The following is a 72,089-nucleotide window of genomic DNA, read 5'->3' as shown; positions in this document are numbered from 1 at the left end:
GTTTTATGTTTTAGAAAGACCATTCAAGATACAGGTGTAGAAAGAACTCAAAAAGCACAGGATTGAGGTCAGGGGATTCTTACAAATCTACTTTGATAGCCATATGAGAGGCTATGACAGATTAAAAGTCAGATATCAGTATATTAAGAAGATAGAACTGATAAGACAGTGATTTTTGGCTTGGGGAGAGAAGTCAGGAGAGATGGGAATTGTTATAACAGTTTTCACTATGTTACTGGGTTTGGGATACACTATTTTTTATTACAGGAAATTCTGGAAGAAAATAATTCTTCAAGGAGATTTAGCCATGACGATTAGAGCAAATGTAGGAAATATAAATAGACGTGTTAAGTAAGCACTGGGTAGTCTCAAAGTAATATTTTTCAACAGCGGTATACATTTGAGAACCACAAACAGCTATAGGGGAATACACTTAATGAAAAGAAAAAATAATAAAAAATAAAATTCAGAAAGAAGACAGGCATTTAATGTGTGATCCAAGGGAAAAGATCCCATAAAGGAAATATAAGAAATGCCCAGGAAAGTAATATGAGAATCAAGAGAAAGGTATATCAGAAACCTAGGAGGGAAAAACTGACCTAAAGAAAATGAAGAAGATGTTGAAAATACCACAGGAAATAAGAAAAAACATCGCTCATGCACTCACAGGCATTTATGACTGCTCTGGCTTTGTCCAGGTGAGGTTGTGTGTAGTGGGATACAAAAGGCAAGAGGCAAATGGAGTGCATACCCTCATGGAGCTTGCAGTCTACATGCACAGTTTCTTACTGTGGACAAGCCAGTTTCAGTGCTGCATCAGGATAAAAGCAAACTCACAGGTGTGGGAAAATAAGTGGAATGAAAAGAAGCAAAACCCATTATTATAGGCAGAAATGTTGAAAAGCAAGGCAGTGAACTCAGAAATTGTTGTGGAGAGGCCCATGGCAAGGTGGCTTTTATTTTCAAAATAAGATGTCAAGTATATTTTGACTGTAAAACAAAGCATTAGAGAGAAACATTTGAAAATACAGATAAGAAAGGGAACAGCAAATATTGCTCAAAAGGTCCTAGAACAGGTGGAGTGAGTTTAAATCAAGAGTACAAATGGAGGACCCTATTATACTGTTGGTGGGAATATAATTTAGTGCAACCACTGTGGAAAACAGTATGGAGATTCCTCAGAAAACTAAAATTAGAGCTACCATTTGATCCAGCAATCCCACTCCTGGGCATCTATCCAGAGGAAACCATTACTCAGAACAATACATGTACTCCAGTGTTCATTGCAGCAATATAACAATAGCCAAGACATGGAAACAACCTAAATGTCCTGGACAGAGGAGTGGATAAAGAAGATGTGGTACATATACACTGTGGAATATTATTCAGCCTTTAAAAGGAAAGAAGTAACAGAGTTTGCAGCAACATGGATGGACCTAGAAATTATCATGCTAAGTGAAGTCAGTCAGACAGTGAGACAGCATCATATGTTATCATTTACTTGTGAAATCTAAAAAAAGGACACAATGAACTTCTTTGCAGAATAGATACTGACTCATAGACTTGGAAAAACTTAAGGTTTTCAAATGAGACAGGTTGAGGGAGTTTGGGATTTGTACAACTATAAATGTTATAAAATTAAAAAAAAAAGAGTACAAATGGAGATGTGAGGTTTTACTAGGACAGAGAAAGTGAAAGCAGGAAGTTGGTTGACCATCCTTGTCCACCTCTGCCCTCCCCAGTGCAATGAGGGGCTCTGCTCCATGATCTTGCAGAGCCATGCATGTATCTCTGTCTTATTGGTATGATTATTTTAAGTGCTTTTCTGCCCCAATAAACTGAGTTCTATGCAACAAGCAATGGTGTATATCATCTGATTGTCTAATGAGGAGAGCAGTTCCTGGAAGCTTTCACATGCTTAACAAGTGTGTATTAATAACATAATGCTCTCAGAGTAGAACTGAGCATTCCTAACTTAAAGAACTTCCAACTTCAGTTAACTCTCACTTTATTTCCATGAACCCTCAGGAGTCAGTAACATAAATAAAACACTCAAAATTATGGTTTGGTTTTCTTTCTAGTTGTTACTAGCTTTTCTTACAATCATAACTATATACAAATAACATATACAAATATCTACTATGCCTGCAACCTATACCCATAACAATGGTCATCTACCTTCACTGAATAAAGGCCCTCCCTTCAAATAACAGCTTATTTGCTGTTAATTTTTTTCAAAGATGTGGGAAATATTCATGTTATGAGACCTGAGAATTAACACTACTACTTGTTATAAACTACTAGTTTCTTGAAAACATAAATAAATATAGGCATCTCAAAGAGTTCTTTTTATTGATAATAAAATCAGAACTGGTTTTTAGTTAAGCAAGTGTTCCCTAATAACTCACATAATCAATATTCTTTATGAAGGAATGAGATTTAAAATACAAATTTGGACTTTCCTTTTATACAACTAAGTACACAATTGCAATCTCTTTGCTTGCCCTGTTTCTTCCCAAAATGTCTCTAATCATATAAACAAAGGTCAATAGTTCATGATTCAGTAAAAAAGAATAGAATACTTTACTTTTGAATATCTATTTCAGAGAGACCTTCAATACCTTCAAAGTTCAAGTAAACATTCTTTATCCTTAGTTGATAACTTGTTTTTAGTTCTGAAGGAAGGGAATGTAAGAAATAAAATGTTAATGTGTAGCCACTCTAATTGATCTCTACAGAAGAGATTAAACCCTCTGTTGAGAATAAATTCTTGACATTTTGTGGCACATTTCAAATCTAGTTATACCCCAGAATTAACGTGATAATGAGTTCCAAGCTCTTACCAGTGACCCACTTAATTCATATGATTGTTAGGAACACAAAACTTGTTTTGTAAGTGTTGGCTTTAATTTATGTTACTGTGTTACATCCCTATTGATTCTTTAGTATATGTGTATCTATTAGGAATTTGTTTCACTGTAAGTGGCAGATAATCCAATTTATAATGACTTAGACTAATAGGGGTTTGTTTTTCTCCTATAACTTTGAGAAGTTTGAAGGTAGGAGGTGGCTATAGTCAGTTCAGCTGCTCAATAACATCATCAAGGAATAGTCTTTTCTATCTCTCTGCTGCACCATCTTTAGTGTGTTAATTTGTTTCTCATGGAAACTAGATTATAACCACAATATGTCTGCTCTAGGTCCAGATACCTATTTTCAGTGCAGAAGAAAATGGGAACAGGCATTCCCATTGTAGCTCAGCAGTTTAGGAACCCAACATACTCTGCATAAGGATGCAGGTTCAATCCCTGGCCTCACTCAGTAGGTTAATAATTCTGCATTGCTGCAAACTGCAGCATAGGTTGCAAATGAGGCTCAAATCTGGTGTTGCTGTGGCTGTGGTATAGGCCTGCAGCTGCAACTCCAATTCAACCCCTAGCCTGGGAACTTCCATATGCCACAAGTGTGGCCATAAAAAGTAAAAATAAAAAATGGAAACAAATGATGCTGGCTATCATTGCTCCCTGTTTTAAAAGCAGAAAAGGGGAGTTCCCGTCGTAGCGCAGTGGTTAACGAATCTGACTAGGAACCATGAGGTTGCGGGTTCAGTCCCTGCCCTTGCTCAGTGGGTTAACGGTACGGCGTTGCCGTGAGCTGTGTGGGGTAGGTTGCAGATGCAGCTTAGGATCCCGCGTTGCTGTGGCTCTGGCTTAGGACAGTGGCCACAGCTCTAATTCGACCCCTAGCCTGGGAACCTCCATATGCCGCGGGAGCGGCCCAAAGAAATAGCAAAAAGACAAAAAAAAAAAAAGGCAGAAAAGCCTTTGCAGAAACCCTTCCATATACTATCATTTCAGTTTCATTTTAGCCACTCTTAGATGAGATCAGGAAAGCAGACAACAGAATTTCAGAGATTGGATTAAAACAAAGATTATGCATTGCCCAGGGCTGTGATCATTGTTGTTACTAACAAAATAAAATAAGAGAATAGTAGTAATGAAAAGGGAGGAGATGGATTTTGGTAGACAACTAAGATCTGCCAGTGTACATAATAAAGCCTCACTTGTCTAGAATGTTTACATAATATAATTTTACTTTTTCTAATTTAGAAGAAAAAGAGTGTAGGTCTTGATTGATTACTATAAGCTCCTCAAGAGCAAGGACTGTGATTTTTTCATTATTACAGCAGGTTGGATATAGCAGATATCCGAAAACATTTGTGGAGGGGTGTATAAATAAATGCATGAGTGAATACACATGTGAATTACTGATTTTCAAGAATTCAAATGTTTTAACACCATTCAGTACTAAAATTATATTGAATAATAGATGTTTTATGATATATCATGTAGTTGTGATCCTCTCATATTTTTAACTTCTTTTCTTTTTTAATTTTCCAGCTTTAGTTAGTTTTCATACTGAGTTGACATAAAACATTGTTTAAGTTGTGCAACATGTTGATTTGATACATTTATATATGGCAAAATGATTACCACCAAAGCATTAGCTAATACTCCCATCCCTCACACAACTACCTTTCTTTTTTGTGTTGAGAATTTCTAAAGATCTATTCTCTTGGCAACACTCAAGTGTATACTAAGTATTATTAACTATAGTAACTGGGCTGTACTTTAGATCCCTAGAACTTATTCATCTTATAAATGGCATTTGTGCTCTTTTACCAACATTTTCTCATTTCCCCCATCCCAGGCCCTAGTAACCACCATTCTACTCTCTGTTTCTATGAGATCAGCTTTTTTTTAATCCCATGTGCAAGTGATACTACATGGTGTTTATCTTTCTCTGTTTGACTTATTTCACTTACTATAATGTCTTCCACATCCATTTGGATTCATGTCACAAATAGCAGGGTTTCTCTTTTTTTTTATGGCTGGAAAAAAATCCATTTTGTATATATACCACATCTTCTTTAGCCTTTCATCTGTTGATGAACATTTATATTGTTTCTATATCTTGACTATTGCGAATAATGGTTCAGTGAACACAAGAGTGCAAATATCTCTTTGAGATTTTATTTTCATTTCCTTTAGATATATACCCAGATGTGGGAATGGATCATTTGGTAGTTCTATTTTAAATTTTTTAAGGAACCTTCGTAGTGTTTTCCATAGTGATTTCACCAATTTATATTCCCAAAAGCACACAAGGGTTTCTCTTTCTCCACATTCTCATCAAAATTCTCGTGTTATTTCTTATCTTTTTGATGATAACCACTCTAACAGATGTGAAGTGATATCTCATTGTGGTTTTGATTTGAATTTTCCTGATGATTAGTGATGGAGCACCTTTTCATGTACCTTTGGCCATTTGTATGTCTTCTTTGTGTCTTTTTTTTTTCTTTTAAGGCTGCACCTATAGCATATGGAGGTTCCCAGGCTAGGGGTCAAATTGGAGCTACAGTTGCCAGTCTACACCATAGCCACAGCAATGCAGAATCTGAGCCATGTCTGTGACCTACACCACAGCTTACAGCAATGCTGGATCCTTAACCCACTGAGCAAGGCCAGGGATAGAACCCATAACCTCATGGTTCCTAGTCAGATTCGTTTCTACTGTGCTGCAACAGGAACTCCTCTATGTCTTTGGGAAAATATCTACTCAATTCCCCTGCCCACTTTTTAATCAAATCAGGGATTTTTTGTTAATTGATTTTTATTCTTTGTATACTCTGGATATTGACCCCTTATGAGATATATAATTTGCCAATATTTTTTCCCATTCTGCAAGTTCCTTTTCATTTTCTTGATGGTTTTCTTTTTGTACAGAAGTTTTTAGTTTAATGTAGTCCCACTTGTTGATTTTTGCTTTTGTTGCCTTTGATTCTTGGCTCCTTTGTCATAAATTAATCTGATCTTTGTTTTTTCCTTCCTTTGGCTAACTTTGGGCTTAGTCTGTTCTTCTTACATTTTTTAACTTGTGTAAAGCCATGTGAAATTTAAAGGCAGTTTTATTTCTCCAAAGGGAACTTAATTTAGCTATTAAGTGTATTAAGGGTGAATAAGTAGAATAAATGTCCACAGTAATTGAGAGGAAGAGAGGAAGGGTGAGAGAAGGAAGAAGGCAGGGAAGAAGGCAAAGGGAAAAATAAGAGGAGAGGAAAGGGAAGAAACACTCAAGCTATCATATCAAATGATTATCAGGTTTTAGAAAGCAGGTAAAATGCAGCATCATCCAAAGTCCTGGAGAAAAACAAAAAAGTATAGGTTGATTTAACTGTGTCTTCTCAAGTCTAAAAATAAAACTAGGATTAGATTACATGTCTTTGATAGTGAAAAAACCTCTTAATTATACTGGGATATTAGAAGCTCTTTAAATAATACTCAGAATGATGCTCCTACCTTTTTAAACAGTATTAAATAGTATGAGGAAGGCAAGGGTTTTCTTTTCCCTGTAAGTCTTTTTCTCTATTGTTCAAGCTTCTCCTCAACCTTCTACTTTTGGCAAAAAGGAATCATTGGTTAGATTGAGAAGGGCCCCATTGACTGCCCAGTACCAAACAAAGAAAATCTCAATAGGAAATGTAGAGGAAGTTTCACTTTCCTGGACTCCATAGGAGTCTATGATAGATAATAATGAGCATGTTTTCTTTCTGGAAACAAACTATTTCCACAACCTTGTAGATCGTGCAAATGAAAAGCTACATTTTTTGAAGTTATATATCTGAGATTTTAACTTTTACATGAAGAAAATAAAGTTGGAAAGTATCCAATAGTCCATTACTCTTAATTACACATGAAAAGATTTGCTAAGCTGATGGGATTGTGCCCTCCCACTGAGAGATTATGCTAATGCAAAGCAAATATGTAGGAGGAAGCAAACAGCACCATAAATATCATAATTCTGTACAAACTAGTCAAATAATGAAAAATTCAATGAAATCATAAAAATTTAAACCAGAATAACAATGAATCCCACCTCTTCCTTTTAATGAAAAATAAACTAGTATTTAAAGCTATATAGCTAGATTGCAGAGGTTGAACTAAGCCCAGGAATCCAATAGCATGTGATTAACCCATACTCCTATAAACTCTTAGAAGGTATATGACTGTCTTTTGACTGGGTTTATCATTTTGATCATCAGATATGCAAGCAAATTTATATGTAAATAGTTTAAGTTAATCCAAAAACCAATCTGACAAATTTTCATTGACTACCTTGATTTGTCCAATGGCTAACATGATTATGAATTTTAAAATTGTCCATATTAAATGAGTGTTCTTGGCTTTTATTATGCATAAATTATTATGCATGTAAAGTTAATATAGGGAAGTTTATGTACATTCTTGCCTATTAAATTCTGATATGCATAAAGAAGATATTAAATGGGGGGGAAAGTCTGGCAGAGCTAGGCTGCAGCTGGTGAATATCAAAGATAAGGCTATTTGCCTTCAAGTTAATTTCACATAACTTTTATCTGAACTAGAAAAGCATTGCAATTTTACATTCACTTAAAATCAGTTGAAATTGCATACATGGTTGCCATAGAACAGGAAAAAAGTTAATATTTCCATTGAAATGTTATGTGCTAACCATCTCAAAGAGAATGTGCTAATCATAAATATTGTCCCATCATGCCAGCCTTACTAATTGTGTATCAAATGTTTTCTTAATTACATGGTATTATATGAAGGGTAACAATAAATACCATGGCCGTGTATTTATTTAATTAGTAATATTTGATTTATTGGAAATTTGGGTTGTTTTTGGTTCTTTTGAAGAGTATTTCTGTACGTTTTATTTAAAAAATTGGCTGAACATTATGTTATTGAACATATAAAAGCAAGTCAGATATATTTTATTCTAACAAAACTATAGCTGTTTTGTTTCTGAAGTTATAATCATATTTTCTAAAATTTAACATCAAAGACTTTCATATTATTATATATATATATACCATTCTAAAATTTCTTAAATGATTAGTATTTTAAACAACAGTATTATACTTATTTTAAATCCTTTTATGCTTTAAAAATTAGTTAAACATTAATTTTGAAAGAGTAGATAGAACAGTATGCTCTATACAAAGCTGGCTTCACTACACAAAAAGAAAAATACATGGTGGTTGCACCTGTTAGAGGAGGAAGGTGCAACCTGCAGATGTATCGAACACACCTAGATTATCGTTAGCAGTGGAAGAACAGAGAGCACATATTAGAAGAGGAAAATGAGAGAATTGATGGAAAAAAAGAAGCAAAGGATATGCAGACAGTAGCACACACGCAGAAAACAGGGTTAGTTTTTTAAGTTGAGGGTGGAGTTCTGTGAAAAAGAAACACAAATTTCAGCTCTCAACATGGTGTGTAGGGAAGGATGGGGAGACAACATATGACAAATGTCCTAAAGCTAGCCAGAGCAAGGTAGCACAGTAGGAAGGTCCTGAGCTCACCTCCTCCCAGAGACGCACCAAAATTACACACCTACATACAGAAGAACTCTCTCTGAGAGTGACCTAAAGACTAGCAGAACAGATATTCTACAACTAAAGATACAAAGAAAAGACCAGTTTGAGACATGTAGGAGATGCAGATACTTGGTATGGTCAGAACTGACACCTCCAGTGTGGTAACCCATAAACAGGAGATATATCACGACTGCGGAGGTCCTCCTGAGGAATAAGGAATGTGAGTCCCACATCAATTCCCCAGCATGGAAGACATGCACCAAGAAGATAAGCCCCCCCTCCCCCCCCCATAAGATTTGGCTTTGAAAATTAGCAGAGCTTACACTCAGAAGAGCTGGAGAGTTGTTGGAACCTGAGACCTATCTCTTAAAGGCCTCATGCACAAACTCACTCACTCCAAATCCCACATCCAAATCTGGGATGCAGAGTTCCAAACAAGATGAACCCAAAGAGACCCAAACCAAGATACATCATAATTAAAGTGTCAAAAGTTTAAAATAAGAGAGACTCTTAAAAGCAACAAGACAAAATAACTAGTTACAGGCAGGGGAGCACCCATAGACTATCAGCTAACTTTTCAGCAGAAACTTTACAAGCTAAAAGGGACTACATGATATATTTAAAGTGCTGAAAGAAAAAAAAGAAAGAAAAATAATACTCTACCTTGCAAAATTATCATTCAGAATTGAAGAGATATTTTCCCACACAAGCAACAGCTAAAAGGGTTCACCACCACTAAATCAGCTTTACAAAAAAATTAAAGGAATTTTTTAATGAAAAATAAAAGGCTAAATCTAGAAGCAAGGAATTATTCTTTTAACTCTAACTGGTTAAATTAAACATATAGTAAACATAGTGGACCAACCACCTATAATCTAGTAGGAATGGATAAATTCCTATAAACATACAATCTTCCAAGACTTAATTAGGAATAAATAGAAAATATGACTTGACCAATTACTAGTGATAAAATTGAATTGGTAATCAAAAAATCTCTCAAGCTACAGAAGTTGAGGACCAAACAGCTTCACAGGTTAATTCTACTCAGCATTCAAAAAATAGTTAATACCTATTCTTTTCAAATCATTCCAAAAAATTTAAGAGGAAGAAACACTTCCAAACTCATTGTATGAAGCCGACATCACCCTAATATCAAAATCAACAAAAACACTACCAAAAATTATAGACCAATATCTCTGAAGAACATAGATATAAAAATCCTCAACAAAGTATTAGCAAACTGAATTTAACAATGTGTTAAAAGGATCACACACCATGATCAAGTTGAATTTATCCCAAGGATGCCAGGAAGATTCAGTATTCATTGATCAATTAACATGATACACTGCATTAATGAACTGAAGCATAAAAATCATGTGATCACCTCAACAGATGCAGAGTAAACATTTGAAAATATTCTAAATACTTTTATGATTAAAAATTCTCAACAAAGTGAATATAAAGGAAATATACCTCAAAGTAATAAAAACCATATATTATAAACCCACAGGTAACATCACACTCAATGGAGAAAAGCTAAAGAAAAGTATGCCCACTCTTGACACTTTCACTCAACAATATTGAAAGTCCTAACTGCAGCAGTCAGCCAAAAGAAAAAGAGATAAAAGATATCCAAATTGGAAAAAAAGAAGTAAAACTGCCACTATTTGCAGATGACATTATACTGTTCATAGAAAACCCTAAATATTCCACACAAAAAAAAACCTATTTGAACTATTAATTGAATTCAGTAAAGTTGCAGGATACAAAATTAATAACAGAAATCTTTAGCATTTCTCTATGCTAATAACAAATTAGAAGAGAAAGAAATTAAGCAGTCTTATTTATTTATTTATTTATTGCATCAAAAAGAATAAAGTATCTAGAAATAAATTTAACCAAGGAGGTGAAAGACCTATAGTCTGAAAACTATGACATTGATGAAAAAAACTGAAAGAGACGCAAATAAATAATGGAAAATATTTCATCCTCATGGATTGTTAAAATGTCCACATTACCCAAAGCAATTACAGATACAATACAGTCTCTTTCAAAATACTCTTGGTGTTTTTCATATAACTAGAAAAAATAATCCTAAAATTTGTTTAGAACCACAAAAGACCTCAACTAGCTGAAGAAATCCTGAGAAAGTAGAACAAAGCCAGAGGCATCATGCCCCCTTATTTCAAATTATACCAGAGATCTAGTTATCAAAAGAGTGTGGTACTGGCACAAAAACAGACACACAGATCAATGGAACTGAATAGAAAGGCCAGAAACAAACATGTGCTAATATGGTCAATTAATCTATGACAAAGAAACCTAGAATATGCCATGGAGGAAAACACTCTATTCAATAAATGGTATTGAGAAAACTGGACAGCTACAAGCAAAACAATGAAACTGGACTTTTCCTTACACTATACAAAAAGTAAATTCAAAGTGGATTAAATAGTTAAATATAAGAACTGAAACTATAAAATGTCTAGAAACTGTATTTCTAGGCATTAGCAACACATAATTTAAAAGATGAAATTAAGACATTTTTACTTCCAATAGCATGAAAAAGAGTAAAAGTACTTAGGAATAAACTAAACAAAAGTGGTGCAAAACTTATAGTCTGGAAACTACAAAACAGGGTTGAAAGAAACGAAAGAAGATCTATATAAATAGAAAGACATTCATTTTTCAAAAATAAGAACACTAACTTGGTTAAGTTGGCAGTATTCCCCAAACTAATCTACAGATTTATCACAATTTATATTAAAACTCTTGTTGGCTTTGTTGACGAAGTTTACAAGCTTATCCTAAAATTTATATGAAAATTCAAGTGTCTGAGAATAAACAAAAGCATTTTGAAAAAGAACAAATTTGGAGAATTCACACTTCCCAATTTCAAAACTTGTACTAGAAATCAAGGAAATGTATTCCTGGCATAAGTGTAAATACTTAGATGAATGGAATAATCAAGAGTCCAGAAATAAACTCTTATGTTTGTTTCCTTTTTTTTTTGTCTTTTTACCTTTTCTACGGCTGCTCCCATGGCATATGGAGTCTCCCAGGCTAGGGGTCTAATCAGAGCTGTAGCTGCTGGCCTACACCAGAGCCACAGCAACGTGAGATCCAAGCTGCGTCTTCTACCTACACCACAGCTCACAGCAACGCCAGATCCTTAACCCACTGAACAAAGCCAGGGATCGAACCCACAACCTCATGGTTCCTAGTCAGATTCGTTGACCACTGAGCCACCATGGGAACCCTGTTTGTTTGTTTCTTAAAGGCTTCACACATGGCATATGGAAGTTCCTTGGCCAGGAACTGAATCCAAACCACAGCGCAACCTATGCAGCAATGACAGATCCTTTAATCCACTGGACCTGGGCTAGTAATCAAATCCGCACTGCTTAAGTGACCTAAGCCACTGCAATGGAAACTCTAAAACTCTAAGAAGAAAATATATGAATAAATTTTAATGACCACGAATTAAGTAAAGTCTATTTAGATATGACACCAACAGCCCAAGAGACAGAAGAAAAAATAGATAATTTAAATTTTATCAAAATTAAAAAGTCACAGAACACCAAGTAAGAAAGTCATTAAAAAAAATAACACTCATAGAATAGGAAAAAAAAAATGAAATTATATGTCAAACAAGGAACTTGTTATCTAAAATATATAAAAACTCTTACAATTCAATTATAAAAGAACAATAATACAAAGAAAAATAGGCAAAAATATGAATAGGTATTTATGAAAAAATATACAAACAGGCTAATAATCACATTAAAATATGCTCAGTACTATTAGTTATTAGGAAAATGCAAATCAAAACATCAATAAGGTGCCATGTCACACCCAATTGAAAAGGTATAATTAAAAACACGGATAATGACAAGGGTTGACAAGAATGTGGAGAAATTGGAGCCTTCATATTGAATGCAAAATGCTATAGATACTTAGAAAAACAATCTGCCAGTTCCTGAAAAGGTTAAATATAGAACTACCATATGATCAGAAATTCTACTCATAGGTATAAAGGGAACTGAAGTAAACACAGGACTATGAAAAATTTGTACATGTGTACATGGTCAAAAATTATTAGTTAAAAATTGGAAACAACCCAAATGTCCTATAAAATGTGGTATATCTATATAATGGAATACTTAATTCTGCAATCAGAAGGAATGAAGTACTGGAACATGCTGTAACATGGAGGAACCTTGAGAACACACTAAGGGAAAGGCATTATTCACAAAAGGCTACATACTATATGTTCCATTTACATTAAATGTCTAGAACAGACAAATCTATAGAGATAGAAAATAGATCAGTGGTTATCTAGGGTAGGGGGATGGGGTGGAGGGAATGGGGAGTCAGTACTCATGGGTGTGGGGTTTCTTTGCAGGATGGTAAAATATATTCTAAGACTGATTGTGATTGTTGCACAACTCTAATATATACTAAAAACCAAATACTGTAAACTTGTTGAAATGGGTGAATTTTATGGGATATTAGTTACATCTCAACAAAGCTGTTAAATAAAAAAGACTATAACTTGGATATGAGATTGCTAGTGAAAGAGCAAAGAAGCAAAGAAAGGGGAGAAAAGACAGAAGAGGCCTAGGGACAGAGCTGAACAATAAGGTGAGGGCTGGAATTGGAGTTGGTATGCTTGTCCTAGAGATTTCATAAAAACAAAAACTCAAACTTTGCAATACATACTGTATAGTACCACATAACTACTCTTAATCATGACTTTTATTTTAAAATTAAAATCAATATACACATCTTTTTTTGTTAATGGTATTTTGGGAAGAAAAGCATACTTTGGAATCCATCATAAAATGAATTCAATCCAGTATATGCCACTTACTAGCTGATTAACCCTATGAAAGTTAATTAGCTTCTCTAAGCCTCAGTTTCCGTATTTTAAAGCAGGGACAATACATGTGAAGTGCTTGTGCCAGACATGGTGCTGGACTCAAAAAACAGAAGCTGGTAGTAGAAGTACTAATAATAGTCATTATCATTCAGTGATGATTACTACCAATTTGCCATATTCTATTGAAAGTTTTGCCAACAGGATAATCCAAACTTCATTACTTAATATAGTTTTGTCTCTAGACTGTACAACAGGTAGCTTTAAAAAGCTTTTGCAGAGTTCCCATTGTGGCTCAGCAGAAATGAATCTGACTAGTAACCATGAGGTGTGCGGGTTTGATCCCTGGCCTCACTCAGTGGGTTAAGGATCCGGTGTTCCCATGAGCTGTGGTGTAAGTGGCAGGCATGGCTCGGATCTGACATTGCTGTGGCTGTGGTGTAGGTTACACTGATTTGACCCCTAGTCTGGGAACCTCCATATGCTACAAATGAGGCCCTAAAAAGCAAAAAAAAAAAAAAATTTGCTTTCATTTTACATCAGTTTTAGAATAATTAACATTTTTCATTGTATAGAAGACAATATAAGGAAATACAGTAAGTATAAATAACTGACCAGAAGCCCAACAGTATGTTATTATACAATAACATACCCTCTCACTGTGGTATCACCATTTAGGAAAGAAATTAAAGAAATAGGAAAATAGAGATAGATGTATAGAAATATGATACTAATAGAAATTGGAGTTTCAGAAAGAAGAGAAAGAACAAGAAAAGTATACATATACAACTGAGGGAAAATAATTACAATTATTTTATTATTATTATTATATAAACTTAAAATGGACAGTTTCATTTATGACAATAACATGGAAAAGGCAAAATGACATAAAATTTTTTATATTGTAACATATCATAGTATCTAATAGATAATAATTAGGGGCAAATGTTTCTCTGTTTTACAGAGATCCTCCTTTAACTTTGAAATGTTAATTACACAGCGTATATTTGTGCATTTATCCATTACAAGCCTGCTAAAATGGCAGTTAAGAAATAAAATGGCATTAAGCCACAAGGAGTGAAATAACAGGACAGCAGACATGAGATTTCTACATTTTACTAGGAGATGGGAAAACTGAGAGCAGATAGATGAGTGGTAGCCAGCCCCACCACACTCCTGTGCGCTAGCACAGGCATCTTAAAATGTGGGTGAAGCACAGCGCTGAAAACGTGTATTGGTTAGAAGTCTTGTGTGTATAATGGAAAACTATGGCCAGGTCCTATGGTTATGAGTTGTAGCCAGGTAATAATTTCTTTATCCTCACCCCATGAGAAAGTCTGGAGATTTATTCTCTAGAAAAACTGCACTGGAGATTTTCTGCACAGAAAACAATAGGCACAGAAGCACAGAATAGAAAAATTAAGTGAAATTGTGCCTAATAAAGAATAGAAATCCCTGTTTCTTTACCCCTTACTACTTCCAGAATCATTCCAGAAAAGAGACTGGAAGATTCTTCTCTGTAATTGAACAGTTCCAGATAATACTTGACATGGAATACACAGTTCAATGACCTATCAATTTTAAGGAAGCCAGTTCCTAGTATAACGTGGCACACAGAGCTTCTATATTCCACTTTCAAATGTTAATGGATAGCCCAAGAACACCAGACATTTGAGGATATCTCCAATATGAAAAGCAGAGTGTGACAGTGAGAGGAGACAGTGAAGAGAAAGGAGGGGTATTTTATAGTATCATCAGATGACACTGTTAGAGACACTGAATAATTTAATAAATACTATTTAAAAAAATAGAAGTTAATAGGTTTTATTAAATATAGAAGTTAAAGATATGTACTAATGTATCTATTCATGCATATGTTTCAAAAATTACTGAGCATTTTCTGATTTCTAAGCACGAAGCAAATTACCAAGGGTAAGAAAACATGAAAAAAACAGTTTCTTTTTGAAGTAGCACAGAATGTAGAAGAAAAGAGATAAACACAGACACAAAAATACTTTCAGCAAAATGTGATAAATGATAAAATAATAGGACAAACACAGTCTGAGGTATCATACAGGAACAATAATTAAACATTTGGGAGACACTGCTTTCCACAGTAGCATTAAGTTATACTGTAAAACAAAGCCACCAATTCTATTTTAAATATGTACTTAAAGTAATATAAGGAAAAACTGATAATTTAAAAAATGTTGCATATGTAAATATGGGCTTAAAGTAATATAAGGAAAAATCAATAATTATAAAATGTTGAGAAGTTTTTTTCTCTTTGAAAGCTGAAAATTTTATGAAAAATGCTATTTCAAAGAAACTGTCTACTTTATCCAATGTGCTTAGTAGGATTCCACTTATAACAGTGGACTTAAATTAATAAAGCACTGCATTGAGCTCTCTATTTTCAACTTGGACTATTGCTTTGATGCCATTTTTAATGGCTACAGAATTGGCATGGAGTTTTGGACAAACTGTAATTAAAATCTTGTGATTCTTACACTTAGGCAGTAATAATTTATCAAAACCTTTATTAAGCTGTTTATCTAATTTCACATTCATAAGAAGAAACAAATATAAAGATATAACAAACATTATATTTTAAATAATCACAATTTGTTCTCCATCAAAGACACACATTAATCAATATTTTAAATATTAATGTTTTAGGATAATTTCCATTTTTAAAACTTAAAGTCTAAATTAATTAATTAATTAATTAATTTTTAAAAAAGGAGTTCCCGTCATGGTGCATCGGAAACGAATCCATCTAGGAACTATGAGGTTGCGGGTTCCATCCCTGGCTTTGCTCAGTGGGTTAAAGATCTGGCGTTGCCTTGAGCTGTGCTGTAGGTTGTAGACGTGGCTCATATCCCACGTTGCTGTGGTTGTGGTGAAGGCTGGTAGCTGTAGCTCTAATTAGACCCCTAGCCTGGGAACTTCCGTATGCCGTGGGTGTGGCCCTGAAAAGCAAAAGCAAAATCAAATCAAATCAAATAAGATAAAATAAAATTTAAAGCCTACATTTTTGTCCTAGCAAATTTACATTAATTACAGTAGAGCCTCTTTTACATATAAAGAACTGTTGATGTTTCACGTATAGGGTTTTACCTTGATTTTTTCAAAAGCATCCTTGTTTGCATTGACATTATCTCTATAACTACATCTATGTAGAAATAACCACAGGACATAGGGTAAGAAACAAAGACCTGCTCATCTTAAATATATACTGATTTTTTTTCAATGTTCCCATTTGGTACGCCAGTTGGTTGAGTATTCACTGGTACAAAGGCATGCAAACACCCTACCTGTTTAGTTTGCAAATTACATTTCTAAGTAATATTTTCACTTTAATCCACAGGTTAGCATCCTTGAAGACGCTTTATCATGTCAAAATTTAGTGGTTTTGTTATGAATCTCTTGCTAACTTTCTTCACATAAATTTGATCTTATATTGTGTAATAGTTTATTCTTTCTTTGGAAGTTCGTATACATATCCCAGTATACTCAGGGTAGCTGCTGGAGAGGGAAAGATTTGACGTTATTTCCATATGAAATTTTGGGAAGCCAAAATTGGAAGAAATTAGATACTTTCTTCGAGTTAGTAAACTGGTTAATGGCTAGATAAAGTTAAGAGTCAAGTTAGTTAAATTCTTACATAAAGCTCCATCATGCTACTTATGCCTAGTTTTCTCATGAATGCAGAGAGATAACTGCAGTTTTTCTGTTGCCTTACCAAATTGTGAAATAATATTGAAAATATTGAGTAATATAAACAATGGCTAAAGGTAAAACACAGTTATAACTTAGAACAGGATCAACATTATATAGAAATATGAATTTATTGATATTGACTGTCTCTTGAGATAACTCCAGTTTTCAGTTAGAGTTTGATTATATGGTGTAGTAGTTTAATGTTGTTAAATTCTTTTTAACTGAGTTTTTTTTTTTGGCCGCACCAATGGTATGTGGAAATTTCCAGGCCAGGTATTGAAACCATGCCACAGCAGCAACCCAAGCCACTGCAGTAACAATACCAGATCCTTAACCCACTGTACTACAAGAGAACTCCCTCTTTAACCAAATTTGATCAACAATTCTTTTCCTATCATACCATCATAATAGACTTAGTAACTACTCATTTTTATACATTGCATATTCTTCAACGTTTTAGCACAGCTGTATTATAGATTATAGTGTACAAAACATCATGTCACCATTATTTCAGTTGTAGAAACAAAGCACAATGTGGCAACAGATAAGAACATCATGTAAGTGTTGGTGTCTATCTTGTTCAGTACTCCTCAGTCCAGTTTTAGAGATGAACGAATTGTGGCCCAAGTCACAATTCCATAGTGACAGACTTGGAACTTTCTAGTTAAGTGGTCTCTCCACTCCATCATTTTGCACATGTTTGAAAATAACTCATGAATTTAGCTGACTAGAATGGGAATTTTAATAATTTATATTGAAGAACAAATCTAAATTATAAACCAAATTTTTCCATTGGTATTTTAGTTTTGATAGTTTTCTGTAGCCACTAGCCTAGCTATAGCCTCTACTTACAGGAAAATAATCATTATTTTATACCAAAGAATATTCCCAATTCAGTCTTCCCCCACATATTATGGAATTATTAAATTATATTTATTCAGCCTTTCTACTTGACTTCCTTCCAAAAGAACAGAGCAATCATCTGATGAATTTAATGAATGAATGAAGTCAATCTGAGTGATTACCAAAAAAAATGAAATACTTTCCCATAAATTTGGGGAGAGGTTGTTTATTTTATTGCTTTAATTTACATTATGAATTTTCATTTTACTCTGCAGTATTTTTTCCAAAGTAAAAAACAAATAGGTACTTAAAACAATGCTCTTTAAAAGTGACCTTTTAATGTCAGGGAGTGAGTCAGTGGATCTTACTTGTGAGGTTTATGAAGCCAGGTTAATCTTCTGTGGTTAGCCAAATAACTGGAGGAAAACATAGCCATTAAGGAAAGGTTACATTATTTAGGCCTGTACTATTTGTGTCCTTCTACTCTGCTTACATTCTTTCACTACTTCCCAGCTTTTTCATTAGTTTTGTACTTTGTGGCTGACATTTACAGTTATCTTAGTGCAGTAAGCTTAATTGAAAGAAATAAGGGAACTTCAATTTAGTTTTAAATAAGATCAATATTATCAAAATAGCACAATTTCATAAAAACTTCTTTCTGGCAAAAGATCAAGAAATAGACTATTAGTGTCTTGCCTCTTAATACATGTATATATTCCTGAGTATTTAAGCTTAAAAATAAAGACCATTAAGAACTGACACTTTCTGGATCTCTCATCTAAACTTTTGAAAGAACTTATCTGTGATAACTTAATCCATCCAAAACAACTTAAAGGCTGTGAACTTAAAAATTGACTGAGATTCTGGCCTCTTTCTCACTGAGATTCAGGCTTTTAAAATGTAGTAAGATATCTAAAGTAGGCTTGTTACTCATCCTTTACTTACTCAGAGTAACCCTGGCTGAATGCTATGACTGTGTCTTGCCTGCTGGGTTCAGTCTCTGTGTACTGAATAGCAAATGGAATATCTCTAGGGCACAATGTCCTATAGTAACATGCAAGGTGCATTCTCATCTTGATACCTAAGCAAATTTGTTCACTGCAGTAGCAATAGCAGAAATATCTGAAACCTTACATACCCTTCACATCATAGGTGAGGTCTTTAACACATCTTCACTTAATATAATCTACTCCCCCAAATGTACTATAGAATTATTAGCTACAATTGCACAAGTTTAAACATGGCATCTGGAAACATTGCTCTGTGTAGAGGGTGGTACATTCCTAATCTGTAGAGGCAGTATAAACTTGGACTCTCTTGATGGCTGTCATCTACAAGATTTGTTACAAATTACTCTGGGAACTCGTGTAAAATCAGGGTGGCCAATGTCATATCTTCTAAGGAAATTACTGTGTTCTATTAGGAAAGTTACAAATCTTGATTATTTTCACTATACTTTTCTAGATGAGTAGCCATAACCACATAGTCCGATATTTATAGGAGACAAGGGCTGGAACCATGCAAATCATGGCACAGGGAATAGAGGTTTAAAAACTATATAGGGGAATAAAAAACATGAAGTAAATGCTAATGATAATCCAAAGTCATTACCCACAATAGTTTAGCTAACAGCTCTTGAGTACTAAATGCCAGACATTATGTTTAGTGTTTTATATACATGTTCTCATTTAAATATATGATGCCAGAGAACAAGGATGAGCTCACCAACAGAAGATGAGGTGGAAAATAGTTTAGTCTATAAGACAGATTTATAGAAGATCATCTTTAGATGGCAGAAAGTTTTGTGAGGTGGCAAACCAGAAAAGAGTTTTCAGTGATAGAAGTTCTTTCCTGGGAAAAACTCCCAGGTGGCTTTCAGGGAAAGGTTTTTAAAGATGGGGTGAGGGAGGGGGATTGCGGGGTGCTCCAATTAACTCCTGAATATTCTTTTGATTGATTGGTGGTGAGATAATTGGAAGTCAACATTATCGACCTTCTGGTTTCAACTGGCCTGGGGTCTACCTAAATGTGGGCAGCCTGCAATTAACTTCTTCCACCTGGTAGGGGTTTCAGTATCTGCAAAACAGCTCAAAGGATATGGCTCAGAAGATTATCCATAGCCCTTGGAGAGGAACTAAAGGTCCTTGACTTTGTTTAATGGCTTAACTATTATTATTTCGTCTTACCCAACTATATTCTTTTCTTTCTGGATTTTCTCACTTCTCTGTTAAATTTATTTTTTGGAACTTGGATATAGCCTAAGAGGCTAAAGTTCTTCTACAGCCAAGAGGGAGCTGGGGGACATGGGGGAGTCTGTCTCAGGAAGACTGCATAGGGTCCTGCTCTGTTACATTTTTAAGAATTAAGATTCTAGGGTCAGCAAAAGCAGGAGGAGTTCTGGTAGGCTGCGGCTGAAGTCTACTAGGGTATAAAACATTGGTCTAAAAAAGAGATTCAAGGCCAGGAACAGGAAAGGTCAAGTATTTTCTCAAGGTCAATTCCAGGTCAAAACACTAGAGATGTATTCTACCAGTATCTAGAAAGTAAACCACTAGCTACCTTAAAATAAAGCCTTGACTAAACCCTGGCCCCATTACCCTTTGTATCTCCCTTCTCCTGTAGCCCCCAACCTCAGTTATTTTTCAGAAAACGCCTGCTTTGTGAAGCTGTGGTTAAAGAGATCTCTAGGCCCACTCAGTGAATGGTTTTCAGTTCTATTTTCAAAGACTGCTCTCTACACTCCCTCTTCGCTTTCCACATCTGACCTCAGCTCATTCCTAGCCACCCAACTGGATAAAAACAGCCACTGGGAATTAGAAGCAAAGAAGAAAAGGAAAAGGAATCTAAAGCCGTTTTATTTTAGATGCTTACAGAAAGGTTGTTCACGTCATTTCCAGATTCCATGAACAGATAATCTCCAAGGTATCACTCAAGTTAAAGAGACGGGACTTTTCCCTTCCCCCGCCCTTCTCCACGCATCAGTGGAAGGACAGGGAGGAGAAGGCAGAGAAGAGGAAGGAGAGGGAAAAGTGAGACAAGCAAGATGAGAAAGGGGTGTTGAAAGAAAGAAGGGATTGAGGACAAGAAGAGAGGAGTGTTGGGGGTGGTAGAGAGCCTGGGGCGTCTGCCCGCCGGCGCGCTGGGGCGCGGCGACCAAGTCCCGCAGCGACGCAGACAGCTCCGCGGCCCCTAGAGCCGCCGGGACACGCTGCTCTACGGCCAGGCGGCGGGCGGCACCGCAGCCCCTGCCCGACCGCCCCTCTGTCCTTGGGCTTGGGGGCCACCTTTCCTGCTTCAGACTGCTGAAGGGAGCGCTCGAGGTGAGTGTGCGACTCCGCGCGCAGCAAGGGAGAGCGCGCTGCGCCCGCTGCCGACGCGCAGGTGGGGAAGGGGCGCCGGGGAGCTCCGGGCAGCCCCAGCTGTGGGCGAGAGGGCCGGGAAGCCCTGGGGAGCTGAAACCGAATTCCTTTCTGGCACTTCTTTTGGGGGCCAATGAGCATTTTTGGAATTCAAGAATCGCCCTTTCGCACTCCGTCTGAAACCTCTCTTACCCCAGGCTGAAGTGGCGGGAAGCAGGCGTGGCCCAGGGTAGAGCAAGTGGTCCAGGTTAGGAGGGAAGGGCAGTGCCCGGGCTCTAGAGCGGGAGGTGTCGGTCAGAGTCCGCGACACCCCACTTCAAGGGCTGGCTCCAGGCCCTCCTGCCTTGAGGAGCTGCTGTGGTGGAGAGAGAAGGGACAGAGGTCAGAATCCAGCCCTGGTGGGACAGGAGCCCTGAATCCTCGGTAGGATCTAGGAGGATTCTGGGGAAAAGGTTTACAGAAATGTGAAGAGCTGGGCGGAGGCGTAGTTCGAAAAAAAGCAGCAGGATAGAAACCTCTGAGGTAAAAAGGCAGGAGAGAGCTTCCACCTGGAGGTCACAAAGCGCCTGGGCTGCTATGGGTCCTGCCTATCAAAGGAAGGCGCCCTCTCCTTTAGAGGGGCAGTTGAGCAATGAGAAAAGGGGATTGGTGTGAAGGTTCATCCTCAAGCTTCCCGTCCCCAGCGGAGCTGGGAGAGCCGAATCTGTGTGCCCAGAAAGTTAAGGAATAAAATGGAGGAGGCGATAAGGAAGAACACATACGGACATTAGCATTTTGGGTGCCTCAAATGTTGGATTTGTGTTTGGGGTTTTTTCCATTTGCATCAAAGAGGTGGCTCCTGATAGGGCGCTGGGTGGAAACCTAAGGCGAGCTGCCACACACTTTGGAAGAAACCTTGAGAAGACTTCTAAGTACTTCCCAGGCACTTGACAATTGTAATGTAGTGAAGCTGATTTGTTAAGTGAACGCTTAAGATGACGTAAGCAGGAAGCATCACCCTCCCTTCTCCAGCCCTAAGTGTCTCTGTGATGTGTGAGAGAGGTGGGCTAGATGATGAGCTGGCTTTCACTGAGGGAGTGGAGTATCAGCAGCCAAAGCTAACCTAAGGAAGACTCTGCCATAACTCTGGGCTCCTGAATGCTGTTCCTCCTTCCCTTTCCCTGTCTCCCTCTTCAAATGCAGAAGCAATTCAAGTACCATCACTTTGTGTCTCCTTTGTGGAAGGTGTAGTTCTTGTTCCCCTCCACCCCATTCAAATGTGTGTCAAGGTCAGACTTGATAACGAAAGTAGTTATTCGCTGTTTCCATTAGAAGTAGTTTTTCTACAAACTCGGATGTTTGTACAACAAATATTAAACTTACTTGATATTAGCTTAGGAGTTCCCGGACATGGGGGGGAAAAAAAAAAAAAAACACTTATTTTATCTATGTGGTCCAAAAGCTTTTAGTATGTTTTCCTACATCTCCTTTGGTGAGTATGAATCATTTGTCAAACTTCATTCACTGAGGCTTATTACAGAGCTGATGAGCTCAAGGTGTATCAAAGCATTGTTCTCTTTTAACAGTATATAAAGATCTCTGTTGGAATGAAGATATCAAGAATAATTACGTCAATAGGCAAGTTTTTATGGATGGCTGGGATTGAGCAATAATAGCACACTTGTAGAGGCAGTTTTTTCATTGTTTTAAGTACATAAATGTATTACTAAACTACTTTTATAAAGTTTTAGGCATACTGTTCTTATAAAGACTATCATAAAGCTGCTAATAAAAATAAACAACACACCCATCTTTCTTAGGAAATTTTTTTCTATTTAATTTAAAATTAGGTGCATGTCTCTTTTCAGAAACTTACAAAATTATAACTTAATTCTTAATGGGAAATGAGAAGAATGATAGTTTGAATTTTCTTATCTAGAAAATATGGTCCTTTTGAGTTTGATTAACTATTATTGAAATTATTTCAAGGTTTTTACCATGCCCATGGGGAATCTCCTAGGACAGGGATTGAACCTGAGCCACAGTAGTAACAACACTTAGTCCTTAACCACTAGGCCCCACCAAGGAACTCCTGAAAGATTTTTAAGGGCATTTCCTGGTATATTAGTAATAAATAGTTAATATAAAACAATATAGACATGGTGATGTTTGAAAAGCTATGGCAGTATTCTCTTTTTGCAGTATTAACTTTTTTGGGGGTGGGGGAGGATGCTGTTTCAGTCAGAATAAAGGAGATGCAGTGTGTTGCTTATTGCTGTTAGATCTAAATACTAACAATCCTTAGGTGACGGAGTTCTAAAACCCCTAGGGAAGCATCTCTAGTGATTTTATCTAGAACCATAGACCTGTGCCCCACAGTGGGAATCTTGCTTTCTACTACCTCAGCCTTAAACAGACAAGAAATACTAATTTCTATTCTAGAAGTGAAGACCTTTGAAATTCAGTAGGGAAACTAGAAATTAACATCTGTTAGAGAAACGACTACTTCCACTTAATAAGGTATAAAGAGTAATGTTTTAGAGCCTAGGAACGAACATAAATATGCAGAAATTATATCAATGAATACCCATAAGTATTAAGGAGGAAGGACTGTATTGACCCGATTAATTTCTTCAATTCCCTGGTAGTGTTTCCTTCTCTCAGAAGTAATTTGTGACCTTTTAGCCCCTGGTATGGAGTATCTGTTTTCTTCTCTGTACAGTGGGAAGCCATTAAAAAATTTGTAGTGGGAAACTTGTTTTACCAAGATCCTCTTGCTGTTGTGTCAAGGTGATATCTTGAAAGACAAGAGGTGAACAAGGTGGCTGTTAAGAGGCTGCTAGAATTTCTTAGCCAAGTCTTTAGCCAGGACAATAGCAGTGGAAATGATGAGAAGTGGCCAAATTCTGGATGTATTTGGAGGTAAAGGTGACAAAACTTGATGATGAATTAGATGTGGTTGCTGACAGAAGGAAAGAAATCAAAGATTATGTCTAGATTTATGAACAGAGCAACTGGAAGAATGCAGTTTTTACCAATTGAAATGGGAAGCCTAAGGAGAAACAGTTAAGTTTTGATCAGCCTGTTAGATATTCAGATGCAGGCATCACAAGGATAGTTGGGACACAGCTCAGGGGAAAAGTTAGAGTTGGAGGTAAAAATATACTAGCCATCACAATATAAACGGTATTTAAAACAATGGAACTTTATGAAATGATTTAAGGAGAGAATGCATTTAAAGGATCAGACTGAGAAAAGAGCTCCAGAACAGCTCAAAATATGGATGCTAAAAACAATAGGAGCCAGAAAAGGAAACAGAGAAGTAACAGTTAGTGGAATAGGGGGAAATGCAGAAGGGTGTAATATCATGGAAGCCAAGGGAAGAAAGTATTTAAAAAGAACAAAGTGATCATTAGCTAGGTCCAGTGCTGTGGAAGAGTTAAATTATGTGAAGACAAAAAATTACCTTTGAATTTTATTTGACCTTGATAAGAGCTATTTTTTTTATTAAATTTTAGTTGATTTACAGCTTTATGCCAATTTCTGCTGTACAGCAAAGTGACCCAGTCATACATATATATACATTCCCTTTGATACGAGCTATTTCAGTTGAAATGGTGGTGACAAAATATTGACCATTAAATATTGCACAAAGGCTGCTGACCTAGTAATTCCAATTCTAGGAATTTATCTTGCAGATATATTTGTACTTTTAAAAAATAAAGTATGTCCAAAGTTACTCCTGAAGCCTTTGTATAAAGAAACAGTTGAAAACAATAAATACCTGTAAATATAAAACAAGCAAAAGAAACTATGTAATCCATTCATTGGAATGTTATTGAGCTGCTAAAATCAGCTTTCTATGTACTAATATGAAATAATCTTCAAAGAGAAAAAGTTGTAATGTAATCATTGTGCATGGTATGTTATTGTTTATTAAAGAACAAAAATAATGAGCCTATTTATGAAAGTATATACCCCCCCCAAAAAAAAGAGTAATAGCTGTTACCTACAGGGAGGGAAAGTGAGTGGTAGGGTACAATATTGGGAGGGAGATTAAGGATTGTATAGACTTTAATAACTTTAAGCTTTGTAAACATAGATTAGGTATTAAAATTTTAAATAAAATTTTATACATAAATATGAGAAAATGTAATTTAAAATTATTATGATACAAAAGTAAGATTGCAAAATGAACATGCTATATAAAATAACTCCTTCAAGAAGAATATTAAAAGTAGCTGGGGCAGGACATTGAGATTTGCTTTTAAAATGAGACCTTTAATGATGGAATTAGACCAATGAGAATGAACTAGACAGAAGAAAACATTGATTTAGTAAAAAAAGAGGGAGTTCTCATTGTGGTTCAACAGGTTAAAAACCTGATATAGTGTCCATGAGGATACTGGTTTGATCCCTGGCCTCGCTCAGTGGGTTAAGGATCTGATGCTGCTGCAAGCTGCAGTGTAGGTCGAAGATGTGGTTTGGATCCAGCATTGCTGTAGCTGAGGCTTAAGCCTGCAGCTCAGCCCCTAGCTTGGGAACTTCCATATGCCACAGGTGCAGCCCTAAAAAAAATAAAAAATAAAAATAAGGACAATTATAGGAGCAAAACCCTTTAAGTAATTGGTAGAGATGGAATTTCAGAAATGAGTCTGAGATGGAACTAGTATGACCACAAACCCCCAAATCTGGATCAGTCTTTTGGTCAGTCTCCTACATTCCCAAAGCAAAGTGACATTGGTATTAACTACTTTGATAGATGCTACTGTAAATTCTTAGTTCTTATGTCATTCAGATACTCAACCTCTCATCATATCTTTAAAAAAAATTTTTTTTGGCAACCTCTCCAGTTCTCCTCAGGAGTGGGAGCACAGCTTGCCATCCTTCTCATAACTAACTCAGTCTCTGATCCTTTTCCTCTCAGAATAATTCTTTACCAGGAATTCAGAGACTTCCTGGAATGAAGATCCCTCACCACTTCTAACTCCTGCATATTGATCTGCTCACTTTCTCCCCTTTCTTCCAGTCCTGTAGTCGAGCTGACCTCCCTCTCTGTTCTGAATCCCACAACTGCCCAGCTCCAATCTGAACTTTGCTTCATAAACCATTCTTTTTATCACATGCAACTTTAACCTCTTCTTTATTTAATGAGTTCATCATTTAAGTATATTATTGAGATCATATCATTCCCATGCTTAAAATAAGCAAACAGAAAGGCTTCTCAAGATACTGAATGCCTCCATTCAGTCCTCCTTTATTTAGCAAGCTTCTGGGGGAAAAAAAAAAGTAATTTTTGGAGTTCCCATTGTAGCTCAGTGGTAATGAACATGACTGGTATCCATGAGGACACAAGTTCGATCCATGGCCCCATTTAGTGGGTTAAGGATCCAGTGTTGCAGTGGCTGTGGTGTAGGCCAGCGCCTGCAGCTCTGATTTGACCCCTAGCTTGGGAACTTCCATATGCTGAGAGGGCAGCCCTAAAAATAACACACAAAAAAAGTAATTTTTGTTTCTTGTTACCATCTCCTCCTTCCCCTTAACTCCCCTCCCCAACACAGTCTGGCTTCTACCTGCACCAGTCTATGAAATAGCTGTGGCAGTGGATAGTAATGGTAAATCTGAGGCTACTGATCATTGAACTTTTAGCTTGCTGAACTATCTAGGAGCATTTGACACACAACCGTTTACCACCCATGCCTTCTGTTCTCCATACCCAGCCAAATTCAGTCATTCTGGTGGGTCTCTTGAATCTACTTTTTTTTTTTTGTCTTTTTTGCTATTTCTTGGGCTGCTCCTGCGGCATATGGAGGTTCCCAGGCTAGGGATCTAATCAGAGCTGTAGCCACCAGCCTACGCCAGAGCCACAGAAACATGGGATCTGAGTGGCATCTGCAACCTACACCACAGCTCACAGCAACGCCGGATCCTAACCCACTGAGCAAGGGCAGGGATCGAACCCGCAGCCTCATGGTTCCTAGGCGGATTTGTTAACCACTGCGCCACGACGGGAACTCCTGAATCTACTTTCTTGATCGTAGATTAACTCAATATCCTTGGCCTGGACACTTTTAAAACCTTCAACTTCAACTTCGTCTTCCTGGACTAGACTTGCCCCCATGAATCATATGACCTGCACTTTCACCAACTTAATTTTAGAGATGAGTTCTGTCCCATGTTTTTGTGGCTCCACTTTTCCTTCTGGGAACAAACCAAGCTATGTAGCTCATTCTCCCAGCCTCTTTTTTCTGTATTTCTGCTCTTCTTTACTTCCTACCACTCCACCTTGCCCACTTGCACCTGTGCTTCAACAATAGGGAACAACTCACACTTATCTGACACATTGTTTTCTTCGATGTTCATCACTTAGCTGTGAATATCCTTCTTTCTACCTGCCAAATTGTTAGTCATTTGACAAAATGCAGGTTTATTTGTTTTCTTTTCCAGACCCCTTACTTAGCCAAAGAATAAGCCACTCTAGTGGATTGTACAATAGTCATGGCCCTTTTGCTACCTTCCATGCTACGCTCACCATGCTTTTTGTATTTTATTTATTTACATATGTCTTCTCTCCATTATACCAGTAAGGACTTGGAAGCAGAGTTGAGTCTTTTTCATCTTTGTTTTTCCAGACCAGATTCATTCAGTCTTAGTACTTTGTACAAAGGACATCAAAGACAAACTTCTCTGACTTGTATTTCCCAGGGTAAGGACACCCATAAACTTCACAAATACATCAATCTCCACAAATACACTTTGGTGGGAGTGATTTTCTAAAAATCACTTCAAAAACTTATTTTTCTCTATTCAGTGGTGGCTCTCTTTATGCTTTATGGCATTTCACTCTTTCAAACTGACTCATAAAATTAAAAGGCAAAAAAATTCAGAGACGCTTTTCAGCACCTTCTATTGTACCCACAATCTCCAAGACAGAGGGCTATTTTTCTTATATAATAAAACCTCAAGGGAAAAAAATTATATAACCTCACTCAATAACCCAGTGTTCTACTACCTTGATTTCTTAGGTAATATGAATTGACATTGCTATAGTCATCTTTTTTGAAATGGACAATATGTGGTCACATTTTCCTTGTATTGGTCTTTTCAGCTATTTTAAGACAATATCAACTAATCGTGAACAAAAATATCTCAACTATATTGAGAGTTATTGGTATTCAGTCATCTTTTGCAAATACTTAACTTTCAACCTTATCCAGAATACAGAGGTCTTTGGCTTCAATGCAGCTTGAATCTTTCATCACTTTTTATGTTATTTATCCATCTTATAAATTAATATATATCAATGTATTAACACACTCGTGGTGAGAATTAATGGAATAAAATCTTTTTGAGATAGATTTTGTATAAGTAGAAATCAATATGTACATTAAATCAGTTAAGGTTATGTGCAAATCTCTAGCCATCAAAAGCCCTAATTTTATAATTATGTTTTTATCTTATAATACTTTTTTGAGGCATGTGTGATATTTTGAAAACTATATAAAATATGGTTTTCTTTTTTAATTACCATGTAAGCAAGATTGCTGACTACTTCATTGATAGCTGAGATCATTTCAGGAAAAGACTAATTTGGCTCATCTTACAAGCAAGGTGACTTAGTTATGTGGTACAAGTAACACCAAATAGGTGAGTTGCATATTTTCATAGCTTGAAATAATGAGTTCCAGATTTGGAAAGTGGTCATTTAAACATTCTGTCTGCATATTATCCAGTGCAGCCACTACAACACAGCACTAGTAATTCAACAAGGCATCTTTTAGCTGTTCTTTAGAATCCTGGCAGCTGCTTGACAAGGCAAAGACCCTTCAATCTTTATATTTCTAGTTGAAATAAAAGCACTGGAATTCTCTTTTCTTACCTCTCATAACTAAAATCTAGACTGTATGATTTGGAGCCTTTCTGTTTTGAGAAAAGGAACCTGGATTTCAAATGCTCACAGAATCATTTTCTCTCAAATATATCTGTGGATCTGTTCTCCTTTTACTTGATTAGATTCAGTCAGCCATCATTCCAATCCTAGAAGTATCAGAGGAGAGAAACTAATATTCTTCCCTTCATAGTTATAATCCTGGAAAAGGCGTTCAAGTGAGTAGTTAAAATCCTGACAAACTTCGTTTTTGTCCTAAAGTAGTTTACCAAAATTTAATTCAAATATTTGCAAGTTTCCTTTCTATCCATGTCCTCCTGGATATACCCTTTCACGAAAGTGTTTGCATTCTTTCACTGAACATCATGACTGCTTTAGAAACTAAGTGGAGAAAAACTGGGAAGAGTATTGCACTTTTTAAAAAGTACATATTACTTTACAGATGTTTTCAAATACAAAAATGTTATTTTATTATAACATTTTTCTCGTTGAAAACATGAATATGTAAAATATTTAAAGAATGAAAATCTCCATAAGAATTATTTCAAATTTTAAAAATTTTTGTGGAATTGATAGCCAAAATTATATATCTCAATTCTTATATTTTTAATTTAATTACCATTAAGGTCAAATATAATTTTTTAAATTTCATGGCCATTTGAATTTCTTCTTTTTGAATTATCTGCCAGTGCTTTTTAGTCACATTACCCTAGACATATTTATGTCTTCCAAAATTTTGCCTGTCTTATGTTGTAAATTTTCCTTTTTATTGATGTCTTTGTACTTGTTCCATGGTAATTATTAATAGAATATAAATTTAAATTTTATGTGACTAAACAGTTTGATTTTTTTTACTTTGATTTTTAATAAAATGAGAGGATTTGGGGCTTCACATTTAAATATTTTCAGTTGATGCTTATTTTTATTTTTATTTTATTTCATTTTATTTTTTGTCTTTTTAGGGCCTCACGTGTGGCCTATGGAGGTTCCTAAGCTAGGGGTCAAATTGGAGCTGTAGCCACTGGCTTACACCACAGCCACAACAATGCCAGATCCAAGAATATACATGTATGTAATACATATAACTGAATCACTTTTTTGTGCACTAGAAAGTAACACACATTGAAAATCAGTAATACTTCAGTTTTTTTTTTTAATAATCACACAAGTGATGTTTTGATTCTTTTTCTTTCTTTCTTTTTTTTTTTGGCTCAGCAGAGTTCTCCCGAATAAAAATATTTTCTTAATGTTAATTTTTTTGTTTTTATTGTTTTTTATTTTTTTTTTGGTTTTTGGTGTTTTTTTTTTTGTCTTTTTGGTATTTCTTTGGGCCGCTCCCGCGGCATATGGAGGTTCCCAGGCTAGGGGTCGAATTGGAGCTGTAGCCACTGGCCTACGCCAGAGCCACAGCAACGTGGGATCCGAGCCACGTCTGTAACCTACACCACAGTTCATGGCAACGCCGGATCGTTAACCCACTGAGCAAGGGCAGGGACCGAACCCGCAACCTCATGGTTCCTAGTCAGATTCGTTAACCACTGCGCCACGATGGGAACTCGCTGTTTTTTATTTGTTTTTAAAGTTTTATTGAAATATAGTTAATTTACAAGGTTGTGCTAATTTCTGCTGTACAACAAAGTGACCCAGTCATACATTTATACATATCCATTCTCTCTCATATTCTTATCCCACACAGATTATCACAGAATATTGGATAGAGTTCTCTGTGCTATACAGCAGGCCTTCACTAACCGATCATTCCATTTACCTCAGTATCCACATGCCAATTCCAAGCCCCCAGTCCATCCCTCCATTGTTCCCCCACCACCTGTCCCCTTTGGTAGCCATAAGTTTTTCAAAGTCTGTGAGTCTGTTTCTGTTCTGCAAATGAGTTCATTTGTATCCCTTTTTTTAGATTCCACATATAGATGATGTTTGTCTTTCACTATCTGACTAGCTGCACTTAGTGTGATAGTTTCTAGGTCCATCCATGTTGCTGCAATGGCATTATTTCATTCTTTTTTATGGCTAAGTAATATTCCATTGTATATATGTACCACATCCTCTTTATCCATTCCTCTGTTGATGGACATTTAGTTTGCTTCCATGTCTTGGCTATTGTAAGTAATGCTGCAGTGAACATTGGGATACATATGTCTTTCTTTTTCTTTCTTTCTTTTTTTTTTTTTGAAGGCTTGTAACATTTTATTTATTTTAACTTTATAATGATTTTTATTTTTTCCATTATAGCTGGTTTACAGTGTTCTGTCAATTTTCTACTATATAGCAATCTTTTCTAATTATGGTTTTGTCTGGATATATGCCAAGGAGTGGAATTCCTGGATCATATTGTAGTTCTATTTTTAGTTTTCTGAGGAACCTCCATACTGTTTTCCATAGTGGTTGCACCAGTGTACATTCTCACCAACAGTGTGAGAGGTTTCCCTTTTCTCCACACCCTTTCCAGTATTTATTATTTATAGTCTTTTTGATGAAGACCATTTTGGCTGGTATAAGGTGGTACCTTATAGTAGCTTTGATTGGTGTTTCTGTAATAATTAGTGATGTTGAACATCTTTTCATGTACTTTTTGGCCACCTATATGTATTCTTTGGAGAAATGTCTATTGTATTTATATACTTATTTTAGATTTTTTTTTTTTTTTTTTAGGGCCACTCCTGAGGCATATGGAGATTCCCAGGCTAGGGGTCTAATCGGAGTTACAGCTGCCAGCCTACACCACAGCCACAGAAATGCCAGAACTGAGCTTCATCTGCAGCCTGTACCACACTCACAGCAATGCCAGATCATTAACCCACAGAGCGAGGCCAGGGATCAAACCCGCAACCTCATGGTTCCTAGTTGGATTCATTTCCACTATACCATGATGGGAACTCTGAGAAATGTCTATTTAGATCTTCTGCCCAATAAAAATATTGGGTTGTTTGTTTTTTTTGATATTGAGCTAGAGGAGGTGTTTGTATATTTTGAAGATTAATCCCTTGTCAGTTGCTTCCTTTGAAAATATTTTCTCCCATTCTGTGGGTTGTCCTTTTGTTTTGTTTATGGTTTCCTTTGCTGTGCAAAAACATTTAAGTTCATATAGGTCCCATTTGTTTATTTTTGTTTATTGTTATTACTCTAGGAGGTGAATCTGAGAAGGTATTGCTGCAGCCTATGTTTTCCACTGAGAATGTTGTAGTATCCAGTCTTACATTTAGGTTTTTAATCCATTTTAGTTTAGTTTTGTGTGTGGTGTTAGAGAATGTTATCTTTTCATTCTTTTGCATATAGCTATGTAGTTTTCCCAGTACCACTTGTTGAAGAGGCTGTCTTTTCTTCATTGTATATTCTTGCCTTCTTTTTCATAGATTAATTGACCATACGTGTTCGGGTTTATTTCAGGGCTTTCTAGCCTATTCCATTGATCTATATTTCTGGTTTTGTGCCAGTGCCATACTGTTTTTTTTTCCCTGGACTTATGCATGTTTTATTTATTTATTTATTTATTTATTTCCCCAATACATTATTTTATTTTTGGTCCTGTACAGCATGGTGACCCAGTTATACATACAGGTATACGTTCTATTTTCTCACATTATCATGCCCCATCATAAGTGACTAGACATAGTTCCCAGTGCTACACAGCAGGATCTCATTGCAAATCCGTTCCAAAGGCAATAGTCTGCATCTATTAACCCAAAGCTCCAAATCTGTCCCACTCACTTCCCCTCCCCCTTGGTAACTGCAAGTCTATACTCCAAGTCCATGATTTTCTTCTCTGTGGAAAAGTTCATTTGTGCCATATATTAGATTCCGGATATAAGCGATATCATATGGCATTTGTCTTTCTCTTTCTGACTTACTTCATTCAGTATGAGAGTCTCTAGTTCCATCCATGTTGGGTGGGAATTTAAGTTGGTATAATCACTATGGAGAACAATATGGAGGTACCTTAGAAAACTTCACATAAAGCTACCATATGACCCAGCAATCTCACTCTTGGGCATATATCCAGACAAAACTTTCCATAGTGTTTTGATAATTGTAGCTTTGTAGCATAGTCTGAAGTCAGAGAGCCTAATTCCTCCACTTCTACTTTTCTTTCTCAGGATAGCTTTGGCTATTTGGGGTCTTTTGTGTTTGCATACCAATTAAAAAAATTTTGATCTAGTTCTGTGAAAAATGCCATTGGTAATTTGATAAGGATTGCTTTGAATCTGTAGATGGCTTTGGGTAGTATACTCATTTTGATAATGTAGATTCTTCCAGTCCACAAAGATGGTTTATCTTTCTGTCTATTTGTTTCAACCTATGGACTGGGAGAAATTATTTGCAAATGGTGCAACCAACAAAGGCTTAATTTCCACAATATACAAACAGTAGATACAACTCAATAACAAAAAAACCCCAAACAATCCAATCAAAAAGTGGGCTGAAGACCTAAATAGATATTTCTGTTAGACATACAGATGTCCCATAGGTGCATGAAAAGATGCTCATCATCACTAATTATTAGAGAAATGCAATTCTAAATTACAGTGAGGTATCCCTCACATCAGTCAGAATGGCCATCATTAAAATGTCTGCAAATAATAGATGTTAGAAATGATATGGAAGAAAGGAACCCTTTTATACTGTTGGTAGGAATGTAAATTGGTTTAGTCGCTATTGAAAACAGTAGGGCAGTTCCTAAGAAAAGTAAAAATAGAGTTGCCATAGGATCCATCAATCCCACTGTTGGACATATATCCAGACAAAATTGTAATTCAAAAAGATACATGTACCCACAATGTTCATAGCAGCACTGTTTACAATAACTAAGACATGGAAACAACCTAAATGTCCACCAACAGGTGAATGGAGAAAGGAGATGTCCTATAAATATATACAATGTAATATTACTCAGCCGTAGAAAGGGATGAAATAATGCCATTTTCAAAAACTCATACTAAGTGAGGTAAGTCATAAAGAGAAAGAGAAAGACAAATACCATATAGTATCACTTAAATGTGGAATCTAAAATGCAATGCAAATGAACATATCTACAAAACAAAAAATAGACTCACAAACATAGAGAACAGAAGTTTAGTTGCTAAGCTGGGGAGGGGAGTGGTGGAAGGAAGGAATGGGAGTTGTGGATTAGCAAATGAAAACTAGTATATAGAGAGTGGATAAACAAGATCCTACTGTATAGCACATGGGACTATATTCAGTATCCTCCGATAAACCATAATGGAAAATGATATGAAAAATAATTTATATATGTATAACTGAGTCACTTTGCTCTATAACAGAAATGAACACAACATCATAATGCAACTATACTTCACTAAAAATTTTAAAAAATAAAAGGTGCTATGGGTTTGCCTTTTGTTTCCTATATAATTAACATATTTGAAGATGCAAACACTATATTAGCTATTTTCTATATACTTCTGTTTAATTCTCAAATCAATACTAAAAATAAAGCATCATCTCATGTTATACAAGAGAAAACTGTGCTACATGGATGATATGAAATTATACAACTTATCACCAGAGAGAAATTGAAAGTTTTTGACCAGGGGGGTAACACGGTAGGAAGTATAAATTCCTATTTTTCAATATTTGCTAATTAAAATTCTTAACTTACTGAACACTAAAGTTATAGTTAGAAACTATTGATTACTGCACATGTGGAAGCGTCATTCTTCATGTAGTGCATAATAACTTAGTAGCGTTTCTTATGAAAGCAGAGTGACCTCTTTAGCATTGCACTTACCTCTCTCCCTTTTTGCAACATATCATTGAAGATGCCTTTGCCCTTTCTGGTGTTTTAAAAAAAAGTTATCTAGGTAATTATTTCAGGCTTTTTATCTAATTCTTCATTGAGAGGTTAACCCATCTACTGTCATGCAATACATTAGTTTGGATTAACTTTTCTTTCATTTGCAGAGAATTAAACCTTGAGGAAATTTGAAATGCAACAAGAAAATGTGATTAAGGAGAGGACAAACATGTCTTCTTCTCGACTACTATGATTGTAGTGGAGAGGAAAGACTTAGTTTAGTGGCTGGGGAGATATCACTCTCTTGTAATTGTTCTTACTGAAATTACCAGTGATCTCCAAATTGATAAATCCAGAAACACAATCTTCAGTCCTCATCCTGTCCTAGCACTTGACAATATTTGGTTCGATTTATAGAAACCAATTCTCTCATTTTTTCTTGGTTTGTCTAGCTAAGAATTTGTCGATTTTGTCAATTTTTTAAAAAAGCCAACTTTTAGTTTCATTGATTTTTTTTTCTTTCTTAAAATTTTCCATTTGATTTATTTCTGCTCTAATCTATCATTTCTTTTCTTCTGCTAAATTAGTGCTTAGTTCGTTCTTTTTTAGTTGCTTGAGGTATAAAGTTAGATTATTTATTTACAATCTTATTTATTTATTTTTATGGCTGCGCCTGCAGCATATGGAAGTTCTCAGGCTAGGGAATGAGTCTCAGCCACAGCTGCAACAATGCCAGGTCCTTAATCAAACCCACACTTCCAAGTGATCCTAGCCACCTAAGTGAATTTTTAACCCACTGTACCACAGTGGGAACTCTGTGATCTTTCTTATTTTTAATGTAGGCTTTTATCACTATAAAATTCTCTCTTAGTACTGCTTTGTTGTATTTTACAAGTTTTGGTATGTTGTGTTTTTATTTTTGTTTGTCTCAATATAATTTCTAATTCATATTTTAATTTCATCTTTGACCCAATGGTTGTTCAAGAGTATATTGTTTAATTTCATGTATTTGTAAGTTTTTTAATTTTTCTTTTTTTATTCTAGTTTTATTCTATTATGGTTGGGAAAGATACTTGGAATGATTTCAGTCTTCTTACCTTTATCAAATTTGTTTTGTGACCTGGCATGTGAATTGTCCTAGAGAGTGTTTTATGTATGCTTGAGAAGAATGTGTTTTCTGCTACTGTTAGCAGAAACATGTATATGTCTATTAAGTCCATTTTTCATATTATTGTTCAAATCTGCCGTTTCTTTATTGATTTTCTGTCTGCCTGATCTGTTCATTATTGATAGTAGGGTATCTCCTACCATTATTATATTATTGCCTATTTCTCCCTTCAAATCTATCAATGTTTGCTTTATGTATTAGATGTTCCTATGCTGAGCATATTGTGCATATATGCTTGTTTTATTTTCCTGGTGAATTGACCTTTTTATGATAATGTCTCTAGAAGTTTTATCTCTAGAGACAGTTTTTGAATATGTCTGTTTTAAGTATAGCCACCCCCATTCTGTCTTTTGGTTATCATTTGAATGAATTATCTTTCTCCATTCTTTTACTTTCACCCTATGTGTATCCTTAAATCTAAAGTGAGTCTCTTATAGACAGCAGATAATTGGAAACTTTCTATGATCAATTCAGCCACTCTGAGTCTTTTTATTGGTGAGTTTGATTTACTTTTCAAGTGATTATTGATGAAAGGACTTCCTATTGTCATTTTGTTGATTTTTTTTCTATTCTGTAATTATTTTTTTCCTCTTTCTTCCTTTGTGAGTCGATAGTGTTCTTTTATAGTAATATATTTTTATTCTTTTCTCTTTATCATTTTTCTATGTATTGTAGGTTTTTTTCTTTATGATTACCATGAGACTTGCACAAAACTTCCTATAGTTAGCAGTCTATAATAAGCTGATGACAACCGAACTTCAATCAAGTATAACTCTACACTTTCACTCCATGCTCCCACTTTATGTTGTTGATGTCCAAATTTACCTGTTTTTTTTTCAGGTATTCAGAGTAATGTCTGTTGAGTTTGTTTTCCATAAGATACCATTCAAGGATCTATGGAAAATACAAAAATGGATGTAGCTGAGGAGCTGAAAGTTTACTTGAAGAGGAGATAACCAGGTAGACAAATGCATTGCAGGGAAATCTTCAGTACCTCCTGTGTGAATGGTACATAACAATTACAGATCATAGGTAGAGAGGGACTCATTTCTCTGGAGGTGGCAATTTCGTCCAGCAAATAATATTTACAACTATCAGTTATTTATTTCCACACAACTATGATAACATGTTTATCAACTAAGAGTCCCCCTGAATTACATTTCTTCTGCTCTCCACCGATGAGGATGTTGCTTTGTGGCTAGTGCCACCGCTACACTCGGCCAGAGATAATGCAGATTGTACTGGGCCACTCTCCTATAAATGCCCCTGGTATAGAATATTAAGATCCATGAAGTTAGGAAGTTTTGTCTTGTTGATTCACTGCTGGATCTCTAGTACCTGGAACAGTTTGTCTTTTAATAATATTTATTGCTTATTCATTTTATACTATAATAAAATTTTATCTATGAGGTTAAATTTATCAGTTTTTATTGAATGAAAAAATTCTTTAAATTTCATAGTGCTTTTACAATTTTCAACATTTTCACACAGATTTCATATAATTCCATAAGACCCCCTTTTTCTCTTATCCCTTTTTTGCCCCTCTCCCTCCTCCTCCCCGCTGGTAACCACTAGAGTTTACTTCTTTTTATGTTGAATATATATTTGCAAATTTTTGTGGTTATAGTTCTTCTTAACCCTTTTGTCCTTAGAAACTACTTCTTTTTTTATATATATAATTTTTTTTTCCCACTGTACAGCAAGGGGGTCAGGTTATCCTTACATGTATACATTACAATTACATTTTTTCCCCCACCCTTTCTTCTGTTGCAATATGAGTATCTAGACAAAGTTCTCAATGCTATTCAGCAGGATCTCCTTGTAAATCTATTCTAAGTTGTGTCTGATAAGCCCAAGCTCCCGATCCCTCCCACTCCCTCCCTCTCCCATCAGGCAGCCACAAGTGAGCCAGAAAGACAAAGACAAATACCATATGATATCACTTATAACTGGAATCTAATATCCAGCACAAATGAACATCTCCTCAGAAAAAATCATGGACTTAGAGAAACTACTTCTTAAAACTCCTTCTTTAAATGCCTTCTACAGAAACACTCTCCTGATTTTTTTCTGAATTTTAATTATTCTTTCCAAATTGTACTTAAGTTATTAATTTGTTTGATTTTGTGTTGGTGGTCCTTGAAAGTCAATAGGATATGGCAAAAGCAACCAGAGTAGAAGAGTGATAAAGTCAAGTACCTTTAGCATGGTGTAAAAATTCTTCACCGTCTGGCCTCTCTCTACATTTTCAACTTCATCTTTAAACCAGATTAACCCACCACTAGTGTGAATTTCACAATGGAGAACCACTTAGCAATCGTATCCTCAAAATCTTCCTGGATCCTCTCTAAAAGTTGTGATTCAATTTACTGGCCTCTTATTTTTATATGTTTATAGTTTAGATTATTACATTTATGTGTAGTTTAAATATAAAAACATTTCCCCACCCTCACCATGCCACGAGTTTCTGAAGGCAAGGAACATGTCTTTAATCATTGTGTACCTAGTAACTAGTGACTAACATAAGGTTTTAAAAAACAGCAAATGCATATTTGACAAGTAAATGAAAGTTCAGTGAACTAATACTCCCTGGCCTTTTAGTAGTATCATCTTGGTCAACTTTGTAAACATCTTCATGTCTCTGTTTACTTGCCAAAGAAATATAATCTTGGCCTCCTTAAAATCTCACAATTGTTTGGTATCAAAATAAGAAAATGAATTCTAGAAGTGTTTTGTAAATATAAAGTATTACATGCACAAATTAGAACAGGTTGAATGTTATGAACCCACAGTTTTTCTGAAGTTCTGTGTAGACACACACATGCAGGTACACACCTGCTACACACACACCCACACAAATGAAATTAAATGCTACTCAATTTTTTATCCCTACTAATTCTAACATTTGCCAAATAAAAATGTAAGAACAAGTATGTTTGAAAAGTTTCAGGAGTTCCCATCGTGGCACAGTGGTTAACGAAACCGACTAGGAACCATGAGGTTGTGGGTTCGGTCCCTGCCCTTGCTCAGTGGGTTAACGATCTGGCGTTGCCGTGAGCTGTGGTGTAGGTTGCAGATGCGGCTTGGATCCCGCGTTGCTGTGGCCTCTGGCGTAGGCCGGTGGCTACAGCTCCAATTCGACCCCTAGCCTGGGAACCTTCATATGCCGCGGGAGCGGCCCAAGAAATAGCAACAACAACAACAACAACAACAACAAAAAAGCCAAAAAAAAAAAAAAGAAAAGTTTCAGCTTTTCTAATTTGGTTGCCTCATAATAGAATGGTATCAAGGAGGCAGTATTAACTTCATTTAACATAGCTTTTTGAAATGTCTTGGTCTTCATCAGTATTGTTCTCTCAGATTTTAAGGTCCTGAGATCTGGGAGTTCCCTGCTGGTCTAGTGGTTAGGATTTGGTGTTTTCACCAATTCAATCCCCGGTCTGGGAACTGAGATTCCACATCAAGCCGCTCCACACTGTGGCCAAAATATATATATATATAAAACGACCCTGAGAGCTGAGGAGTGCATCTTTATATACACTTGACCCTTGAACAATAAGGGGGTTGGGCATCAATCTTCTGTGCAGTCAGAAATCCATGTATAACTTACAGTCAGTCTTCCACATGCAATGTTCCTCTGTATTCATGATTCCTTGTATCCACAGCCCCACATTCGCAGATTCAACAAACTGTGGATTGTGTGGTATTGTAATTCAATTTCAATATTTACTGTTGAAAAAACTCCATATATAAGTGGACCTGTGTAATTCAAAGGTCAAGTGTAATGCATAATGTATACAAATAGTTAATTAAGAAGCAACTTTGATAATTATTTATGAATGGTTATAAACACAACTGGAAGTTATAAAAAACTGACACTCAATTAAAGAGTCAGATAGTGGTCTTTACAAGCCCTTTTACAAAATTCCTACACAGAATGGTACGCAGCTTAGTTAGCAAAACATTATTTACAACTCCTTGAAACTGTACCAATTGGGAATGCTACACTTATTGAATTGCTCATTGTTCTGGCCTTTTATTATTGTTCTCTATATGAACTAAGCAATGCTTGTTGACATCCTGCAAACTGTTAAATTTTACAAATGAGATGCACAGCTAGAATGTGATTCGACCTCTCTTTCTGACAATCTTTCAGATGCCTTTAAGTGACACAAAGGAAGTTTAAATTTTAAAAGTTGAAGAAAATGGTAAGATTACTGAGGTGTTTAAACATATATGTCAAAATTGTCATCATTCATAGTTTTGCAGATGCCGCCTTGGTACTATTGCTCATGTTGCTGACAAAGCCGTGCTATATAAAGCACAGCTCTGTCAAATTCAGGAGAATTAGTAGAAAGATATTCTTCATCAGAAATGGAATTGACAAGTACAGATTCTGTGGAAACTGTCTGATAACCTTCAGAAATGGCGTTATACTTTTGTAGGATCTCAAAGAGACAACATGGTCAGGAAGGAAAACAAGAGGTTTTCTGATTTATTCTTGATTGCTCTCAAGAATTATGTAAATGCCTGAATAGACATTTTTCCAAGGAAGATGTCTTGGCCAAGCACATGAAAAAATGCTCAACATCCCTGATTATTAGAGAAATGCAAATCAAAACTACCACGAGATACCACCTCACTCCAGTCAGAATGGCCATCATTAATAAGTCCACAAATAACAAGTGCTGGAGGGGGTGTGGAGAAAGAGAACCATCCTGCACTGTTGGTGGGAATGTAAGCTGGTGTAACCACTATGGAGAATAGGGTAGAGGTGGTACCTTAGAAATCTATACATAGAACTACCATATGACCCAGCAATCCCCCTCTTAGGCATATATCCGGACAAAACTTTCCTTAAAAAAAAAAAAAAAAAACCACATGCACCCTCATGTTCATTGCAGCTCTCTTCCCAATAGCCAAGACATGGAAATAACCCAAATGTTAAATGACAGATGATTGGATTAGGAAGACGTGGTATAAATACACAATAGAATACTACTCAGCCATAAACAAGAACAAAATAATGCCATATACAGCAACATGGATGGAACTAGAGACTCTCATCCTGAGTGAAAAAAGTCAGAAAGAAAAAGACAAATACCATATGATATCACTTATATTTAGAATCTAATATATAGCACAAATGAACTTTTCCACAGCAAAGAGAGTCATGGACTTGGAGAATAGACTTGTGGTTGCCAAGGAGGAGGGGAAGGGCATGGGGTGGTTTGGGAGCTTGGGATTAATAGATGCAGACTATTTTCTTTGGAATGGATTAGCAATAAGATCCTGCTGTGTAGCACTGGGAACTAAGTCTAGTCACTTATGATGGAGCATGATAATGTGAGAAAATAGAATGTGTACATGTATGTGTAACTGGGTCACCATGCTGTAAAGTAGAAAAAAAAAATTGTATTGGGGGAAATAACAATTTTTTAAAAATTAACTTAAAAAAGAATTATGCAAATGCAGTGTAACTTTGGGGATTCTGCACATATTTATTTGCTCTGTATTCCAAGAGCCTTCAATAGGAAGACTTTGGCTAAGATGTAAAATAGCCCTCTGAGTCAGAGAACCTGCGAAGAACTGAACTAAATTATCCATATATAAGATTAAAATATTCAGGGTTTTGTTTGTTTGTTTGTTTTTTAGTATTTGCAATTCTGATACTAATTGACAGAGGAACCAGAGAGTTTGTGATAGGAACTTTAAAAATAATCCTTATACGAGGAGGTGATAGGATTAGTGGCAGGATCATAGTGAAGAGTTAAACCCACTGTTTAGCATAGCAAGGCTGCATATTTCCTGCTGTGTCAAGGGAAAATCTAGAGATACCTGTATTTGAGCCATCCTGCTACCCCACTAGCAGGATGGGGTACTAGCTAGAAGACTGCTCACAGAGTGAGGCAACTCCAGAATCAAAAGGATCTAGGGAGCAGGAGGAGTAGTAGAAGGTTATGGCTGAGATCTAAACATCATCCCAGGCTTTCATTTGATCCACAGGAGACCTGCAATCCTGTTGTGCCCAAAGGTGGGCTTGTAGTTCTTCTACTACATACCTCTTTTGGCCCCTCCATTCCCTACCTTCCTGTTTCTGCCTCTCTCTAGTTTTGGTGTCCTCTGTTTATGTACCCACAGACATACCAGCTACAGATTAAATTTATATCCAACAGGAATGAAGCTGAGTTAAGGAAGTATTAACTCTCAGGGCTGTACAAGTACCTCCTTGAATTTTGCACCGTGGGAACCTCACTTACTTCACCCTAGACTCAGTTGTGAGGCAAGACTGTAATAGGGTCCCTATGCCATGGACTGAGTGTGAGAAATTTTATTTCTCACAGTTCTGGAGGCTGGGAAGTCTGAGCTCAAAGTGCTGGCAGATTTAGTACCTGGTAAGAGCCACCTCCTGGTCCATAAATGGCTGTCTTCTAGTTGCGTCCTCCTCACAGTGTGGAAAGGAGGAGGACTCTCTTTGGGGCCTCTTTTATAAAGGCACTAATCTCACTCATGAGGGAACCTTCTGCAAGCCCCACCTCCCTCAAGCCCTACCTCCAAGTATCATCACACCAGGGATTAGCTTTCAACATAATGATTTTGAGGGGACGTAAACATGCGGTCTGTAGCATGGATTAACTTTAGGATCTTCTCTCTAAGCTCTGTAGGAATTGCCCCAGCCTCAATAGCTAGAACTTTGTTGTAAATTTATAAACTTTCTGTTAGGTTCTTGTCACCTTTTATCTTCAGCTTTGGCCTGAAATTCCAAGAAATAAAAAAATTATCCTTCAACATTCTGTTACATATAGAACAACAAGGAGAATTTTCTTCCAGTCTTTCACTGTTATATACAGCCCAATAAATTGTCCCATGTGCATACTGTTTTACTTCACTTACTTCATTTAAATTATTTCTGCATGATAAATATCCAGCAATAGGATTTCTAGTCCTATGAGCTAGATACGAACATTTAGGGACGATGTTACTTACTGCCAAGGTTCTTTTTAAAAGAATTTTACCAACTGTCACTGTATGTTTGTAGGTTGTGTTCATTTCCTCACAACATGACACACATATAAATAAGTATTTTAATTTGTAATCCAATTGGCATCAGATGAGAAGTTTTTTTTCCTTCACTCTTGCATATTTTTATGTATTTGTGTCAGTTGTTTTATCTTTTGGCTTATTTTTTTAGGTCAGTTTTATTTTTTATCTAGTTTGTGAGTTTGAGTCTTCTAAATTTGTGAAAGGAAGCCAAGAGAAGTTTAGTAAATTACCTCATGTTAATTAGACTCTATTAATTTTTATCTTGTTTTTTTATATTTGACATTATCATTAAAGTGTTATTCCTTTTCAAAATATCTTGTGCTTCGTTTTCCACATTTACATTCATACTGAGATTTGGCAAGTTACATAAATAAAATTGGGAAATACGAACTTTTTATTAATAAAAAATTTATAATTGATCTTATCTCCATTATGCCAACATATAAGATATATTTTAATGTATATAAGATAGTAAAAGAATATTAGCTAATATGAAGCATGATGTTTTAATATTTATAAATTCCCCCAATGATTCAATATTAGTGTTTCAACCAAAGGTTATGCTTACTACTGACATACTACAGATTTTAGTAAAATGAGGAAAAAACTAAATATGAAATATTGAATGTGAACAGTTTGACTCTTACACTATTGACACTGTTTTCAAGGATTTTGCACTGACATATAATTTTCACTTTCACCTTTAATATTTTTCTTTTTTACATTTTTATGTGCATGTTTTAATTTCTTTTTGAGCGCTAGAAATACTTGAACCCAACTTTGAAAAGAAGTAATAATGAGCAAGTCTAAATTTTAAAATCTGGTAGATAAAAGTTAAAGAAATGGACATGAGTAAAGATCTCAATAACACTAGCTTCCAAGAATTATGAACCACTTTAACATAATTTATGCTCATATGCAGAAAATAGGTTGTATTATATAAGGCCATCCCCAAGATATTGAGAAATATGCAATACAATGGCCACATACCATCAAAAATGCAATTAGATATTTGGAAGGATACTAACATGTTATTTTAGAATCATTACCTAATAGCACTTCATAAAATGATTGATCATATTTTTACATTCTGTAAATTCAAAAGGTTAATTTTCAGTAATAAATTTGAGAATAATGGTACCCTAGGTTAAAATTAATCACATAAATTTGTTTTTCATGTTACTAGTTTTCTATCTTAAAAGGGAAAGGAATGAGCCTAAAATTCACTAAGGTTTGCAAATTTAATCCCAACAGAAGTATTTATTACCCTAATTATGTTTTATAAAGTTTTGCATAACCATTTGAATATTAACAGGTAAATCAAATTTTATCTCAAGTGATACTAAATATAGCTAAATAAGTTGGTGTAAGCATCCTTGAATGTATCAAATAAGCCAATTATTTTTCTTTCTTTTTTTTTTTGTCTTTTTAGGGCTGCACCTGGGGCATACAGAATTTCCCAGGCGAGAGGTCTAATTGGAGCTGCAGCTGCCAGCCTACACAGGATCCGAGCTGTTTGAGACCTACACCATGGCTCATGGCAATGCCAGATCTTTAACCTACTGAGTGAGGCCAGAGATCAAACCCTCACCTTCATGGTTACTGGTCGGGTTCTTAACCCACTGAGCCACAAAGGGAATTCCTCAGTTATTTTTCAGTTGAAGGTAATGTCCATTGATTTGGACAAGTAATAGTAGCATTGCTGATAAATAAACCAATCCTTTGGTAATATTTGGCATTTTATACCAATAGTGCTTTATTCAACATTTTATTACTGCCTAAAGATACTGAACAATGAATCATGTGTGCTTTTGGTGCACAGAGATTATTCAAATTAAATGCTATGAAAAACGTTATTTGGATTGTTAGATCCGTGTGTTTTCTGCATTATGTTATTTTCTTGAAAGCCATTGTAAAGAATTACAGGAACTCATAAGTTACATTTATATAATCTTTACATTTTTCATAGCACTTCCAAGTATATTATCTCTTTTGATCCTCTTATCAACCCTATGAAATAGGAAAGACCAATGTTATTGTTTCCTTTTTTTTCATGAGGAATTTACCCCAGCCTATATAAACAACATTCTTATGGTGCTCTACTCTTAATTCTACAAAGCATGGAATGTAGTATGCCATTAGCTTATTCTATATTAAAATGTTAGCAACCTGATATCTCACACTAAGAAGTAATCTTCTCATAACCCTCAAATCCCAAAGTATTCATGACTTTCAGCTATTGATAATACTAGTCTTGCTGCCCTGTGTAGAGTAAATAATGTCATAAGGAGCAGGTCAATGAAACTACTGTCCCAAGTGTCATAATTAAATTTACTTCCAGTTCTCTAATTGATTCTGTAATCAAATGTCTGGTAGATACTGATAAATGTTAGTTACAAGAAGAACTTGCCAAATACTTTCATTTAGTTTGCATTTTATAATGCAGCTATTATAGTTTATCTACACACACACACACACACACGCTTTTTTATCTTTTTTGACTTCTAAACTTGATATTTCACTTTAAAAAGTGGCTATTGGTGAGGGAGAGGAAGAAGGGATTAGTGCTGTATCTGTACATCAGAGCCAGGGCTTATTAGCTGGAAAATGATGAAGAAGAGTTGAGAATTAGGGAGAAATGAAAAAACAATGTGGTAAATCAAAGAACCAAAGCAGAAGTGACATGGGGAGGAGGAGGGGTTTAAAGTCAGTTTACAGGAGAGGCCACCACTGTTGATTAATTGATTTGCCAATGGCCAGTAGTGTTTAAAGGTGAAAAGAAGGTCATACCCAAGAATCTGCTGAAAGAAGATAGAGTAGAAACCTATTAGTGTTGCTAAGGGAACATTTGAGGGAGTGGACATGAATTAAGGATAAGGTAAATTAAGAGGAATATTTCTAGAAATAAAAAATAGACATAAAATATATCAGGAAGAAAACCTGAAGAATTTTAGTTTTAGCAGATAGCCATTTGACAAATCCAGTTTTTCTTTTTTATTATTTGGAGGAATGATAATCCCTGATGGAATGACAAGTTGGTTTTAGCTCTTATCTCACAATGTTTCTGAGGTTATTTGAAGTATAGTCAAAGTAGAGTATCATTTAATCACAGCAACTGATTATGTTGCTCAGGCTTCTTACTTCCCAGTACAAGGGCACAGTTTGTAGCTACCCATGCAGTGCACAGCCAACATAAATGCCTCTGATTCTAAGTGTATAAAGAAAATCAAACTAAACTATATAATAAATGGTAATCTTGTTAAAGTGGATTAGGAGTTATAAGATCCTTATTTGGGTCATATATCTGCTAGCTCCCAGGCAAATGACATTATTCAAATTAATTATCCTCAGTGAATCCCAGTGTGCATATTAGCAAAACAGTGGTAATAGGGGTTCTCTTGTGGTGCAGTGGGTTAAGATCCAGCTTTGTCACTGCAGTGGGTTGAGTCACTATTGTGGCATGGGTTTGATTCCTGATCTAAGAACTTCCACATGTTATGGGCACAGCCACCAAAAAAAAAAAAAACCCAAAATGGTGATAATAATATTCACCTTCCAAACCTTGCACAGTTACTTGAGTCAAAGAATGTTTTATAGAATTTCAAATTTTATAGAAATGCGCATTATTATTTAAAAGATTAATGCAACCATAGATGACCATGTTACCACGTATATGGATGTGGTAATATACGTGGTATATTAGGGTTAGGGTTAGGGTTAATATTAATATTTTTGAAAAGACAGCATGGCATACTATATCTTATAAGTTATAAGCTAGAAGTATCTGTTTAATAAATTAACTTTTATTTTGTTAGATGGATAGCTATACTGTTTACTGTTTGTGAAAAATATTTTTGTTTATACCAATTAGAAATCCTAGATTTAACTCAGTGGTCCCCATTATCCATAATATTTCTTTTAAAAGATTTTTATCTTCTCAGTTATGATAGAGAATATCAACAAATTGTAAGCTGTAGTGGGTTGCCAGTTTGAGTCAGAGAGAAGTGATGTAGAGAGCAGAGGTATTCAAGTTCAAGACCTCTGGTCCATTCACAGTCAGCCTTGAAGCTCATCCTCCTTTTCAGGACTTCTAGATACTGGAATGCGTCTAGATGTTAGAATGCTCTAGAATGAGTCTCTCTTCAGCCCTTTTCCCTTTGTTATCCACACTCAGGTTGTCTCAACTGTTCATATGACTTTAAAAAATTTATGTACAGTTTTCCAGATTTATAGTCCCAGTGCTGAGTTTTCCATGACCGCTAGACTGGGATCTCTGCCACATCTTCTTTGGTTGTCTGATCTACATCCATCCACATATCTATGAATCCATCTATCTGTTTACAAAGATGTCATCCTTGTATGTCTAATAAACATGTCGCACATCAAATTCTTGATGTTCCATCTAAACGTGTTCTTTCCCAGATCTTCCCTATTTTTCTTATAGTACCATAAACCCCTGGTTGCTTCAAGCCAAAACTTTATAGTTATTGGTTATAGTGTTATTCTTGATGCCTCTTTTTCCCTTTCACCCCAATTCCATCCATCAGAAAGTCCTGTTAGTTCTACTCTAATGTGTATTCTTATTATGTACTGTAAAATGCTACATGATTGGATTCCTGGCCACTATTTCAAGGTTATCTACATTAAACAGGATTTTTCATTTATCACTCTTCATAGCACCATCTCCTCCTAGAAATTATATTTGTCTATTTATTGGCTCTCTCTCCTATTAGAGAAGGAATTTTTCTGTTTTATTCCCAGTTCCAAACATAGAATGCTGCCTGGCACATTGTAGACACTCAATAATAATTGTGAATGAATTAAATCATAGTCATAGTACAAATCCATCAGTAGAAATAGGCTTGGAATTATAGGAATCAGATATTTAGCTGCACAAGACCCTCAGTATGTTAGGTGTGCTTTCATAAACACATTCTTTACTTATGAAAAACATTCTTGAATTTATTTTATCCAAAAATGTCATATTGGCTCAAAGAAATAAATTTTACCTATTTTCAACTCAAGGTAATTCTTTAAGAATGAAAGTTCTCAAAGCAAGGCAAGGAAAATTTTTTGGTTTTTATTTGAACTATCCATCTCTCTGACTACCCTTCCCTACCTCCTGAATTTTTCTCCTTAGGAATATATTTTATCTATCCTCTCTTGGTCAAAAATGGTGTTCAGACTTGAAGATTGTGATCATAAGAAGTATTATTATGCCAAATCATTCCAAATTATGCAATAGCCAAAGCACATAAGAATATGTCATGGTAATAAGTGTTTTCCTATGTTTCATAATGTCTTATTTGCCCTAATAACTTTTCAGACCATAGCATAGTAAATGAACTTTTCATTGTGATTTACATATCTCTCACCAGAAAAGGAGTGTCTGTTTCAAATCTGAAAGTTGTATTTGATATATTTAGGTGATCTTGAATAATAATCTTCAGAGTAGTCCTGACTTGACTGATAATAAATTTTATAGTCCGCTATAGTGTTCATTTGCTTGGGCCTGCAATAAATTAATTAGCAGGAACTGTATGAAATATGCTGTTGCAAAATCTCTGGTTTCTCTTTCTGAATTTATTTGAAAAATTACTGAAGTGCATCTCATTGTTTTCAGGACAAATTTGAACTTCTAATCATGGAGCTTATACCTCCTCCTATAGTTTATATGTTGCTTAAATAGGCCTTCTTTCATCAAGCCTCCCAAGCCAGAAGAGTCATTCCTTAATGCTCAGCTCCCCTTCATTTTGTGTATCAAATGTGTCACTATATCCTTTCAGTTCTGCTTATAAAATATCTCTGGCATCTCTTCCCTTTTCGCTAGCACAGTGACCTCTTTGAAAGACTAACCCATTCTAGCCTCAAAGAGGTATATTGACTTGGCTTTTGACTATACCACCCCTTTCCCATAAAACCAGATTGGAATCAGCTCAGAATCATGTCCCAGAGCCCTCTCCCAGAAAGGCACCATGATTTGGGAATAGTCGGTTGTCTTGTTACTACACACTCAATTGTAGAGATGCTACTTGAGGTAGGAGACTCTACAAAAAGAGCAGAAGCTGTGATACCAGACAGGCAGGGTTTCAGACCTTGTCTCTGGGGCAAGTTCACCTCTCTGCAACTTAGTTTAACCATATTTAACTTTAATATAATAATTCATACTTCATAGGGTTGTTGTGAACACTAAATAAGATTATGTATACTAAAAGATATTTTCTGACATACGTTGAGTGCTAACCATATGTTAGTTCTTTTCTTGCATTTTCTTACTACCATCGTATGCTGCCCAAAAAACACCTCCAGAAGTCCTGTATGCTTTCTTGGGCCTTTTCTACTGATATCTTTTGGGCAGCAAAGATTTCTTTATTTCCCCAACCAGAATAAGGGAACCTGAATGAGACTCTGTTCTGTATCAGGAAATCTGTTTTTTTGCTTCTGCAAATCCTCATTCTAGAATAGCCAGAATCTATTTCTTTTTGTGCTGTTTTCTTATTTTAATATATATCTATGATTCTCCCTAGGTTACAAGCAAAACTATAGATTTCTAATCCCACTGTTCTGTATATGCTCGCATATTTTTACAAACTCACCACTGACACATAGTTTTTAGCTGCTTGGCTTCCTCATAAAGCTCATGGCCTTTCACTCCTCTGTGTCGTATATGACCAGTCTCTCCAATGAGGATGGCTTTCCCTGCTTATATGTCCAGCAAATGTCTAATATTCTCAGGTAAAATCCTCTATAAAGCTTTGTCAACTTTTGCCTCATCTCAAGAAGTCTGTTTTTCCCAGTTTAGTGTTTCTGTTGCATTTTGACATGCTCTATAAGCATGTAGCCTGTTGCATCAGTACTATTCGTACACTATTTCTCTTACCCACTATCAAATAAATTCATTGATTGGATGACAGTGCCAGCATCTAGAATGTGCTTGAAGATCTATAGTTAATTAATGGATAATGGAAGGTGTTATTATCATTTTTTCTATTGCCCTTACCCATTTAAAGGATTTTATTTTCCTAGAATTCCTTTGTCAAATTATGCTACATTTTGTATTCTATATCATAAACAAATCAATTTTTATTCAAATGCTATTTTCATATAACTCTGGACACCAAGATTTTAAAACCTAAATGAAAACTCCGTTATGTGTGCTTCTCACTTGCATTAAAATAATATTCTTCAATTGAGATTTCAAAGCTGAGAAATTTCAAAGCCCTGGTTAAAAAAATCTTAGAAAAATTAATATTTGTGTCAGTTTGTTAAATTAAAAAAATCAGAAAGCAATGAAGAGTAATTTCAACAACCTTCAAAATAAACAATTCACCTTTACTCCCACAGTTCTTTCATATTGCATTTCAGTGCCAAAAAGTACAGCCCTACCATGATAGCCCTGAGAGAGACACTTTATTAGGAAAAGGATGAGGAAATGAAGAAATAACTGGCATCCATTTTGACCAAATTAAGCCTCAGATAAGCCAGGCCAAAGGGACCACACATCCATATCTCTTTCTCCTAGGCTAACCTGATGAACTTCTATGGCTTCCTAGATAGGCTCTTCATCACTGAGGTGTAAAGGTCAGGGAGAGGAGAGCGTTTAATATCGAGCCATTAAGCCTACTCTGTCATAGATCTAGACCAGAAGGTTTGAAGACTTCTGTAATGCCATCTGGGACTGGGACATGTGGAGGGTTACTATGCCGTCCCTTCCCATATTAGTGATTTCATTATTTGCATTAAGATCTTTCTATAAATTCTGTCCCATCTCTGAAGAAATCCAGTAGATTGTCATATGTCTCTACAATCTTCAGTTTGCACATGAGAATTTCAAAATCCCACTTTGTAAAGTAACTGAAAAAGTGGGGAACTTATATTCTCTGACATAACTTGAGCTGAGAATGTCATTCAAATTTGATTAGTTAAGCATTAAAAAATATTGGTCTCATGGCTGGGGAAAGATAAGAATATTTTTAGGCCCTTTTCATTACTTTAAAAGGAATTTTCTAACAAATTCAGTTTAAGTATAAATACAACTCTTAATCATCTGTAACAATAGGGAATGGAAAATTGAAATCTACAGATAATCCAAATTTTTATTTTAAAAGAGCACAATAAACCTTTGTTCCCAATGAGCTTCTTAACATTGCTTAGAGCTGAGAATTAATTTGTGTAGATTCAATCTTTTGTTTGATACCTCACCTATGGAGGAGGGCTGATCAAAAGTAAATTAGACACTAAGTAGAGAGTAGGGGGAATAGAGTGACATCAGAAACTAAAGGACTTGAATCAGCCTCAAAATTTAAATCTCAAGGGAAGTAAATCTTCATTTTGGCTTTATAAGACAAATAGACTTTCTAAGAGATAAATGCAAAATGTTTTGTAGATTTTCATGTGAAAATATAGATTAATACTTTGATTCAACTTTCAGGATCAAAGAGTTATAATAGCAAATAATTATTTCATGCTTTATCCATTTCTTCCCAACCAGCAAAACAAACAAACAAGAAATACTCTCTGTTTGTTCTAGATTTTTCAAGTTCTTGTCCATCAACAGAAAAGTGTTTGCAGATGTGGTCCCAATTCAGAGATGGACAGATGTTTTTTATTTGCTGTGCAAGGTCAGGAAGGGGGAAAAAAAAGTTAAAAAGTCAATAAACTCTGTCCTGGTGATGTCTTTGGTTTTGCCTCGCACTTTGAAAAGGCTCATCACCAAACCTGCCAGTGCAGTAGAGCAAACGCTGCAGCAACAGCAGATGGCTTCCTTTACAGCTTCACCAGTGCTTCCTTCTGTCTATTACAAAACATCAGTTTTGTCTCCAAACTCCATTGTTTTGGTTGAGTGACTTCATGAAAATTATCCACTAATTTCTAAGAGGATATTCATTTTCATTTATTATTTTTTCAAAGATAAGTAATATTCTATATTTTTATGTCACATGAAGAATCTGAAATCCGGCATTGAAATTGTCAAATGAAGGATATGATGTGTTAGATGTACCAAAAGAAATCGTCACCTTTCTTAACATACTATAATCTAAATCGGCCAAAGTTGGCATAGGGAGAAATCCTCAATTCCTGAGGAGTATGGACCCTTACAATTGTACCCCTAACAGTGATTTTCTTGAGATTTTCTACTTCCTTAAGGATCTCTTGATTACATTCCCACTTACACACTGGTTTGAATGGGACAGAGAAGTACTGCATCAGGGTTGCACACTTGCCTAGCTATGCCAAGCATGCAATTACTTCAAGTAAACCAGCCACTCATGCAAAAGACACTGTTATTCTCAGAGAGGTCAGGTCCTTCTTTGGAAAAATAATCATTTATATAAATTGTTTGAAAAAATAATGATGGAGATCTCACTATTTAATCAAAGGTATATACAATTTACAGATTCTTTGGAAATTACTGATATCCCCAGTTAAAACCAGTAATTAATATTGGTGATAGACATGTAAATATGTTCTCAATGAAATGACTAACCACTATCCCTTGTTTAAAATTTTTAACCCCCAAATAGTTTTTAGTCTGACATATGCAATTTGTATTCCCCTAACTTAAGCAAACTTGACTTTTAGTCTTATTTACAAAATAAATTGAGTCCCATTATTAAATTTGAAAATGATTTTTTCTGTTTTGGAAATCAGCTGGCAGAGCATAAAAACCATTTGCTTGCTGAACATTTAAATTTTTAGTGTAGACAGAAGTTTTCTGTAGTATACTTGTTACTCTAGAATACAATCCTAGCGGATCTGCGAGCCCCTTAAAATTATGTGCAAAAATGTATACTTCTTCGTATATATTATTTTTGGGGGAAAGGTAAAACTGCTTTCCTCAGAACTACAGCATAAAGTAAAATCCATTCATTGTGTATAAATTCATCTATGTGTGTGAGTTTTTAGAGAAAAATGCCTTTGTCTCTGGACTCACTGAAGAATATCAATGAGTCCATCAGCCTATGCATACAGGTGTATTTTCAGAACAGGAATACTCTTGCTAATAACAAATGATAAATATTATAATGATATAGTCATATTATTCATTAGTTTATTTTATGCTCTGGTTTTTTGTCTTAAAAATATTAATTTCTCATGATTTCTCTCAATCCACTTTATGGAAAAATTATTTTATTAAAAAAATAAATATATTGAGATTAGTGACAGCAAATAGATTTAAGATATGTTTAATGTGTATTTAGTGACATCTCCCCGAATATTGGTTTAAAATACAGAAAAATATTTTGAATGTCTAAAAAATAAGTGTGCAGAACTAAAAGAGCTGTAGTTGGATGGATTTGTTCCAGATAACTTGTGTAAAGAAGTTCATGAGTGAAAGTTGATATTAGTTAACAAAAATGCTTTGCTGTGGGTTCTTTTTCTAATCAAGGCTGATGGCACATGTACTAATATCTGAAATATAGATGAGTTTTAAACAAATACTACACTTAAATAGCTGTTAGATAGTTTCATGAAAGAAGGGGCTGTGTCCTAATCAGTGCAGTATGTTCAGAGTCTGACATTCAATCTATAGTAGATGAATGAAAAAAACAATCAATTAATCAATATTTGCTGTAAATCCATAGTTATCCTTTTACTTCCTGTGGTAAAAGCAGTGCCTGACCTAAATATAGCCTAAGTAACTCTTTAGAAGTTCATATATATGAGAGGAATTTGCTAATATGATGGCCAAGCATTACAATACAAAAAAATAATAATCTAATTGGGTGAACAAAACATTTTGGTCTACAAAATGTGTAACAGTAATAAAAACATTAGTAACCAATATTCATAGAGTCCCTATAAATCAAATGATATTAAGAAAAATTAAGATATGTAAACAAGACAAGGGTACATGCTTTTAATATCTAACAGACTCCAAATTATTTAATAGTCTAGAGAATGTGCTTTGTTAAATTCACAATTTGCTATTGATGAAAAGTCTAGATTTAGTGAAGTTACCTGTTAACTTGTAGTTTTTTTTTCTGACACAGAAATAATTTCTCTCCAGGAGAAAAATAAATTCATCTGTTATGGATTATTATCCCATAGGACATTGGTAAATTTTGCATCTTAACCTAGAAACCTTGTACTAGTAATAGTTCAAAATGCCTAAATAGGGGAGTTCCTGTCGTGGCGCAGTGGTTAACGAATCTGACTAGGAACCATGAGGTTGCGGGTTCGGTCCCTGCCTTTGCTCAGTGGGTTAAGGATCCAGCGTTGCCGTGAGCTGTGGTGTAGGTTGCAGACGCGGCGGGATGGCTCGGATCCCGCGTTGCTGTGGCTCTGGCATAAATAGCAACAACAACAACAACAAAAGACAAAAAAAAACAAAAACAAAATGCCTAAATACCCAGATCTTCAGAATGTTTTGAATTAGCCTTGCCATCTGATTGGTTTATTCATCACATAATGAGTTGATTAAAATCTTTGATGTGTTTATTTTATAATTGTATGAGTCATATTGCTAACTTTTGAAAATTAAACTTAAAATTATACTTATTATAATCTTCACGACCACATGAAATAGGTACTAAAATCATTCCCATGCACTGTTGTTATTACTAATAATATGTAAGTACTATTGTTATCCCTATAAGGACACTGACAATTGGAGAAGTTGTATGAATTGGCCAACGTCACACAAGTGGTAAGGATTACAGACTTACAGAGTCTCTAATGCTATAAGCCTATGCATTTAACAATGAAACTGTGACACCTTGCTGGAGGCTAGAAGAACACTCATACTAAATAAACTGAAACTAAATGTCATGTCTTGCATGAGTCTTAAAAGCACTGTCAAAAGCAAAGTGAATTTATAAAAGTATTGACTTCATGAAGTGAATGTGTTCATAGAAGCAATAATATATATAAAATGTACAATATGTATGATATATATACACATATATACATATATAATACTCTTTCTTATACGAAATGTTGGAGTTCCCATTGTGGCTTAGTGGAAATGAGTCTGACTAGCATGCATGAGGATGCAGTTTTGATCCCTGGCCCTGCTCATTGGGTTAAGGACCGGGAGTTGCCATGAGCTGTGGTGTAGGTCAGACATGGCTTGAATCTGATGTTGCCATGGCGCAGCTCTGATTCGTCCTCTAGCCTGGAAGCCTCCGTATGCCGTGGGTGTGGCCCTAAAAAGACAAAAAAAATAAAAAAAGAAATGTCATCTTAGTGCATATTTTGCAATTGAATTCATGATAAAGGCAAAAGCCTTGTTCCCTTTCAGAAAATTAAACCATCGCCTCAAGATTTCACATTTAACATTATGAAGAATTACATTGGAAAGTTATATTTGAGATATTTGAAACCCTTATCAAGAGTCCCAGGAATGACAAACTTTCTGGATAGTGGATGAATAGAGAAACTATTTTCGAGCTTTTGTTTTCTTTGTTGGTTTCTGTGTTTGTTTTCGTCTTCAAACTGGCAAACTTCAAACTGATGTAACAGGGTTCAAGTGTTTTGAAATTACCATTTCCTTACCTGAAGGTTCTTCCTTAGCATGAGAGTGTTTGAATCAACAGAACCTTTTCTTCAGCTGTCAAGGAAATGCCACATGTGAGAGATTTTCATCTTGGTTTTTTTTTTTTTTTTAATCTTTTTTATTTTTTCCATCATAGCTGGTTTACAGTGTTGTCAATTTTCTACTATACAGCAAGGTGACCCAGTCACGCATATATATGTACATTCTTTTTCTCACATTATCATGCTCCATCATAAGTGACTAGACATAATTCCCAGTGCTATACGGCAGGATCCCATTGCTTATCCATTCCAAAGGCAACAGTCTGCATCTATTAACCCTAAGTTGCCATCCATCCCACTTCCTCCCCCTCCCCCTCAGCAACCACAAGTCTGTTCTCCATGTCGATGATTTTCTTTTCTGTGGAAAGGTTCATTTGTGCCATATCATTAGAGTCCAGATATAAGTGATATCATGTGGTATTTGTCTTTCTCTTTCTGACTTACTTCACTCAGTATGAGAGTCTCTAGTTCCATCCATGTTGCTACAAATGGCATTATTTCATTCTTTTTTATGGCTGAGTAGTATTCCATTCCATATATATATCACATCTTCTTAATCCATTCATCTGTAGATAGACATTTAGGTTGTTTCCATGCCTTGGCTATTGTGAATAGTGCTGCAGTGAACATATGGGTGCATGTGTCTTTTTTAAGGAAAGTTTTGTCCAGATATATGCCCAAGAGTGGGATTGCTGGGTCATATGGTAGTTCTATATTTAGTTTTCTAAGATACCTCCATACTGTTTTCCATAGAGGTTGTACCAATTTACATTCCCACCAAGAGTGTAGGAGGTTTCCCTTTTCTCCACACCCTCTCCAGCATTTGTTATTTATGGACATGTTAATGATGGCCATTCTGACTTTAGACTTTTTTTTTTTTTTTTTTAATTTTCTCACTGTACAGCAAGGGGATCAAGTTATCCTTACATGTATACATTACAATTACATTTTTTTTTCTCCACCCTTTGTTCTGTTGTAGCATGAGTATCTAGACAAAGTTCTCAGTGCTACTCAGCAGGATCTCCTTGTAAATCTATTCTAAATTGTGTCTGATAAGCCCAAACTCCCGATCCCTCCCACTCCCTCCCCCACCCATCAGGCAGCCACAAGTCTTTTCTCCATGACTTTAGACTTTTTAAGCTGTGAAGGGTAACAGTTTACCCTTCAGTTTACTCACTTTGTCTTTGTTGTGTTCTTTAATCTGGCGCTAAACTGCTTGGGAAATTCCCCTTATTTCTACTGGTGACTCTGCTTCCTTTGAGAGCTGTTGTTAAATAAAGCCATATAGAGCAAACAGGCTTCTGACCCTCTCATGTGTCTAGAATGTTCCTAAACTAGACCTAGGAAAAAATTAAAAATAATAGCTTTAGGGAGTTCCCTTTGTGGCACAGCAGAAACTAATCTGACTAGTATCCATGACAATGTAGGTTCTATCCCTGGCCTTGCTCAGTGAGTCAGGGATCCAGTGTTTTCATGAGCTGTGGTGAAGACTGCAAACTCGGCTTGTGTCCATGTTGCTGTGGCTTTGGTGTAGACCAGCAGCTGTAGTTCTGATCTGACCCCTAGCCTGAGAATTTGGAAATGCCATGGGTGCAGCCCTAAAAAGCAAAAAATAAAATAAAATAAAATAAAACCCTTAAATGTTTTCCTCTTAATAGTCATTTCCCAAGTGTTGTCCCTGAGCCTGCTATATGAAAATAACTTAATCTAACATTTTTTTTTTAAGTGTGTGTATATCTTGGCCTCATTCCTTTTTTTTTTTTTTTTTGCTTTTTTAGGGATGCTCTTGTGGTATATTGAAGTTCCCAGGCTAGGGATTGAATCAGAGCTGTAGCTGCTAGCCCACACCACGGCCACAGCAACACGGGATCCGGGCCATGTCTGCGACCCACACCACAGTTCATGGCTAATGCTGGATCACTGACCCACTGAGCAAGGCCGGGGATTGAACCTGCATCCTCATTGATACTAGTCAGATTTGTTTCCACTGTGTCACGATGGGAACTCCTCTTGGCCTCATTCGTAATCTACCAGATCAGAATCTCTGAACTGAGATCAGGGAAACAGGGTTTCAGCAAGCAACCCAAAAGATCCTTGCACTCTATAAAACACTTTTAGAAAATTCTTCCTTATGTTTTTATACAACTTGGACTTGTACACAAATTTTTAACTTTTTCACTCTGAAAAAAGCATCTACTTGCACTTTAAATAAGTAGTAACAAGAATCAGAGCTTACGTGTTAATTGCTGATAAACTATTTTTTCGGTAAATTTTAGACTTTCAAAAATTGAGATACAGTAAATTTACTGTACTTGTGTATAGCAAAGTGATTCAGTTGTACATATATATATTATTTTCAGGATCTTTTCCAGTATAGACTATTATAAAATATTGAATATAGTTCCCTGTGCTGTACAGTAGGTCCTTGTTGTTTATCTATTTTGTATGTAAATTCTGATTAATTTTTTTTTATTTCCCCAATACATTATTTTTTTTTCTGCTGTACAGCATGGTGACCCAGTTACACATACATGTATACATTCTTTTTTCTCACATTATCAAGCTCCATCATAAGTGACTAGACATAGTTCCCAGTGCTACATAGCAGGATCTCATTGCTAATCCATTCCAAAGGCAATAGTCTGCATCTATCAACCCCAAGTTCCCAATCCATCCCACTCCCCCACTGCCTGGAAACCACAAGTCTATCCTCCAAGTCCATGATTTTCTTTTCGGTGGAAAGGTTCATTTGTGCCGTATATTACAGTTCAAATGTAAGTGACATCATACGGTATTTATCTTTCTCTTTCTGAGTTACTTCACTCGGGATGACAGTCTCTAGTTGCATCCATGTTGCTGTATATGGCATTATTTTGTTCTTGTTTATGGATGAGTAGTATTTGTGCATATATACCATATCTTCCTAATCCAATCATCTGTCAATTGACATTTGGGTTATTTCCATGTCTTGGCTATTGTGAATAGTGCTGCAATGAACATGTGGGTGCATGTGTCTTTTTTAAGGAAAATTTTGTCCAGATATATGCCCAAGAGTGGGATTTCTGGGTCATATGGTAGTTCTATATTTAGTTTTCTAAGATACCTCCATACTGTTCTCCATAATGGTTGTACCAGCTTACATTCCCACCAAGAGTGTAGGAGGGTTCCCTTTTTTCCACACCCCCTCCAGCATTTATTATTTGTGGACTTATTAATGATGGCCATTCTGACTGGAGTGAGGTGGTATCTCATGGTAGTTTTGATTTGCATTTCTCTAATAATCGAGGATGTTGAGCATTTTTCATGTGCTTGTTTGCCATCTGTATATCTTCCTTGGAAAACTGTCTATTCAGGTCTTTTGCCCATTTTTCAACTGGGTTGTTGGCGTTTTTGCTGTTGAGTTGTATAAGTTGTTTGTATATTTTAGAGATTAAGCCCTTGTCAGTTGCATCATTTGAAACTATTTTCTCCCATTCTGTGAGTTGTCTTTTTGTTTTCTTTTTGGCTTCCTTTGCTGTGAAAAACTTATCAATTTTATTAGGTTCCATTGGTTTATTTGCGCTCTTATTTCTGTTGCTTTGGGAGACTGACCTGAGAAAATATTCATAAGGTTGATGTCAGAGAGTGTTTTGCCTATGTTCTCTTCTAGGAGTTTGATGGTGTCTTGTGTTATATTTAAGTCTTTCAGCCATTTCAAGTTTATGTTTGTGCATGGTGTGAGGGTGTGTTCTGGCTTTGTTGATGTGCAGACAGCTCTCCAGGTTTCCTAGCAATTCTTGCTGAAAAGACTGTCTTTTTCCCATTTTATGTTCTTGCCTCCTTTGTCAAAGACTAATTGACCAAAGGTGTCAGGGTTTATTTCTGGTTCCTCTATTCTGTTCCATTGGTCTCTCTGTCTGTTTTGGTACCAGTACCACACTGTCCTGATGACTGTGGCTTTGTAATATTGCCTGAAGTCTGGGAGAGTTATACCTCCTGCTTGGTTTTTGTTGCTCAGGATTGCTTTGGCAATCCTGGGTCTTTTGCGGTTCCGTATAAATTTTTGGATTGTTTGTTCTAGTTCTGTGAAAAATGTCATGGGTAATTTGATAGGGGTTGCATTGAATCTGTAGATTGCTTTGGGTAGTATGGCCATTTTTACAATATTAATGTTTCCAACCCAGAAGCAGGGAATATCCTCCCATTTCTTTACATCTTTGATTTCCTTAATTAATGTTTTATAGTTCTCAGTGTATAAGTCTTTTACCTCCTTGGCCAGGAGTATTCCCAGGTATTTTATTTTTGGGGGGTGCAATTTTAAAAGGCTCCTTAGGAAAATATTTTGCTTTATGTATGGCAAGAAACTGCTTGATAGGCTGAGTATCCTAACTGTTGTAAAGTACATAAGTCGTGTTCCTAATTCACTGGTTGTGTTTCTGTGACAGAGATGATGTATTTGGATATAAAACACAGTTTGAAATTCCTCTCATTAGTAATCTACATATTATATGTGACTGCATATCTAAATTATAGTTGTAAATGTTTGTGTATGTGTATGTGTGTATGTATGGTATATACATATATGATATGCATAATACACATGTATGTGTGTATATATATATATCTACACATACATACACAAATGCTAATATAAATGTGAATATATCTACACATTATAAAAATTAAAATGACTGGGGACTTAAAAATCAGATATTAAGAAAGACATTTCCCTTTTTTCCAAAGCTGACATATTTTCCATTAGTCTGTTTTCATTTGTTTGTTTAGGCCTGAAAGAGTCAGCATGAGATGGTGCTTATGGACTTCAAAATCTAGATCATACAGGTCCAGGTTTGTAATCCATCTCCACAATTTAATAACTGGGATACTCTCAGAAAGTTAATTTTTCTAGGTCTGTTTCCTCATCTATGAAACAATGATACTGATAGTGTTTAGTAGATAGCAATACCAGTAATAGTAGAGATAATGCATAATGCTTGGTTAATGCACATCAAGCATACCTAATAGCATTTTGTCATTTCAGAGACGTAGGGACAGATGATTTTTAATGAGTATCTTTCCAAATGTATAGTATTCTATGAAGATCAAAAGCAAGTCTAATTCACACTGTTTTTTTTTTTCAGTTTTAGACTGTACATGGAAAATTTTAATGTTGGTAAGTCACAAACTTTATTGCAATGACTGAAAAAAATTTAAAAAATTTCTTCCGCTGGCTAATAGACTTCTTGGAAATTTAAATAATTTTAAATAACATATCAGTATACTTTATAAAATTGCCCTTAAGTAGCTCAAAAAGTTTTCTATAGCATTAGTAAAACCATTTTATAGCCAATGTGAGACTGTGTGTGTTTGTGTGTGGATGTGCACACACCTGCAGAGACATTTGTTTTGAAAAGAAGAGTTATGTTTCTTTAGCTAAAATCTCTTTCATTTTTAAAATTCATAAGACAACTCCATGCCAGAATAAATAGTGTTATGCCAGTGTTGTTTTAAGTCTCTCCTTTTATACTTGTAGAAAACCAGTGTTTAACAGATGTTGGATTTCTGGAGAAAATCACTAGACAGTACTAGTTGCTAACATTGTATAGTTCTTTGGCCTTTAAAAAGTAATTTCTCTTTTTATATTTAACCCTCTTAATAGATATTTCTGTGACTTTCAATGACAATAATAGTAATTAGTACACATTGTTATCACCGTCCCCCCAATCTCTCCTTCCCCTGTACTTCTGTATCACTTCATGCAGACTACAGTGTGCAATTGTGATGTGGAGCAATAATTATTTAAGTATGTCTCCTTCATGAGAATCTGAATCCTTTGAGAAATGAAGATATGTCTTTTGATTCCTAATGTCTAGTATAGTAATGAACATGTATCATTGAACAGTGATGAATAAATGAATGAATGAGAAATGGCTCAGGCCAGGGGTCTATATACTATGGTCTGCAGGCCAAATCCATCCTGCCACCTGTTTTTGGATTGCCCAGGAGTTATAAATGGTTTGTATGTTTTTAATTGTTTAAAAAAATCAAAAGTGTAATACTTCAGGGCACATAAAAATTATGTTAAATTCATTGTCCATAAATAAGGTTTTGTTTATATATTTATTTGTTTAGGTATTGTCTGTGGCTACTTTTGCATTGCAATGATAAAATTGATTAGTTGCAACAGAGACCATATAGCATGCAAGATTAAAAATATTTATTCTCTGACCTTTTGCAAATTGTGGACTGATTCCCTGGTATAAACCGATTGAATGTCTTGCTGCAAAAAGTAAATGATAGATCTGGAATCAGATGCTTTGATTGAAAGTCAATGCCTTTTCCTCTATACTATGCTAAGTCTAGAAAATTAATTTTAGTTCTGGCCCATGCACCCTTGATTCCAGTTCCAGAGGTTCTTGCTGTTAGAAGAACTGATTTGAATCTTTACTTAGGGCTCACTATATTGTTTTTGAAGACCAGTGCAAAATCAAAATACCTGGCACACACGGTAGAGCTGCAGGTCCCTCCCATGGCAGACAGGAAAGCCTCTGCACTGGAATATGCCAACTATAGTAGTGGACTACACAGTTCCCATCCTACAGTGCACTGGGCTACCAGTCCCAGGCAGGTATGGCCACTGTCTTCCCCACAGTCCCCTAGACTTATGGGAAACATGCCTAACACCGACCCTCAGGGAAGAACGTGGCATTGATCATAGAGGAGTGTACAATTAGTTGGGTTCCAAAGTACAAGCAGACAGGGAGTGAAGACAGGACAACGCAAGAGCTGAGGATCCAAGCCCCTGGCCCATGTATCATTGTCACGTTGAACTTCATTCAGAAAATATAAATCCAAAGAAACAATTATTAAGAATCTCAAGACATCAACTAAAGAGCATTAAACCCCAGCATGGGCCCTTTACTGAGCTCAGTCACACTGATTGTACTTCCAGGAAGCCAGTTGTGACTCTGGTACATAACAAGTTAAAGGATCTCTCTGAGCCCCAGTTTATACAGTGATGCAACAAGCTTATGGTATCGATTTGACAATGTTTGGAAATCAATATACAATGCATATAAAGCAGTTAGCAATAGGCTTGTCTATTTACTTTTCAGTTTCACTTTACTTCCAAGACTGAATCAAAACATATTACCATCATAATGACCTAAGTTATGTCATTTCCATATCTTTAAGTTGAAACCAAATTCCTTCCTAGCGTGAACTTTATCAGTGATTGGATCATATGGCCTCCTAAAAAGATATCCAAATTAGAAGTAAATTGAGCCATTTTGATCCTTGTAAATAAGTCTTTCCCTGGGCACTTATTAATTAATCTTTACCTTATAAAGCAGATGAGATACATTCCTCAGGGCACTTTCAGTCCCTTGCATTAGTTGTAATGTGCCTGGGTATAGGCTCTTAACTTGATGAATTTTTTGGTCACAAGCGCTAAACCCACACCAACACTTGTATTGCTTTCTTGATTATTCTCCAGGATTCTACCCAGCAGAAGAAGAAATATCCATTCCCCTTATTATCAGCAAAGCAGTCAACATGCATTTTTTTTTTTTTTGGTCTGTTGTTGGATATACTGCCCCCTTGTTTAGATGGATTTCACACTAGAGCTCAGCTTCTTTGGCAGGTTCTTTGTGATTCTATGTAACCAACTCACAGCTTTAGGAATGCAGGCAACAATTCTATTCTGTTACCGCAGAAAATTGTGAATAAACTCAATGTCCTCATAGAAGTAAGTACCATTAGCAAGAAGATTATTTCACCCACTGAGATGTTGGTTGTTTTTAATATGAGGAAGTACATTTCCTCTTTTACCTTTTGTGTTTTGTGTTCGAGGTCATGTGATAATGTATCCTAGTAAATAATAATTTCCCAAATTTTATTTGTCCTTCACATTGAGTCACACCTTTTATTTGAAAAATAATTTCAGTGTCCACAAGGGAGTTCCTGTCATGGTTCAGGGGAAACAAATCTGACTAGTATCCATGAGGACGCAGGTTCAATCCCTGCCCTTGCTCAGTGGGTTAAGGATCTGGCATTGCTGTGAGCTGTGGTGAAGGTGGCAGATGTGGCTCAGGTCCTACACATTGGTGTAGGGTGGCAGCTGCAGCTCCATTTCAACCCCTAGCCTGGGAACTTACATATGTTAAGGGTATGGCCCTAAAAAGAAAAAAAATAAAAAGTATTCACAAGTGGTTTGTATTTTTGTAAAAACTTGATACTTGTTTTACATAAAAGAAGCTTTTAATAACTACTGAATTATAGTGAAGCCACAGAATTCCTTAATACTTTAAATTTAGTTTGCATTTTTCTAAGGAGTGGCATTTATTGGTATGTTAATATCGCCCATCAGATTATAAATCCAGCTTATATTTGTAATGCCCACATCTCTGAGATTCTGAGAACTAATTCACTAATCCTTCAGATACTTCTCTAGAGTCCAGTGTCTACTCATTATTATCCTTAGTTCTCTAATTATAAATAAGTAATTGTAACTTTTAACTTTGAGTTACTAATATAGTATCATTACAACATAATAATAAGTTGGTTGATTATAAGAGGATCATTTCATACTATCCCTATTAATATGTCATGCAAAGCTTTTTTGTGACAAGAGACATTAGTTATTCACAGATGTGTAAAGTTTACGAAACCTTCAGAAGTATATGGATTCCTGAACATAGTTATTAGTCAATACTAATTCCCTAAATGTCATGGATATTCACTTTCAAGGGCATTAAATAGGATTTTTTAAAGTCGCAATACCAGCAGTCCAATCAAACTATCTTCTATTAATAAAGAAAAGTAATTTGACTCACGTATCTGAACAGGCCATGGATTCAGTCTCACACAGTGTCATACAGTCTCAGTTTTTCTCCATATTCTCAGCTGATTTCCTCTGTGTTAGCTTTATTATCAAGCTTTCATTATCTTTATAGAAATAAGACAGTCACAGCAACTCCAGGCTTATATTTTACTAGCTTAGCAATACCAGTGGCACAGAAAATCTCTTTTCCAATAATTCCAGAAAAAGTTCTGGGACTGAGCACCATTGCAATTATTTGATTAGCCAACCTGAGGTATGTTGGTAATCCCAGAAGCTGAGTGTGTGGCCAGCCTCACCTCGACGGCATGCAAAAAGGATGGAGAGGAGTAGTTCTCGAAGGAAAGTTGGGATGCTTTTACTGGGAGGGAGAAGGATAGATTTTCCATAAGGAAAAACAAGAATGTCCTCCATACTGCAACAATGGAAGAAGATGAATCTGGACCCAGAGTGCATCTTGATAACTTATTTTAGATTATTTTGAAAGCATATTATATATTGGCTAACAATTTTAAAATATCTTGTTTCATATTCTCTTTTGTAAATATTACATATTTTTTAGCTGAACAGTGCTTAACCTATTACTTTAGATTAAATTACATTCAATATGTTCAGCTCCTCACTTAAGGTAAACAAAATATTATTACTATGCCAAAGTTATTGCTATTGAAGAATCTTTCTATTGTATCTTTTCCCTGAAATTAGTGTGTTATAGTTCTATTTACTTATTAATATTTTTAGAACTTATTTTTATCTGTGAGAATACTATGTGAAAATAATAACAGATTATTAACAATTTCTTTTGAGTTATAAAAGGATTTTTTATTTTAAAATCTCTAGAGAGAAAGTAGATTTAAGTTTCAAAAAAAGCCTGCTCAAAAAGAATCTTTGATATAATTATTGCTAATAGGAACTATTAGGGAGAAAGGCTGCTAAGGGCTGAAATATCTTGAGTAAAAGAGGAAGCAACTAGGAATCAAAACACCATCCCTACAATTTTCTTTCTTTTCAACAGAAGGGCAGCCATTTGAGTGCCATGATCAGCATTTTCCTTTTGCCCTGAATTCTGTCCCTTTCAGCCACTTCCAGGACTTTGCTCCACCAACTATCCTTCATGCCTCTCCACCTTCAACCTCTCTCCATGATCCTTTCTCTTGACTCATAAGGTCTCCCTCATTATATATCTATATTATCTTTCAACTACTGACCTTCTCTCTCCTTTCCTTGGCATCTATAATCATATGAATTATTTCATGTGATATTTCCTACATTTTCATGTTTCACTTATTTCTCAACTATTACCAGCACTCAACTCAAATTGCTTTCACTCAGATTACAGTGCCCATGCATTTACCAGTTCCAGCAGATGCCATTGATATTTACACTCTTTGAACTTTTATGTATTTGGCTTTTTAGATTGACCACTCACATATTCTTGAATCTTTTTCTCCCTTGATTTCCATAAACAAAGATTTAACTCTTCCTCTTCTCCCAATCTTTTTTTTTCTCTGTTGACTCAGCCCATTTCAAAGTATGTTTTACCCTGTCACTTCTTTATAATTGGTAGGGTCATCAAGCCAGAGAATCACACAGCTTGAGTTGAACACAGTTCTGCTGGTCTGAGACCCATGTTGTTAACTGTTATAAATCCTGTAGAAAATATCACATTCATCATTTTATTTTATTTTATTTTAATCTTTTTAGGGCTGCACCTGTGGCATATGGAGGTTCCCAGGCTAGTGGTCAAATACCAGAGCGGTAGCTGCCAGCCTACGACAGCCACACCAAATTAGGATCCCAGCCTCATCTGCAATCTACACCACAGCTCACAGCAATGCCATATCCTTAACTCACTGAGCGAGGCCAGGGATTGAACCTGCATCCTCATGCATACTAGTCGGGTCTGTTAACTGCTAAGCCATGAGGGGAACTCCCACATTCATCATTTTAAATCCACAATCTATTTAGGGGGCTTTGAAACAAAATATGTTGCCATAGCCCTTTTTACTGAATAAGACACAGAGGAAAGTTTTAGGAGTCTATGCAGGAAACCCAAGTAAAAATCCATGGAACTACTACAATTCTTTTCTTCCTCCTCCCTCTGATTCTTTCTACATCATTTTGTCTGGTGCATTCATTAGAATCAGTTTTCTTGAATTCTAATTCTTGCCCTTACATCTTGAAAATTTTAATTTGTTACTGAAATATAATATGCAGGTGAGATGATTGAAAACAAAAGAGTTTTTAAAAATCTTTTGAAAAATGAACTTCAGGACTTCAAACGTGAGGTCATTTGGTATCTCTATTATATATGACAGAATATTTTTTAAATTTATCTTAAATTGAAAATGAAATTCATGGGCAAGTTTCAAGAGATAAAAGTTATTATTTTGAAATAGTTAAGAGATTGACAAGAAGTTGTCAAATAATACAAAGAGGTTTGCAGGTCCCCTTCACCCAGTTACCCTGAGAGTTATGTTTTACAAAACTCTTTTGTGTTTTGTCTGCATCCATGGCATATGGATATTCCTGGGCCAGGGATCAAATCCAAACTGCAGCTTTGACTCACACCACAACTGCAGCAAGCCAGGGATTGAACCCATGCTGAGCATCAACCCGAGCCCCTGCAGAGACAATGCAGAATCCTTAACCTGCTGCCCTACAGCAGGAACTCCACATTTTATACAACTTAATACTTTATATAAACCAGGAAATTAGCCTCGGTAAAATGTGCTTGCATGTTTCTATGCCATTTTATCAAAAGTGTAAATTCATTTAACTACCACCGCAAACAAGATACAAAACTATTCTGTCACCCTCATACTGCCCCCATGCTCGCTCCCACAACCCTGAGCCCTGACAATCACTACTCTGTTTTCCATCTGTATAATTTTGTCATTTTGAGAAGATTATATAAATGCAGTCATGTAGTATATGAAATTTAGAAATTGGCTTTTTTCATTCATCATGGTGCCCTTGAGATCTATCTAAGTTATTGTATGTTTCAGTAGTTAGTTCTTTTTTATTGCTGTGATTGCCTTTTGTTGCTTTGTAGTAAAGCATTTTACATTTAAATTGTTGCAGTATCACTCAATAATGAACTCAAGTGAAAACCAGTTGAACTGTACACATGCATTATGGAAATAATAGATAAGAAAAGGAAATAGAATTGAGATAACTCTGTCTTCATAAAAAGTTTCTTTAATGGGGAATTCTAAAAAGGACTTAACCTGTTCTTTAATAGAGTGGGTGGCTTGCTGGATGCTATAATCTGAGTGAGTCTAAAAGTTCCCCTTCTAAAAAAACTACATCTCTAGGTTTGCCTTAGTCTCTGAAATTCCCATCATTAATCCTTTTGATAAGAAGTGGCAATGAAAACTCTTATTTACTTAATATTGGATTATATATTTGAAAAGGCATGGAGGAACTAAAGTATTAGTCTGTTACCCCACTAGTTGTAATAGCAAATATATAAGGGTGCAAGGAGAGTTGAGAACTCTGGACAGTGGGGCAAGAAGTTTAAAGAAAACTCATTCTCTAGATATTATTTGAAATTGTAGACTTCTATGAAACAAACTCAGTAACCTAAAAAATTAAAATAAATCTCATACTTTTGAAAATTGCCAAAAAACTATTGCTTATGCCTCACTAGTGGTTACTTTTTTGGCCCCTCTCCTCCTAAAATTAGAAATTGATTAGCTTGGGAAAGAATCTCATCTTTGCTATTAAGGTTGCATTGTATACTTACTCTTCTGGAAACTGAAGACTATTCAAATAGTAACAATTCAACCTCCAAACAATAGTATTTATAAGAGGCTCAATACTTTGAAATAGCTTATAAAGCATCACTTAAGCTGTAACAGAATTTTAAGTATCTAGGATTTTGTTTCAGTAAAATGGTTTCCAGGAAAGCAAACTCTAAAAGAATGGCAACTAATAAGATATTAAAGTTAGAGAAATCATGAGGAAATGCTGTAATATATGTGATGGTTCTAACATCCTTATAGCAAAACAATACCCGCATCTTTCTAGAGGAGGAATAAGAGGCTAGAAATCTCTATGGATTACAGATCAGGAAATATTGGAACACTTAGACTTCTTACAAAACAAACCAGTGACACTTGGTCTCTAGTGTATCAGGATATCCACTTCAGGAAGAAGTACATTCTCCTCCACAAGAGACCATAGTCAAGTAATTTTTAAAAGCTGAAAATTTCCTCTAAGTACCATAAAACAGTAACCAGCCAACTACGGGAATCAGAGCACATGAGTGCTGTTGTTGAGTCTTAGTAAAGCATAATCAAGCTTTCCAAGTTCAATCAAGCTTTTGTGAGCCTCTACTTCCAAAGCATTATTGGCAGGCTCCAGTTTTTAAGTGGATCTGTATAATTTAAGTCCCTAAGATTTTGTTTCCATCTATATATCTAAGATTATGCCAGAAGTTTCCTACAAATAGTTGTAATATATATTTACTCAAGAACAACCTGAGGAATAAAAGTATTGATAAAAGCAAAAGTGAAGATAACTTGTAAAATCTGTTTGTGCTAGGGTCTTAATAATTTCTTAAGGTAAATTGATATGATAGTCGAGATTCTGTTTATGATGTTATTTCTTTAATATTTCATATTTTTAATTTTAAAATTAATTTTAAGTGTGAATTGTGTTTTTCCTGAGTTTACATTATATTTTTATGTGTACATTGTATGCCTTGTTTTGAAGTACTTGGTGCTTTAAATGCAATAAATTTCTTGCATTGGATGTCATATCAACATATTGCTGGTCCTTCACTATTCAGTTCTTTTCAGATAAGGCAAGGCATGGCATAAGTTCTACTTAGGAAAAAAAATGTTAATCTATTTCTCTGCATTGTTTAATATCTCATTATTTGAGTTAATATAATTTTCAGATAGTTTGGTTATTTTATATATTTCCATTTTTAAGTCCTAATTTCTTAATTAAGATGGATTGTATTCTCTTTTGAAAAAGAGCAATTTGGCATTTTCACTCAGAAATTCATCCACTGGATTATGAATCTCACACAGGCATGGGTTTTACTTATCAAATCCCTAGCACTTAGCACTTTAACAAGCATCCAATTCTTGTGACATTTTTAATGGAGCACTCACTGTGTGCTAGTCTTCATCAGTGCAGTAGGAATAAACATAACCCCAAACCCTCCCTCTCTCATGGAGCTGGCATTCCAGTGGGGAGGACACAAACAGTATACAGATAAACATAAATGACTTAATAAAGATGGCATGATGAAAAAGCAGGGTAAGTGAGAAAGAATGCCAGCTTTATACAACTTTGCAGTTTAACCAATGAGAAATATGAGGCTCATAAAATCAAATGACTTTTCCAGCTAGATAGTAATGGTCAGCATTTGTTTTTTTGAACTACAGATCCAGTGTTATATCCATGATTGAGTACTGGCTTTCAGTGTTGGAAATGGACAAAGACACACCTCCTTCTCTTCAGTATCAAGTTTGAATGAACCTTTTCCTGTCAAATATAAATTCTTCAAGAATAATAATTGTATCCTAATTATATAAGACAGTTTATTAACAGAAATTCTAAGTATTTCACACTGGATTTGAATTTTGTAGTTTTAGAGGAATTTTCTAGGAAACAGTGGAATGTCATTTTATGGCCAATCACCCTATTAATTTGCTTTAATTAAAATTAGTTGTTCCTGTCATGGCGCAGTGGTTAACGAATCCGATTAGGAACCATGAGGTTGCAGGTTTGATCCCTGGCCTTGCTCAGTGGGCTAAGGATCCGGTGTTGCCGTGAGCTGTGGTGTAGGTCACAGATGCAGCTCGGATCCCTCATTGCTATGTCTGTGGTGTAGGCCAGCGGCTACAGCTCCTATTGGACCCCTAGCCTGGGAACCTCCATATGCCATGGGAGCAGCCCTAGAAAAAGGTAAAAAGACAAAAAAATAATAATAATAGTAAATAAAAATAAAATTAAATTAAATACAGGTAAGTTTATTCAGAAATGTTAATGTTTCCAAATAAATGTATTATTCTTTCTTAAGATGTATAGTATACACATTCACACACACACACACAAATATCCAAATACAAAATGGGAAGAAACATGAATACAAAATTTATAAAATTAAATATACAAATGATCATTTAATATGTGGAAATTATACTTCAGTCAGAATCAAAGACATGCAAATTTTTAAATTAATGAAACACTTTTTCTTTCCTTTTTTTTGGTTTAGACTTTCAAATTAGCAAAGATTTGTAACTAATAATAATGATATGAGGGAGACACTTGCACCTCTACTTCTGGAGGAAGGGTTGGTGACACAAATTTATTAGACTTCTCTTTAACAATAAATATCAAGTAACTTAAAAAAATTCTGTAGTTTAGACAGAAGAATTTCACTTACACAAAATTTATTCTTAAAAAATCACACAGAGACGATTTTATAACTCCTTGCATTGTGTTGATTCTTTTTTGTTTTAGGATTTTGAATAGTTAGTTAATATGCAAAGATTCCTCATTTTCCAGAAGAGAACATACAGTGTTCTAAATGGGAATGGATTATTTCTCAATCAAGTCTACTTATAATTTTAGAAGAAGGGAGAAAGTGACTATGAATGAGGAGGCATGAGCAGCAGTTTTGGGGAAATCTTCAAAGGATAAAATTTATTTTATTTTAGATTTTTAGGATATCGAGCTTTATATGTCTAGAATTTTAGGTGATATATAGAGAGTACATTTTTTTAAAAAGTAGGTATTAGGTACAAAATGTTTAGAACTACAGACACACACATCTATTCTCCAAGTCCATGATTTTCTTTTCCGTGGAAAGGTTCATTTGTGCCCTATATTAGATTCCAGATATGTGGTTGCCCATAGGAAGGCGGAGGGAGTGGGATGGACTGGGAATTTGGGGTTAATAGATGCAAGCTATTGCCTTTGGAATGGATTAACAATGAGATCCTACTGTGTAGCACTGGGAACTATGTCTAGTCACTTATGATGGAGCATGATAATGTGAGAAAAAAGAATGTATACATGTATGTGTAACTGAGTCACCAAGCTGTACAGTAGAAAAAAAATGTATTGGGGAAATAACAATTGATTACAATTTAAAAATAAATTAAAAAATTTATTCTGTTAATAAAACTACAAAAGCAAATAATCTAAATATTTTTAAATGAAAAAATGATGTAACAAATCAAATTGTGATACATTTATAAAATTTGATATGTCAATATGAGAAATATTTTCAAAGATTACCTAATGATATAGAAAAGTAGCCCATATTTTATTTAATCAAAAAAGAATAAAGAAAAATATATGCACCTTGAAAATGCAAGATGGCATATATAAATTTTGTATACACATTTAATTCCAAGCAGAACAGAAAAAAACCTAGAAAAAGTTAACCAAAAATGATGCTAATAGGTATTTCTTGTTCTAGTTGCATCCATGTTGCTGCAAAGGGCATCATTTTGTTCTTTCTTATGGCTGAGTAGTATGCCATTTTGTATATGTACCTCATCTTTTTTTTTTTTTGGTCTTTTGTCTTTTTAGGGCTGTACCCGTGGCGTATCAAAGTTCGCATGCTAGGGGTCTAGTGAGAGTTACAGCTGCCAACCTACGCCACAGCAACAGCAATGCTAGATCTGA

Source organism: Phacochoerus africanus, chromosome 1 (assembly GCF_016906955.1).
Source record: "Phacochoerus africanus isolate WHEZ1 chromosome 1, ROS_Pafr_v1, whole genome shotgun sequence".
Taxonomy (NCBI): domain Eukaryota; kingdom Metazoa; phylum Chordata; class Mammalia; order Artiodactyla; family Suidae; genus Phacochoerus; species Phacochoerus africanus.
This window is presented reverse-complemented; position numbering follows the sequence as displayed.